At 44.2% G+C, this 72,089-nt stretch overlaps 1 protein-coding gene across 2 annotated transcripts; it reads right to left on the reverse strand.

Moving 5' to 3' along the window:
• Positions 1-26,652: 26,652 nt before the first annotated feature.
• On the reverse strand, positions 26,653-57,841 carry KLF5 (KLF transcription factor 5). Of its 2 annotated transcripts, none has more exons than XM_066621710.1 (4): positions 57,695-57,841; positions 52,162-53,038; positions 48,698-48,757; positions 26,653-26,886 (listed from the first exon to the last, which is right to left on the reverse strand). In XM_066621710.1, the coding sequence occupies exons 1-4, from the start codon at positions 57,839-57,841 to the stop codon at positions 26,708-26,710; spliced, it is 1,263 nt and encodes a 420-aa protein (XP_066477807.1). In that variant the 3' UTR covers positions 26,653-26,707. The 2 variants fall into 2 exon arrangements, with proteins under 2 accessions (XP_066477807.1, XP_066477806.1); XM_066621709.1 differs by having other exon boundaries at positions 57,650-57,841.
• Between the last annotated feature and the right edge of the window lie 14,248 nt (positions 57,842-72,089).

Genomic DNA, 72,089 nt, shown 5'->3' on the forward strand with positions numbered 1-72,089 from the left:
TCACGGTGGGCCTTGTCAATTGCCAAAAACCTAATGGAGTGCCTTGACAATTTTAGTGCTTTGTCAGTGTGCCGTGAGTTGAAAAAGGTTAAAAATCACTAGGATATACAGATCCAACTTTGTTATACATGAATTTTTTATACATGGATTTGACTCAAAATGAATGGTCCCTGCAAATGACAAGGAATGTGCTGATCCCTGGAGAAGGGGAAAAATGCATCTCTTTAAAATCACAGTTTTAAAAAACTGCTTTCTTACTGTTGTAAAGAGCCAGTCATACAAGCAATTTCAGGCATATCATAATTATCCATGGATTGTTCACCCGTGGAAAGATCCATGGATTTTTCTATCTCAGTGGGATGAGAAGGGCCCTTTAAATTAAAGGAAAACAGCCATTCAACAATAGCCTCCTTAATGCGAGAGAGGTCAGCCAGCTGACAATCCATCATTCTCTCTCCAGGCTCTTAGAATGGCTTCACTCCAAGGCAAGCAACTGCCTCCCTTCCCCTGAGCATGTGAAAGAAAGATAATCACTTTGCTCTGGGTGAAGGGAGGTGTCACTGGCTTGCAGCCTTTCTAAGTGCCTGGAGAGAGACTGATTAATGACTCTGTCTTACATCGCAAAGGTTTGTTGCATTTTTGTTTTCTGGTTTTTTGGCCATAATGTTTGATAGAATTGAGACAGTTAACTGTTTTTTTATTTCATTTTGCTGTAAATTACACATCGAATGGTATACAACATGATGGGATTATTCTTACAAATTGCAGTTTTAGCAATTTTGATCACTAGTCTCAGTTTAGTTTAGTATATGAATACATATCACTCACAATAAATAATTAAAAATACAACAATATACAAAATAAAAAATTTCAGCACACACACACACACTTCCCAAAGTAGGCTGTAGAATTAAAAACTTATTTTTGAGAACTAGCATGTCTAAAAGTCTTCCTGAGCAGCACAGTAGCATCACCGGGGGGTGCTGGGGGTGAGGGCTACACTGGGTGAGGCTTACGGGGGGGGGAATATTGTTGTATTTTTAATTATTTATTGTGAGTGATGGTTTCATAAAGACGTGATATGTATTCATATACTAAACTAAACTTTCCATACTAACTTGCCTGTTAAAGAACTGTAATAAGCTTATTGCAGATGATTCTGGGGCAGCACTGGAAGGTGCACAATGTGTTTATGCAAAACAACTGCCCTCAACACCTTTGCCATTGTGCTATGTGGAATGAGAGTGTACCTAAACTCATGGCAACTATCCATTGCAGAGAAACAGCATAATCCTCTCTGCTGGTGCCTGTCAGCAGGATGTGCATTCCACTGGCAGAAACACCAGGATCAAGATAGAAGTGCTTGGATCTTGCTTCGCACTGCACAATGCTATTGCACGCACCGACACTCTCAGCACGCCCATGAAGGCCACCAACACATTTGTGGTGGCCGTGCACACAGGCCATTGGCAAGACTTCTGTCAGCCAGGGCAGGTGAGTTGGTAGCAGGGCCAGGTGGTGGGAAGTAGAAGGCATTTCTGAGTCAGGAGGGGGGAAGGAACTGGGGACGGGGAGGAGGCAGGTGGGGATGTATCTAGCGGCCTCAGCGCAAAGGCCAGTGGTGAGGCTACTGTCGGCCAGGGCAGGTGAGTCAATGGCAGGAACAGGTGGTGGGAGGTACAGGGCATTTCTGTGTCAGGAGGGGGGAGGAACTGGTTTGGGAGGGAGGCAGGTGGAGTGGATCTGGCAACAATGGCACACTGAATCTTATCCCCTTCTGTTAAAACCTTCTCACCCCTTTCCTCTCCTCAGACACATGCCATCAGAATAGGTTGTGAACGTCTGAGGAGACTCATTGGTGATTGGGCAGCCAACAAGGAAGTAAGTACAAAGTGTTTTTACTTGCCTCCTACAGGCTGTCCAATCACTCCCCTACCATAGGATGTAAGAACATAAGAACAGCCCCACTGGATCAGGCCATAGGCCCATCTAGTCCAGCTTCCTGTATCTCACAGCGGCCCACCAAATGCCCCAGGGAGCACACCAGATAACAAGACACCTGCATCCTGGTGCCCTCCCTTGCATCTGGCATTCTGACATAGCCCATTTCTAAAATCAGGAGGTTGCACATACACATATATGTAGTGCATGCCTTTGTGGCACAGCTGCATCAGTGCTGATGCGGAAGAGACAAAGATTGGTAATGAGCATATACTCACTGACTGAGCACATGTTTGCATGCAGAGAGTCCTAGGTTCAATTCCTGGCATCTCCAGGTAGAACTGGGTAAGACCACTGCCTGAAATCCTGAATTCTGCCAATTTGGGTAGACAACACTGACCTACAGTAGATGCACTCAGCAAAAGGCAACTTCATATATGTTCAAGTCATGGTGCCTTTCAGGAAATTTGTCTGCTGTTAAGGTTTTTCTCAGCAAGGAACCCTTGATAAGCTTCTAAGCTGCGCATGCCACAGCAGCCCGTAGTATTGTCTGATAATGGGATGTAGCAGTGTTGACTCTGAGTTTTGGCTGGAGATAAGGTGATTATTTGAGGAAGGGGTGTCTGAAAATATGAGTATCCCTGCCCAAATTAGAGCAGCTCTAACTTGAGTTATGCAGTCTGCTTGAGAGTCACTCCTTCCCAACCTTGATTTGGGTCTCACACCCCACTTTCACCAGTTGCTGCTGGAGATTGTGGGTCTTGTGAGATCCTGCAGGTAAATCCATGCAGTGTCTCCAGTCTCCTTTCCCTAAGGAAAAAGATCCTGACCTTGGGGAAGACAGAGGTAGCAGGCCGTGGATGGCAAGAATGTCATTTCCAATCCGTGATTGTGGAACCTTTCGCTCTATGATCTCGAGTTGCCAATGATAGCTCAACAGTCCAGGTGAGGTTCCCTGAAACTTGTTTGCATTTGGAGCTCAAAGAGCTTGTAAACTTCCTGATCATGGCAGCCAATTCTGTGCAGTCATGGAGGAACACATGCTGTCTAGAAAAAATCCCTCACAAGACAAACTGGTTATAGTTCTTTGCATTTCTAAAGCATGCCTGAGATAGAACTTGTTTTAACCATACTCTGATGAAGGTTCGGGAGCTAAAAACTGTAAAACTGCTTTGGAGACAGGCATTCCTTGCCTTTCTATTAGCCTTCCTTAGATGAATTCAGTGCTTCTTGCTCACTCTTTGATCTGGAACAAAAGCCAAGGGAAAAAAATCCATAATATGAACTATGCAGGTACATGAATAAGAGCACAATCCTACGCGTGTTTGCTCAGAAATAAGTTTCATTGTGTTCTGTGGGACTAACGTCCAGGTAGGTGTATATAGGATTACAGCCTAAATGTATGAAAGCATTACTGGGCTTATTTGATCTCTTTTATGACTACAATAAATTCTCTGAGAAACGTTAGGGATCTTTGCCTTAGTAACAGTACATAGAAATAGGCTTCCTGTGGCAAAACATAAATATGTACTTCTTGATACATATGCCAACACTGACAAACACTGAATTCATTACCAAAGGGGAAATACAATGGTGCATTTGAACAGGTGAGATTGCTCTTTCAGGGCAAGCCTTTCCTGAAGTTCTGTATTAATCATTACTAAGTAAACAAACAAAAAAAACCTTACAATTTCAAATATGTGCTCCTACTACAGAGGAACTCCTTTTGCCTTGCTCAAGAGGGAATGCTGAAGTCATCACACCTTGCCAAAAGGTGCTTCTCTAATGCGCACAATCCCTTGTGTACCTTAAGGGTTTTTCTCTTTAAGAGACTTTTGGCCCAATTGTATGAGTGCGTTGTGCTGATGGAATGCACATTCTGCTGGCATAACACACTTTGTGGCTGTTGCGAGCACAACATCACTGGACCATGTAGACTGGCTGCCACTGCAAGTGATGAGTGGCTGGGTCCATGTGAAGACAAACCAAGAATGTCTGCTGGTGCAGGTAAGGCCATGCAGGAAGTTGGAGGGAAGGAAGAGGCAGTAGAAGAGGGTGGAGGGTAGATCAGGCCCAGGGAGGGAGCAGGTTTGGTCAAATCCGCCTGTCAAATCCGGACCCCCTTCCCAGGCCTGATCCATCTTCATGTATCTAAATGGACTTGCACCAGCGGTGTTGCTGGCATAGGTCTTAGTTGACCCATGGCGGCAGCTGGAGCTTACCCCAGAGCAAGAGCACAAATGTTTCCTTACCCTGAGGAGGTGGCTGATTGGGGTCACTGGGTACACTCACAACCAATATCATTGCTAAGAGGTTTGCGCCCCTGCATGAACTCCTTCACTAGCTGTGCAGTTGCTCCTCATCATTTCTGGACACATGGCGATTACATCAAACATCATCACTGGACTTCTGGGAATGCCGAGCTTCCAGCTCTGCAGATTTCCACTGTGAAGGCATTTGAGCTGCACAGCCATGTGACTGCACTGCTCAAAGGGAATGATGCTCACAACATTTCTCTCTCTCCACACTTACAGAACATCTGAAAAGCATTTAATTAATTACATCTAATTATATGGTCCTTCATTCTCCAAAAGAGATGGCAATGTCATGTAAATTAGATATACCCTCATTCCACCTGCATCACACCCCACACACAAGCAAGAGCGCACACCTAAAGAAAACTCATCATTACTGTAATTCATCGTGTTCTGTAGGTCACAGGGTTTACTACAGTAATCAGTTTGTAAATGGAAGTGAATTGTAGCAATTATTAAATATTGCTGCGATCTGTTTCTAGATAGGAGGGTGGCATCCCATTGGGAAGAAGAAAGCAAGCATCCAAGTTCCAGGAAAACGACTAGACCATAATTTTCCAAGGGTCAAGCCTAAAGGAAACACTTAACTGATAACACAAACTATGCAAACATTTATGTACTAACATGTTGACATTTGCCAGTAATTCTAGTCTACAGCAATTGTATCATTTCAGGATATAGCACACCTCTTAGCACACACTTGTGAATTAGTCATTCATTTTAGTGGTGAAAGAGTGGCTTGCCAGCAATAGTTGTATTAACGATCCTTGGATGCAGATTTCTTCAGAGGTAGTGGCACTTGTGTTTTCAAATATTTGCCTTAGTGTCCTGACTCCTGGCCATGAAGGTTAGCCATCTTATAGCCCCATCCTATTCATTTTCCTCATTTTTACTCAGGGAAGCTTCAAATAAATTTATATGCTCCGTAGACTTAGTGGCAGGGCTTCTCCTAGACTGTACCAAGTTGGATTTAGGAGCAGTGTTTCTCAAACTGTGGGTTGGGACCCACTAGATGGGTTGCAAGCCAATTTCAGGTGGGTCCCCATTCAATATTTTATTTTTAGTATATTAGACTTAATGCTACCATGGTATGTGACTGCATTTGGGGAAATGTTACAGACCTGCAGTTTTAACAAGCTACTATGTATATTCTTTAAACAATCATAGTCAATGGGACTTACTCCTGGGTAAGTGTGAGTAGGATTGCAGCCTAGGATTGTTAAAAATTTTCCTGCTTGATGATGTCACTTCTGGTCATGACATCACTTCTGGTGGGTCCTGACAGATTCTCATTCTAAAAAGTGGGTCCCCGTGTGTGAGAACCACTGACTTAGAGGATTGTATTGTGTTGTTAACAAGTTTCCATGAAGAAGACTGCACATAGAGCAAAAACGTTCATATCAGAAGGGAGACAAACACTTTTCATTGTATTTTCTGTATGAAAGAACTTTTTCTCTACACGCAGAACATTCAAACATGATACTTCTCTGCCACACCTGAAATGGTATGAATCAGGAAAATTGGGCCCAGGGTTTGCCTTGGACTACAGCCAGGAGTTTTCCTTTGAAAGCTTCTGGCTTCAAGTCGTAAAGTGTTACTTCTCTATTTTCAGTTTCAGCAGGGAAGTGAAGGGTCTAATTTGTTGTTTAGTACCCATTTCTATAGCAACCCTTTGAGGTTCCTTTTAGATTTTTACTGCCAATTTTGTGGACATGCCCATGTTAAATGGACCAGCACAAAAGACGTTTCAAGACATTATCCCATTTTGTGTGTACCTATACCTACAAATGGAACCAGTGCAGGTGTGTGTGCATGTGTGTTTAACTCCCCAGTGTAAACATATGCTTTCTGAAACCTATTTTAGCCCTTTAAAAAACTAAGAGCAGCTCATAAGACCTTTTGACAAGCAAAACATTTGTTAATCAGAAAAATAACAGCCTATTCATCCTTACTGTTTGAGTTATTTCCATGCAGGCCTCACTGATTTCCATTGTAAATTGAGCTCATAATCATAGCTTCTATTGATTCTTTTTGCAGCCAGACCTTATGAGTGCAGATCCTCTTATCGTCTAGTGATTTATAGACATAATAAGAAGCTGTTGAATGGGTTGCTAGGTTTGGGGAAATGCTCCGATTACCATTAGTTATCTGCTAAGTGTGGAGACTTGGCTGAGATAAGAACATGGGGTCCCTAAGACTGAGTTTTGTCTTCCAGTGCTCCTGCTGCTTTCTTTCCTCATGGTGGTTAAGAAGCAGTTCAACAGCTTTCCTGTCAGTCTGACCCTCCCGCCACCCTCTCCAACCCCCTGAGCCAGCCTGCCTCAGTCAGCACTTACTTACCAGTTCACAACCTGGATCTGGTGCGGGGTGGCCAGTGAGTATCCTTAAGCCGGCCCAGCCTCCTCCAGAATAATCACAAACTTGCTTAATGGCACATTCACAATACTCCTGGGCTGGCACAAGGGATCTGTGCCGGCCAAAGACAAGGTCAGGATTGAGCCCCTACAGCAGGGATGTCCAAACTTTTTACAGGAGGGCCACATCATCTCTCTGACATCAGGGGAAAAAAGAACTAATTTGCATTTCAAATTTGAATGAATTTACATCAATGAATATTTTACAGATGGAACTTATATGAATGAATGAAGGTCTTACAATAGCTCAAGGGCTATAAAAAGGCCTTGCACAAAGCAAGGCCAACTTTTCCTTTGCTGCCACTGCTGCATCATAGACATGAAACAGCAAGCAGTGGAGGGAGCCCTCGTCCCACAGATCACGTGAGGGGTTGAACAGTTGGCCATCATGCTGACGGCAGTTTTGTCAGGCCAGCACGGGCTCCAGCAAGTCTCTGGAGGACCAGAGGATCATTGAAGACTGGGGCTCCCCGCAGGCCGGATTGAGAGTCCTTGAGGGCCGCAAGTGGCGCCAGGGCCAGGGTTGGGCACCCCTGCCCTAGAGTGCTCTGGAGAAACTTCCAACAGTTGTTCCTTTTTGAGCAAAAGTATGCCTGGCTAGCCCACATATGGATTTTCTTTTTCTTTGCATAATGTCATCTTTTTCCTTAACCTTGACATACCAGTAAATTTGGAAGCACAGATTCTAATACAAATTATATAGATATCACCATCTTTTCTCAGCATATACTGAAAAATACAGTCTTTTTACAAAAAAAAAACAAAAAAAAACAACCAAAAAACTTGTTATGTTTGGGGGAAATAAAAGAAATGTCCAAAGTTATTCTTCCATGATAAAGGTATCTTCTCTCCAGTAGAAGGCAGACAAATAGGAACTATTTTTGCTATTTTATTTTTAACATACAATATTTTGAATTATAAAATAAAATACTTTTTTATTTTTTAAAATTTCTGTTGCAAGATTTTGGAACGTAAACCTCTCTTCAACTTTTTTCATATTATATGCAAGAAACTGCTGTTTCTATTTCATTGCTTGTTTCTTATTTTTGTCTACAAATAAGTATCTGGCTTAATACACCATATTACAGAGGCAGGCAGTCCAAAGCTTCCATAACTCCAACAGTGAATTAAAGTCACTTCCAAAACTTCTTGATGCCCCCCTACCTTGGAGGTCTGAATTTTTGTGTGTGTGTCTTTCATACTCAAAAGACTTCCTAGACTACCCCTCTTCCAGCATGTAGAGCAAGTTGTCTTGGTGCACCTGCATCAGTGTAGGAGAGCGCATAGCAATGGACCCTTACAGTGCAATCCTAACTTGCACTGTACCCAGTGCAAGTTTCAGGCTATCTGAGGCTCAGCCTGAGGCAAGGGGAACTTTACCCTGGGAGAGCCAGAATAGCCCCAGTGGGGCTACTCGGATCTGCACCACTTAAATCAGTGGTGCAAATCCAAACTGCCTGGGGCTGCGCAGGCACAGGGCTAGGATCCAGCATAAGTGCCAGATCACGGCGTCACCTCCCGTCCCCAGCTGCCTGCCCCTGTGAATACCCACTTTCCACCCCTCCCCACCTTGAAACGCCTTCCTCCCAGCCCCTCCTCACCCTCCCCACACCTCCCAGACCCCTGCGCCAGCCGAGTTCGGCCAGCGCAAACTCATCTGTTCCCAGGGCCCATTTTGGCGCGGGGAGACCGGCACGCATCCATGTGCTGGCCTATCTCCCTGAAGAGTGGCATGAAAATGCTTTACGGCACTTTTGTGACACTCTTCGGCCAGCACAAGGGATTGTGCCAGCCAAAAGGGTGCTTTGTGTTACTTTGGCTAGTTAAAATATTCTGGTAAGGAGGCAGCTTTAGTAACATATTTAGTCACATTTTTTTTTTCATTAGAGGACCCACAATTCTTCCAGAACCTGTGAATATATGCCATTGCAGCTTCCACTGAAAGGCAAAACACTCTCTTAGCCATGCACTCCAACAACAGCTCTAAGTCACTTGAAAGAAACTCAAATACAAAATATCTGCTGTTACTCTATCTGGGACTAACAATGTAGTGAAAGCAGGAGAGCTATTGCTGAGCAGATTTCTGGGGAGTAATTGTTATCCAAGGATGTTAGCAGTAGATGATGTTTAGATGTTTAGAAGGAGATAATGCAACAAACTCTGTCTCTATTGGTTTGTATTCTCTGGAAACATCTCAAAGAAGAGAGCTCCTGAGTAGCTACTTCCTGAGCCTAGGTAAAGTGTCTCCTGTAGATTTTTCACCAGTCTCCACCAGACTCCACCAGTCTCATAGATCCCAGTGCCCCTAGACCTGTCCTTTGATTCAGTGATTTCTAAATCCTGAGCCATGACAGTAGCAAGTTTAAATCACTGTCAACATCAAGCAGGAGTACAACCAGCCGCTTGCCAATCAGTTGCTGATGTCACTTCCAATATTTGAAATACTCCCAGAGCCAGGTGTATTTCTCCATTCTTAAACTTGTTTCACTAAACAACAAGAGTTTGCAGTTGGGATAGGCTGATGCAGCAGCAGTTCATCAGAAAACATGATGTATGCTGGTCTTGCAGAAACATCATGGCCTTGATGCAGGCAGACATGAGCAAGTACAAACTGTGAAATGTAAGTTTGGGCCCCTTCCAACAGAGTCAAACATCACCGCACCCTGCACCAAAACCAGTAAAACAAGATCAGGCATGTTCCTAAATATCTATATTACATTCCCAAATATATATGTATTAAAAACTAACACATTCAGACACTTAGCTCCACCATTAGGAGAGGACCTTGAGGTCATATGAAATTATGGCAGTAGCTTCAGGAAAGACAAGAGGAAGTCATCTTTGTTCAGTGCATAATTTAAGGAATTTCTTGCCACAAGACGTGACAAGAACCACTAGATGATAGCTGTGGTGCCATCATGACACACACACACACACACACACACACATACCGATCCCAGTCCCTGCTCCCACAAGCACCCTAGGTTCTCAGACTCCTGGAGAGTTTGAGAACCACTGGAATATATGTCAATAGCTATAAGCCATGACAGCTAAGTCAAATTTCCACAGACAAACAAGCAAATTTCCAGAGGAACAAACAAGTAGGTACAGCCATCACAGCTTCCCAGAGGCATCCAGCTGGCAGGATGCTGGACTAGATGCACCTTTCCTTTGATTCAACAAGGCTGTTTTTATAATCCAAGGTTCTTTTCTAGTCCTATGTTCATGTTTTCTCTCTTACCACTGCAACCTGTTTATAGACTGAGTGCTTTGATGGAACAGCCATAAGTTACCTGTGCAATTGGACAGGGCATAAATAATACGTTAGCTAGCCCTGCTAACTGGGCAAAGATGCACCTTTTAAAGTGATGTCCCCTTATATTTAACAGGGAGAGAACAACTGTCCCTCCTCAGCCCATCACGGCATCTTTTCCCATGGTTCTTGCTTTGTGTCTCACCTGTAATTGCTTTTTTTCTTTTTTAGAGTGTGAGCCCATTAGGAAAAAGGAACCACTGACTGATTGATTTTATTATGCAAACTGCTTTGTGAACTATTCTGGTTGAAAAGCAGTATATATGTTTTCTTAATAATAATAAATAAGCAAACAGAAAAAAAACACAAGGATTTACTCCTCTGCGTTTGTGAACTGTGATTAATTCCATCTAGCTTCTTGTTGATGGCAAGCATCTTCTATTTAGTTGTGCCTTCTTGGCTTATAGACAGTGAACCACTTTGGAGGTGGCTGCACTAGAATTTGTCACGAGCATGGCTACTATGCATTCTAGTCTAGGACACTGACATGGCTGCCAGCAGCACTGTCAATGTAAAGTGAAGATGCACACAACTGGTCATTTGCTGGTTTTCATTTTGCAGTCAAGGCTATAATGCGGAGATATCATGTTGGACTTGCCTTGGATTTCCAGATAAAAAACACATTGTCTGTTTGTAGAATCAGGTTTAATTATGTCTGTTTGCCTTAGCAAAGCACTCCTATACACACTTTCCTGGGAGTAAGCCCCACTGAAGGCAATAGGATTTACTTCTGAGTAGACACACGTAGGATTGTGCTGCTAGGATTGGAAATAAGCTGGAAGTAAGTTCCATTTAAAAAGTGGGGTTTAGTTCTGAGTAAACATGCATAGGATTGAGCTATAGTGGCTGTTATAAATTAAAATATGTCTTCCATGTCACAGACATGCAGTTGGACTCCTCCATGCCCCCCATTCACATTCATGGTCTAAAAGTTCTTATAACATGCATATGTGGGACTGCGGAAGAATAAGATACTTGTAATGATAGCCGATCAACAGCCCTATCCTAAGCTGCCCAGCACCCAGATGAGCAGCAGTGCCAAAATGGCCTAAACACACCAGGCAGCTGCTCTCCTTAGGGGAAGGGGACATTTGCCCCCTTCCCCTAAGTAAGGGCCCAGGCCCAGGGGACCAGATACAGTGGAGGACAGAGTGCCTATACCTTTAACCATTGTATAGAAGAGGGAAGGTTGGCAGCCACAGATCAGTATGGAAGGGTTTAAAAAGCTGCACCTGCCAACATTCCCTTTTTAATGCAGTGGTTAAAGGTATAGGCACTCTGTCCTCCATTGTATACGGTCACCCTACGCAGGCCCTGCAATGGGGTTACTCAAGTCTGCACTGGCTATTTTGCCAGCATTGTTGGCAACCTTCAGTCTCGAAAGACTATGGTATCGCGCTCTGAAAGGTGGTTCTGGCACAGCGTCTAGTGTGACTGAAAAGGCTGATTTGGGAGTGACAATCCCTTCCACACGGGGAGCAAGTGCAGTCTGTCCCTGGTCTGTCTCCCTGGCTATGAGCCTTCCTTCTTTGCCTCTCAGCCTCAGACTGTTGGCCAAGTGTCTCTTCAAACTGGGAAAGGCCATGCTGCACAGCCTGCCTCCAAGCGGGCCACTCAGAGGCCAGGGTTTCCCACTTGTTGAGATCCACTCCAAAGGCCTTCAGATCCCTCTTGCAGATGTCCTTGTATCGTTGAGAGTTCCCATGTCAGGCTGGAAGGTCTGATATGGGGTTCAGGATACGGCAGATTCACCCCCCTCCCACCCCATTTCTGTGGCTGCACAATATGTATATGACTAGTTTTTAATGAAGCAGAAAACATCCATTGTGAAGACATGCCTAGGATTGCATCAGTGCCAGATTTAGACATAAGCTAATCAAACTACAGTGGGCCCATTCTATCTGCAGGCATCACACCCACAGATTTGTCCAACTGTACTTTGAAAAATACTGTGTTAAAAAAAATCCCTTCAACTGCACCTACTCTAGTCTTTACTGTCCCTTTATCAAGTCAGATGAATAATTCTTTTTAGATACAGTATTTTTCTGATGCGCAGGACAATGCCCTGACAAGACTTACAGGTTCCCAGTTGGGTTGCAGCCACTGCCACCAGACTGAAGAGCAGGCACGCAGGCAGAGGGTGCCAGCAAGGGTGTAGAGGTGACCAAACCAACCTTTGTGGTGTGTGAATGTAATAAGTCATGAAAAAGGTGCCGCTTCTCAGAAGTGTGTGAAACGTTGTTTTAGAGGATTTGAGTTCCTAACAGTTAATAGGTCATTTGATGGTACAGTGGCAAAATGAAGCAAGAAATATTCTTGGTCTTTTCAAGGGTTAATTTTTGTATTTTATTCAATGGATTTCCAAGGACACAGGTAAGGAAACAACTGATCTGTCAAACTGCTAGAAAGAAAAGCACCTCAGCCTCATAATAGTTGAGACTTCACATTAATATCACCTTGTTAACTTTTTAAAGGACCCAAATCTTCCTATAATCTTCCACTCTTCAGAGTGACAGGTAAATCTCAAGTCACACATGGCCTTTGAAGTTTTAATGGCCACTCCAGCATCCTGATAAAGCTACTCAACCTTTCTGTTGGTAGTAATTTTGCCAACCCTGAAGCGGCTCTAGTCATCTTTACTGTTCAACTCCCAAGGACGAAGGTTCCATAAAACTGTGGGCTTCAAAGAGGTTGCTTCTTTTCTTTCCCTTTTAAAAAGGAAATTCCTTCCATGTTCTACAAGGAGCCTACACAATTTAACACCCTCCTCCCATTTTCAACCTGTTCTTCAAGTGTCAGCAGCCACTTACTTTGCCATAGGACTGATAAAGAAAACAGGTCTCTCTCTTTTCCTGGCACGAGTTCAACTTCTTACACCCTCCTGAATATGCAATATCTCTGGCTTGGAGGAAAATAACCTCCTTTTTGCAAAGTGATACTCATTTTCAATTTGTTCAGGGGTAGCCTTATATAAGTCAGCAGCTCGGACCAGAGATCACAAAATGATAGGTACTTTAAAGTTGCAACTTTGGGTTGTCAAGCCTCCACAGTTGACCTGGGGTCTTCAGGAATCTCCAGGTGTCTCACCTAAATATTCCAACTCCCTTCTAATGCCCACTTTTTGGCTAATTAACACCCTCCTCTCTAGAAACAACAGCTGTGGTGTGCAAAGAAATGAACAGGACTCCTTATCAGTTGAGCAATTAACAAGAATTTATTGCTACAAACACAGACACTCCTGCAAGTCCTCTTGTCCAGAGGCTTTCCCTCCCCAAAACTCCACTTAACTCAGTGGGTAAAGGTCCAAAGCCTCCAGTCCAAGTCCAATCCAGTCTCCAAAGCACAGTCAAGTCTTCCCAATCCAGTCTTCTGCAGCAGAGTCCCTCCTCTGTGTCCTCTCCAGCAGAGTGTCTCCTCTAGCAGAATCCTGGCAGTCTCCTTCTCCCGTAGGTCTGGGTCAGGTAGCTTCTCCTTCTGGGTCAGGGTAGTTCTGTCTCCTTCTGAAGCTGCCTTTTATCCTTGAATGTCTCATAATCCAAAATGCAGCTTACCTGTGAGCTACCTTGTTAGCCTCTTGGGTCCCTTTGGGGAGAAGGGCGGGATAAAAATAAAGTTTATTATTATTATTGTTAAGTCCAAATTAGGCTCGGGTGAGCCATCTCTTCAGTCCATGTCCATTCAAGGTCAAATGAAGCTCAGGTGTCCATCCAGGTCTCCATTGGCCTTGATTGATTACAGCTGTGGAGCCAGCCCTGCCCTTCCCAGAGCTGTCAACTAGCTGTCAAAACATGGAATCGCTGTCAACACCACATCATCCAACTGATGATCTTCTGATCTTCCATTACACCACGTGACTATGAAAGCAGTCCTGAAGATTTTAACAGAGACTCCAGGAGGAAAACCCATATTTCTTTGCACACTGGGAAAAAAAATAAATGTCCAAAAATGTGGCCATTCAGGGTTGGTGACCCTAGCAGCAAGCCATTACTCATTTACCCACATCAACACCCCAATCAGCAGAGAGGCACAGAAGCAATGGGTTAATTAACAGATTGAAGTCTATGTCCTAATTTTTCCTGAAACTGAAATTCCAGTAGATTTGGCTCCTGTGCAAGCAAGCCCTGTTTTCTTTCCTCAGCCCAAGGAAGAAACTTCATCAAGAAGTTGTGCTGGGGGTTGAAGAGCAGGGGTGCAGTCATGAAGGAGTGGAGGTCCAAGACATCTCCTACAGAATGAGTGGTGATGTCATCAGCAGCAGCACTCGTGCAGGCTTTGAAACTTTTTTCAAAAGGACTTTAGCAAAGAAGCAGCATCAGGTACAGCAGGTGGCAAACTAAAAAAAAATTGCCTAGGAGCGCATGTTAATGCTTATAATTTATATTAATTTTATTTTGAAAATGTATATCCTGCCTTTCTAAAACAATTCAAACACATACATGCAACCAAATAAGAACACAAATTTAAAACAGCAACAATAAATAATACAGCAGAAAAAAGGGAAATCAAGTCCACCATAAAATGTAGTGAACCACTTGCAGCGAGCAATGTCCGGACGGGGCCCGAGAGCCCGTGGGCCAGATCCAGTCCACCACGCAAAGCCTTCCAGCCTGCAGTCTCCAGCCCATAGCAGGTGACACTTTTCCCTGGGAAGCAATGGCAACAGTGGTACTGGGTCTCTGTGAGGCAGTCTAGCATGCAGCAAATTGGGCGGGACGCTTTGCCGCCCGCACTCCCAATGGAGCACAACATGAGCACCATGCTGGGCATTGAGTTGGCAGCAGTAGGGGTGGTTGGCTGGGGGGGGATGATGGCAGCCTTGCGGCTTCTTTATGGTGCTTAGTGTAATGTGTGTACTCAGTCTTGACCTGCTCACTCACTGTTCCCTCTGATTGCCATGCACCTCCAAACCTGCAAGCTTGGCCACCCGCAAGTTTGGCAATGATTGTGATGGCATCATTGCCAAACATCTGGAAGTGGCATCACGACCTCCAGTCCCTATGCCTTAGAAGATTGCCAACCTTGATCTAAGCCATCATTTTCCCCAAAGGTTGCCTGAGAGTAATTCTACAGTTCAGCTACAATCCTACGCAAATTTACCTGGGAGTAAGCCCTTCTGAACACAGTAGCACTTATTTCTGAGCAAACATGCACTGGCTAGCCCTTTATATGAAATATAATAAGAATAACAATAAAGAATAACAATTTCATAGTAGAAATGAATGGCAGGAGAAGAAAGCACTCTAATGAAGTCATTTAAAGTTGACTTTGTGTTTGTTCAAGTCTTAATGGGACTCTAGGGTTGTGGTGTCATGACGAGCTCTTGCACTTTAAAATTTATTACCTCACCACTGTCAGAGAGTATCAGCTGATCTGTGCTAGACCAGTGCTTCTCAGACTATCTGATGTGGTGGACCAGCATTTTTTTTTCCCAATGTGCCAGGAACTGGTACCATATCTGTGCCATATTATCACTAATATTTTTTTCCTTGAAATTGGCCATTGACCAGGCCACAGACCACCTCTTCTAGTAGCACTGCTCTAAAGATAGGTGAAAGGCTAACTGCCCTAGCTGAGGTAAGTAATCTCCCTGCAGTTCCTCCCCCTTTGACCAGAGTGAGGTAGTGGCACATAAATTAGGCCTAAGGGTGAAGTCCTTAGTAGTTTAGTGGCAGAGTACCTGCTTTGCCTGTAGAGCAGTCATTTTCAACCACTGTGCCATGGCACACTGGTGTGACATGAATGGTCCCCAGGTGTGCCGTGGGAATTTGGGAGAGGGTCATTTATTAGTAGGGCCATATTAGTTAGGGCCATTGGGGGATGTGAGCCCACCATTGACAGCTCAGTGTGCCTTGTCAGTGGTCAAGAAACTGATGGTGTGCCTGGAGTGCCTTGCCAGTGTGCCTTGAGATGAAAAATGTTGAAAATCACTGCTGTAGAGGTTTCCTGGTTCAGCTGTGACAGCATCTTTCGGTAGGGCTAGGAATGTGCATCTAAAACCCAGAAGTCCTGTCAGTCAATCTAGACTTCCCATCTGTCCTGGACCAATAGCTTGATTCAGTAGAAAGGAGTTTCCTGTGCTGCCACCAGCTCAAGAACCTGCTACAGGCTTCAGTCCCAGGATGTTTCCTGGCTAGTATTTACAGCTCACCCACATTGCTAATTAGCTAAAAAGGGAACAAGAAGCTTTTTTTGAATTGCCAGAAACTGCCAAGTAGCTCATGTTGTTCTTTGTTTTGCAGTGAGCAAAACCGAAGAAAGAGGATAGCTGATATGAGGGACTCCTTCCCTTCTTCACTATACTCACTGTACAGTAAACATCTGATCTCTTAATCATAGTTCTGAGTTCAGAAGAAGACTACAGAAGCACTCACTCCCCTCTCCTGCCTGATTTTCCCTCTCCTTGGCCTTGTCAGCCTGAAACTTGGTTTAGTTCAACCATGGTTAATGCAGATTGGTTTGCCTCTTAACCAGCGTTTGCAAATGTGCTTCCAGTTCCATTAAGATTGGGAATCCTATTGGTACTGAATTAGAAAATTTATATATGTGCATATATGTGTGCATAATTCCATATTAATGTACACAGTGTCACCTAGAACAATTTGGGTCATTTGTGTAATAATTGATTTTTTCAATAACAGAGAATATGATCTAGTTAAGCACAATAGTAGAGAATGCCTGGCAAAACTACTTGATGCAATCCAGCCTGAGTTAACTGTGACTAACCCCGCTGAAAGCAATAGAATGGAACTGAGTTGTGACTAACTTAAATTCCCTTTGCTTTCAATGACACTTTTAACTTTTGCTAGACTGTCGCTTGTGTTTCTAGAGTCTCTAGGTCAGTGTTCCCACTCAGGGCTTCTGAGAGGAATTTTCTCAGGGGGTACAAAGTTTCTTTTGGACCCCTTTGCAAAGGAGGAGGGATGAAACAGAGTAGGGGAGGGTGGCGACGGGCGAGCAGAATAGGAGCGGGAAGGGATGAAGCAGGGTGAGGGGAGGGTAGACACAGCTGCAAAAGTCTTAGGAGCCCAGGTCTACCCACCCATGTGGCATCACTAGTGTCCCCAGCGTCCTGTAAGGGCAACAAGTCTGAGCAGATAGGAAAATGTCAGATCCCAGGAAATTTCTGGGCCCCCTCCTTTGGCTTCTGGGCCCCCCTTTAGACCCTAGGCCCAAGTACAAATTACCCCCTTTACCCCCCTCTCCTAGACCCTGCCCAGACTTATGATACTGCAGATACTTTTTTCTCCTAAAGTAATATTGGAACATTTACACAAAATATTTACTTTTGGAGCAAGTGTAAGGTACTCCTCCGATGTTATCCAGCCTGCTTTGTAGCTCCATTCCTTTTGCTCCTTGGGAGAGTGGAAGTAGAGTTATGGAATGTATCTGCATGGGATGGGACTTACTGGGTCATCCCCCTTCTGCTGTAAAGTGAACAATAGCAATGGTTGCTATAATGTTTGAAGGGGTCTTAAGAATTATCCACCCAAGGGGTTCACCTCTTATGTTGACTCTGCATGAATCTGCATGAGAAATGATTCTGCATGAGTCAAGCCTGGAACAATGACTCATGCACACACACACAACAGGTGGCCCCTTCTGAAGGTGAGTCACTGTTGTGTCTCAACTTCTTGAATGACTGAATGACTCAGTGAAGATATGTGACAGAATTGCCAGCCCCCAGTGAAGTCTTCTCAATAGAACAGTGCTGGGCAAGTCATGGGCACTAGAATGGAGATGAGAGGGCAGCCTTCTCTGTGGGTATATATGATAGGCTCACAGAAGCCTTTAATAATTTGATTGATTGTGGCACACTAAGGGTCAAACTACACACAGCATGTCATTTAGCCATGCATGCTTTTTTTAAAAACAAACAGCAGCTGTTGCACTTATCTAGACGAAGACCGTGGCATGGGGGAGGGGGGCTTTAATCTTTTTGACTCTGTTGTGTTCCTGATTTGTATTCCTCATGATACATCTCCATGGTTGCTGTTTGCCACAATGGGCTCTTCTTTCCAATGGAGATTCTCTCCTTAGGGGCTATGGGAGTCTCCAACTTGGATCAGGACCATAGTGAGGATGAATAGTTAAAGTTCCCTCCTGCTACGCTGTGAACTTCATCCAGAAAGGGACCACCTACAGCAGCTTATTAACATCTAAAAAAACAAACACACAGGGCCAAACTACGTTCTTGTCTAGCTCAACTCTAACTGTGCCCCATCAATTATGGAATTGCTACTGTAGGTATAATTGAGGGTGCTCAATCTCATTAGGGAGGCTCATTCAGTCCCTTGTGGAAAGGAATATTTTCAAGAACCCAACGTGAAAACAGTCACAATCATATTTGGGGCCTGCAATTATTGTTCATCTCTTCAAACAATACAGCCATACATAGCCCTTTTAAAAAAAAATGTAGACAAAATATTTGTTTGCAAGCACTATGACTAATGTATTTGCAGATGGCACCAGCTAACACCATTTGATAATCAGGTTTCACTTCTTTTTGTGAGGATTTGCTTCTTTGAGGCTACTGAAAAGCTCTTTTATATCACAGAAATTAGCTGAATGTCCGGAGGCATGGTATGTACTCTGAAAATGCTCACATTTCATTTGATTGCTCTGTTAATATTTCAAAGATGAAGTAAGTTTTTTTCCCCCCTGGGGCATTTAGCATTTGTGTGAACTTCTTTGAAGGACTAACAGATCTGAACCCTGTCTGCATAAGAGAAGAAAAAAGAACTTCCCTATATTCACCAGAGTTTGGAAAATGGCAATTGAATGGGAAAAATCTCTTAATATTCTGACATGAAGCTTATGTTTTATTAGGGCACAACTGAGCGCTTTTTCATCCCATTGCTTTTAATGGGAGAGAGTCAGGTTTTCCACTGAAATCAATGCAGTGCATAACTTTATCCTGTGGGTAGGACAGATGGAGGATTTGCTCCATTATCTGACATTCAGCGTAGCCTATGCCATGTGTAAGAACATTGACTGATGTTACTGAAAACTGAGGCTAGGCATCTGTAGGGCATACAACAGCAGTCTTTGTATTTTTACTATTGTGTGTCAGAACTTCATTAAAACCTCACTTTAAAAAACATGGCCCTTCTCATTTTGCACTGAGCTTACAGGACAGATAAAAAATGACATTGCAGGACTGTAGGAGACATTCAACTGTTCTAGCATTTGCCACCAAGAAAGGATCTCTCTCTCTCTCTCTCTCTCTCTCTCTCTCTCTCTCTCTCTCTCTCTCTCTCAAATGAATCCTTTCCCATGTCCCATACAACTGAATGTAGCATACAGCTGAGAAAATAAGAATGTACAAGATCCACCTACCCTACTCGTAAGACCATGGGACGAGAGTCCAGGGTTGATCTCTCTTCAGACATTTTGCATTTGTCACCTCTCTTTATCCCTGCCAATGAGTGGGCACTTTCACTCCCATAATTTTGGGGAAAAGAGCTAGGAAAAATGGGGTGGAGGGAATGGGACAGCTGTACCTTCACTTCGTACCCTGGTTTCCCAAGAGTCCCGGCCAGCAGAAGAAAGGCATTCCTGTGTGTTGTGTTATCTTGTTCAGCTTGAACCCCATGGAATGCTGCTCCCTAGATGCTTGCCTGTAGCTCCTAGGTTTGGCTAAGCTTGCATACAAGCATAAGAAAATGTCTGCTGGATCAGTTAGATCAGTGCTTCGCAAACACTGGTCTGTAGACCAGTGCTGGTCCACAAGCCATCAGCTGCTGATCTATGGCATAGTTCCTGTGGTTTTTGATTTTGCCAGCAGGTTGAGGACACCTGGAGAGCTTGGAGCCATGAAGTCTCCTGAGGTGTGCCAGAGCCTAGGTGCCGGGTTGCTGGGATCCCTGGAGCAAAGTCTTGCACTATGGTCTTGGATGGCACACTGACTGCTACCTCTGCTACTTGTACTGGCCATTCTGAAATTAATCTTGTCAGGTGGGCTCTGTGGTGAGCATGGTGCCCCCCATCCAACCTCTGATGTCACCTCAGCTATTGCCACCTCTTGTCACTGCAAATTCCATGAGTCAAGTGAGCATTACATTTCGAAGTCCTTTTTCCTGTCCTTTTAACAGCCTCATGACTTCCCCATTTTCACATTCTGGTGAATATACAGAGGCTCTTCTTCAACTCTGCACCTGCTTTACAAGCATACACACATATTGCACAGTGGTTTCCCTTTATGCTTGGCCTACATGTACGTACCTTGATACCGGAAACATCATAATCTGGGGAAATTATAGAATAGCTGCCTTGAGTGGAGGATCCTGACTCAGCGGCAAAAGGCAAAACTCCCTCTGGGCATGTCCACACCCTTAGGCATGCCTAAAGTAGCTCTTTGGAGCCTGGCCAGTGTCTCTTTTTGGTTAAGAAAACAGAGCTGAAATTCATCAGTGCTGACAAATCACACAAACTTCACAGCTGTTTCATCTTAGCTGAAGTTCAGGAGACTCACTTGTTTTCCTGATAGAGCAAGGAAGCTCACGGAGTACATGTAGAAACCCCCGCACTCGATGATAAAACCTAGCTGAAGATGGCAGGCTGTTACGAAGGTTTCCAAGATATGCTCAGTTGCTCATTGAGGAATGTATTAAAAACATACCAAAGTCATTTACAGCATTCTTGAAAATGGAAAAATGCTTTATCCCTGTAGCGATCACATTAAAACAACTGTTGGAAGGACTATAAGAAAGAAGAATGGTGAAAACCTCATGACCCCACAATGCCTCAGGGAAGATGGAAATCCCCATTGCTCCATGTACCCTCTATGGGATAAGGAAAATGCTCTCAACTATCTAAAATCCATGCCTGAAACGTAGTTTGAGCCATCTTTGCCCCAGCGCTGCTCTATGGAGCCACGAGTAGCCTGTCCCATAGGAAATATGGTGCATGTTGTGGAACAAAATGGTTTGGGCCACCTAAGAGAGCAAGTTCCAATTTTGTTCACCCCACATCACTCCATCATCCATTCTTGCACCTGTTGTTTGTTGTCAAGAATTGCAACACTGAAGGTGGATCAAGAGCCTCTTTGGTATTATTAGCAATTCTGGGAGCCCCTGGTGCAAGAGTATCCTCAGCCTCTCCTACTGGTGAGAAGAAGCACACAATTTGCCACTCTTCAGGGACATATTTCGGCAAGTTAAAGTACAGTATACTGTTGGTTTAATACGTGCTGTCATTTTCATGATGTAATCTGTGGCTCCTTGGTTATTTGAATCTGTTGCTGCCACTGGTATCCAATTGCTTTGCAATTTCATTGTACGTTTTGAAGCGTCGTATGCTGCTTGGTACTTATTTCCTCACAGAATAAAAACAGAAAAATAAAGTACCATGTAGTGCTAATAAAAAGTCTTGGGCCAAGGTAGCTGCAGGAGCACTACACCTTCACTCGCATACCCCCCACCCCCCACTGCTTTTGAGATTAAGCAGAAATATATTTCACCTAATTCCATGCAACTGCAAGATCAAAGCTGCTGTTTTGTTCCCCCCCCTCCCGGACTATGCTCTTGTGGGGTTTACTTCTGAATATGTATGTCTGGTGTCATAAGCCTACGCAGGGCCTAGGGCACCAGCTCTCACAATCTGCTGCCTTTAAGTCCTTGTACCAGAGCGCAAAAGGTAGCTGGAGGCTCTGCGCACCCACCAGCAGATCCCAGGAACCATGTTGGAGTGGGAACAGTGGTGGCATTGGGGCAGAAAGCGTGGCTGGCAGGGAACCCAGGAGCAGGGTGGGAGGGGTGGATTTTGGCAGTACAAGCACACACCAAGACCGTACCCTCATTTTTCCATTGTTACCCACCCTCTGAGGCTCCTTGGACTGATGCCAGCTAGGTTTGAGGAGACTCATTGACAGCTAGGTGGCTACAGAGATGAAAATAAAAATGCCTCCCTTCACCATAGCATGTAACATATGCTCTGGCAGTGCAGCTGCATAGCATTAACTAGTAGAGGACAGGATTGGGCCAAACATTCTGCAGATCCATGAGGGAACACAGCAGGGTATTTTCGAAAGTGGCACGACAAGTATGGAGTTTTGTACAGAGAAGTCCACCACAGCTCAATCCTACTTTTAGAAAGCTGGTAAGGATTATGATGTTTTGGAAGATTTGCATGCATCCCTGATCTGGGAGTGTCTTCTGACGGGAAAATGACAAGCCTAAAAGTAATTTATGCAGAGATGCAACGGGAAGCTTCCTGTGCCAGTAGACCATATTGCTGCATCTCTGCATTATGTCACATATCCAAGGCAGCAGAATTATTCGCCGCCATGCAATTGGAAATCACTGCTCTGGGCAGGCATTTTATATAAACAAAGAGAGCCAGAGCTCTGGGTTGGGTTGATGAGCAAAGCTTGTTCAAATATAGGAGCATATGAAGCTGCTTTATTCAGAATCAGCCCACTGATCCATCTAGGTCAGTATTTAGAGTGACTACCAGTGGTTCTCCAGGGTTTCAGACATAGATCTCCCTAGCCTTACATGGGGAAGTCAAGGATTGTAACTGGATTTTCTGCATGCAAAACACTGAGCTAATCCCCACGCCTCTCATGGTTCTGGCAAAGCACTATGCTTCTTTTTAGTGTATTTATTTATTGTTAGCTGTCTTGAACATTTCAGTATAGCACAGAAATATGGGATAAACGTTTAACAAATAAAAGTTACACAGTGAAAATGCATGCTTTTAGGCACTTTTATTTTCCAAAAAAATTGTCTTTTTAATATATAAACCATTCTCTTTCAACAACAATACAGCTGCTTGCTTGATCATTTGCATAGGCTATACCACCATACAAAAATGAGGGCAAAGGGAGAAAGAGGAATTGCGGAAAAGCGGCCAAACAGCAACCAATATATGCCTGGGTTTTTATGATTAAACATTTGAAGCCTTACAAAAAAAATATGTACATCTTTTTCCATCATCTATTTACAATTAAGAGAAATGCTTTTTTAAAAAGCTATAAAACAAAACATTTTAATTTATCAAGTTTATGGAAAATTGTTTTCTAAAAACGTCTACTATATACCACAAAAATAAATAAAAGACACAAACAATAGTCTAAAACAAAGTTTCGCTTTGAGACCTATTTTTGGCATGTCAGTTAGGTTATTTCAACATTTCATAGGTTATATTTCTACCCTTTGGTTGACAGCATAATATTGCAGCTCAGTGAGATACAGAGAACCTATACAAGCACCCACAAGGGCTTCTGAGCTCACACCAAGGTGTCTTGCCTTTTGCCAACAGTAACCCTTTAACTTGACTAGACTAGACTAGCCAGTCTAGTCATCACTTGGTCTCTTTAGGATAGTCCCTAGGGTGAGATCAGGGACAGGAGTGTGTGGTGGGGAGAACCCAAGATCCATTCCTGATCTGACCCCCAGGTACAGTTCTTGGGTGAAGCAGCTAAGCAAACAAGCCAGATTTTGATTAAGAGCTGCAGTTCTATGCACACTGACTTGGGAGTAAAACCCACCATGTTTGCTGGAGCTTGTTTCCACACATGCATAGAATGAGCTGCATATCAAAACGTCCAAGTCCATTTATCGATCAGCTGTTGAGAAGGGGAAAAACACAACTGCTTGCCATGCAGCCTCCTGCATCACAGCCTATATGTATTCATTGCTTACTTGTGGTGCAAGTCATCTGACCAGTTTCTGCAAGTGGAACCTCTTGATTTAAACTTTTCATCTCTTATTTAGTGTCAAACACTGTGGGCCTAACTCTTAGCTGGTAATGAAAGGTGATTAGATAAAGTTGTTTCAACAGTAGTGGACCTGCCCTCAAGGCACCCCAGAGCAAAGGTCCTTGATGCTGCCCCCTCTCCTCCCCCTTCCCCCCCACCCCCCGCTTACCAGTGCAACAGAGCCTCACACAACATTCCGGACCACTGGGAAAGCATTCTGAGGCCTCCCCACAGTCTTAAATAGTACTTCTGGCAAACCAAAAGTACTGTTCAAAACTGTACCAGGAGCCTCAGAACGCTTTCCCAGCAGCATGGAAAGAAGTGCTGACGCAACACTGGGAGCATTTGCCCCCCTGCTCCCCCTCCAGGTCCACCACTGCATTTCAACAATTCCCACAAAAATGGTTCTGGTTTTCCACCTGTTTTCTGGGGAACCCTAATTTGCCCTGGAAACATTCCAGGGGTTCCTCAATGAGAAGCTCAGTAATAGTGGACAACAGTCCTGAAACGACAGCTTGTAGAGGAGTGTTAGGTATGTTTCAGCATGCTCCAACCTCACACAGGACAAACAATGGAACCTGAGAAATCTTGCCACTTTACCTCTGTGTGAATTTGGTTGAAAGCCCTACATCAGAGTACCTTGCGTTGCCAGCATTACTAAGATATTTATGCTCTTCCATGCTTTAGTCTATGCATAACCAGCAGCATTAAAATGGTAGTGTCTTCCTACCCATTTCTGTAGAAAGAACCAGGTGCAGGGATTTGATGTGGTAATTTGCCAGCTACTGTGAGCCCAGTTGACTATGGAAAGTCGGGTAGGTTCTATCAGCAATCTTTTTGTGGTGTGATAACTCATGTGCACAGGAAATTTTCTCTCTTCAAGTCTACATTTTATTAGAAAACTAAGTTACAGGATCCTTTATCTTCTGAAAAGCCGCACACAATTGCCCAATTCAACTACCTTGACAAAAAACAGACTTTTGCCTATGTGTAGGTAGTAGGATAGGGAAGTCTACCCTTCCACATAAATGTGCTGTACACTTGATTTCCCAACCTGATCCAGCAGCAGACAAAGCCTTCTCAAAGAAACTGCAAATGACACCAACTGTTAACCTCCTCCCAAACCAGGCCAGCAGCTTATCTGAGAGAGCTTCGCACATGCAACTCTGGTGACTGCATACTCACATCACTGAACTGGGGCCAGTGTCCATATGGAATTAGACCATATTGATGCTGAACCAGCTTAGAGTTCCAATATTCTAAAACTGCATTCTAAATCCTCCTTTTTAAAGCAATACTAAGTTTAGCTTATAGTAAGATTAAATAAGAGGTTTAACATTGTGTGTGTGTGGTCACCCTCATTATTTAAGCTTCTGACAATTGCTTAACAGTTCATATTTTGCAAATATTTTGTTCTTTTTAAGAAAAAAGAAAAAAATCTTGATCCTGTGTGGAATACTCAGTGCATCACATTGGTGTGAATGTGAACAATGTGTTTGAATGGATAGCTCATTCAATGAAACCAAAGCTGTACCATATTGAGAGGTATTTAAAACAATGAATTTCAGATGTGCCACATTGTGTCAGAGAGGAAGATGACTGCTACTTTTCCCAGCTGATTTCTAGAAAATTTTTGTAATAAAACATTAAAAGCTGATTTGCATATTTACAAAATCTTTGTCATAGCAAACATGCAACATACAGAACATTTTGTTCTATGGCTATTTATGAATTTCTCTATATATAGTTCATCTCCACAGAAAGAAAACATTTTATAAAATATAACACATGTATTAAAACATCCAGTAAAATTCAACAAAAAAAAAATATTGTGGCTTGTCCTCTAGATTCATTTAGCTGTAAATTCAAATTAAATTAGGGTTTCCTAAACACTGCTTACAAGAACAGCAGCATTTTGGTCAGGACACTAAAAACAGATATATTAGAGCTTTTGGAAACATAATACTTATATTTAGGGACACTTTTCCATATTGTATTTTGCAGGCATAAGTTGGTGTATATCTATAAAACAAAGAACCCAATCCTATCCCAACTTTCCAGAGCTGATGCAGATGTGACAACAGCGCATGCATGGCAGGGGGCAGTCAAAGAGACACCCTCATCTAAGGGAATGTTTGTTTCCTTACCTCGGTGCTGGAAAGTTGGATTCAAACTCTGATTAATTTTATATCAGTTTAACTACAGGCGCAATCCTAACCCCTTATGTCAGTTCTTTCCAGCACTGACATAAGGGCAATGCAGCTCCGAGGTAAGGGAACAAACATTCCCTTACTTTGAGGAGACCTCCATGAGTGACACCCAACTGCAGGATGCAGCACATGTCCCACTAGCACTGCTATGCCAGTGCTGGAAAGCACTGACATAAGGGGTCAGGACTGTGCCCTATAGTAGCTTTCGCCAGTTAATACTGGGAATTGTAGCTTAGTCTATCACATGTTAAGGGTCCTCTAGGGAAAGAATGACTATTCAATCACAGATTCATATCTATAAGAAGATATAGATGTATCCAGTCATTTTAGTGTCCATATACAAGAGGAACCTATTTGGCAGAATGAAGTGCAAAATCCTGATTCCCAATCATGCATGTAAATGACAACATTCTGGAACTGGGCTTCTTGGGTCTGCAAAGAAGCCAGATGTCTGGACAACCACCTGCCAAGATGCTCTTGTGCATACACATTCAGAACTCACCAACCCATATCTGCAAAATACAACAGAAGGCAGTCCCGAGATGAAACCTGTGGGGACTAAAGTCAGATGTGAGAAGAGAAATCACATGGCCTTAAAATGGCAACACACTCCAAGTCTGGCGACACAGTGTCTTCCCTGTTTCCTCATAAATATACATTTCCAGTTTGTTTTTTTAACTATTTTTTTCCTGTTTTAAAATGGATAAGAGTTCATACACAGTGAGACACTTAGCTAATTCTAACTGAACATATATAGTTGAGCTGAGTCACTAGGAAGTTGCATAGATACCAAAAGCGTCACGGACAAGTCCAGCCTAGTTCTGATGTCTCTTCATGTGCAGAGCCAAGTGGTCAGACCGAGAGAAGCTGCGACTGCACACAGCACACTGGAAAGGTTTGGCCCCAGTATGCTTCCTGAAGTGGCGGGTCAATTCATCGGAGCGAGCAAATCTCCAGTCACATCCTTCCCATGTGCATTTGTATGGCTTCTCTCCTAGAAACATACAAGGAAGCAAACAAAAAGTGAGTAAGTCACCCTTCCTCCAAATACCATAAACATGATCCCAACATCAAGGTCACAAAACTATCTCAACAGCGTCCTAAAAAAATCCCTTCCTAAACGCACTGAAGAAGAGCACTGAAGTGACCACCTGACCAGCATTCTGAATTGGACACTTCAGCGCTCTACCACCTCCTTCTGCATAATGCACAGAATGGCTTGCAGTTTCTCTTCTGGTGTCACTTTTACAATGCGGGAGCTGCAGCAACACTGTCTCTTGAATAACTGCTTGAGTAACATCAGAAGCCCTGGAACATATGGAAGGAGTTCCTCCTGGACAGTATTAAAGGGAGAAGGAACTAGAAACAGCTCATCCTACATGGCTCAAGGCATTTGACATGACTTAGGTTGGCACAGTAGGACCCATGATAGGGCAGCTTCCACACTGTTGGGGAACATGTTTAGCATTCTCCCCTTTCATATTCTCAACTTTTAATAGCCATGTGGAATGACGACAATACTAAAGTACAAGGAAGAGATACATAGACCATCATGAGTACCCTTAGTTGGATCGGACCAAAGGTCTATGTCAGTGTTTCTCAAGCAGTGGTACTAGTACCACTAGTGGTGGTGCCTGGTGGTACTTGTGGGATCCCAGACCCCAAGTCCAAACAATGCAACGCAACAAGCAGTGGTAGGAGGCTTGGTCTGATGGGTAGAGCTCCAGTGTGCACTTTTTGTGCACTCAAAAAAGCCCTCCTGCCCATCCTGAGCCTCTTACCAGTGTTTGTTGCACTGCACCTGGCCTCCCAATCTGGAATTAACTGGCAATGACAACATTGCCAGTTATTTCCAGCGGTACTTCTAACAGGTGGACCGCTGGTCCATGTGGTTCAGCATACTGTTCCCACTAGGAGCATGCTGTGGTCCACTAGGCGACTCTCAGAAGAGCAAAAAACAGGACACAAAGGCATCAACTTTCCCCAGTTTAGCACATTACACCCACACACACCCCTAGTTAAAATTATAATAACTGATAGATTATAATAATATCTTTTATGCAGATGTCAGTGTTATGACCTCAATAACAGACATACTTTCCAGTTCTAGTTATGTATATAAACAGCATAGATGACCATCACACCAGGAAGACAGAGTTGCATGGGCACAAAAGCAATATCCTGCATTACTTGAATCCCCTGGTATGATTTAGGGCTTTTAAAGCTTTTTTCCTATATTTTTGTGATCTGACAACTTGCTTTGGTATGTTAAAAGTCAAAATGCCCAAAGAAAAAAGTTCTATGCTAGATCAGCTTTTGATGCAATAATAAATTAAAGAGTACATACATAATGTGTGGTCAACTATACAAGTATACTGAAATTTTACAAACACACATACACACAAATAAGCAAGAATTGGGTCTACTCATTTTAAATTGGTGGCCCACAGCAAGTAACACAAGTAGCCAAATATTCTGAAGTGACAAGTACCTGCAATTTCCAGCGACTTCAACTGGCACGTAGGATACTTAACACCTCTGAAATTTTGACCACAGATTTATGTAAGTGCCCAATATAGATTTAATTGCACAGCTTGGCTTGGAACATGTCACAGATAGCTAAATATATGGTCATTTAATTTAGTTCCTTAAGTGGGATATTTTTAAGCACACCTATAAAATTCATGTTTGTTGAAATGATAAGATTATTCATAGACAGCTGGGATAGGGGAAAAAGATTCTTCCTTGTAAGTACAAAGAAGTCCGTTCACTTAGACCTGAGAAATATTATGCAACTATACACCAGTCGTATAAAAGATCTGTCTGGACTATTGCTATTGTTTACGGTATACCTTAGACCACTGATCTTCATCCACTGTACCATGGCACACTGGTATGCTGCAAACAGTCTGCAAGTGTGCTGTAGGAGTCTGGGGGAAGGGCATTTATTAGTAGGCCATTGGGGGCTGTGAGCCCTTCCGTTGGCAGTGTGGTGTGCCTTGTCAATGGTCCAAAAACTGATGGTGTGCCGTGAAAACTGTAGTACCTTTTCAGTGCGCCATGAGATGAAAAAAACTGAAAATCACAGCCTTAAACCTTGTGTTACAGTCCATTCAGTATGAACCAACAGTTTATCAGTTACACTTGCTAAAAGCTTTGACCATATGACTGTCATTTTAGATTTAGTTTTCACAAACAGAACATGAGGTGTTAAATCTGCTTCTGAGCTGTACTACTTCAGAATGTAGGTGGTGGGACACCAAATTAAAAATGCTCTTTCAAACAAAACAATTTCCTTGCATACAGAAAAAGATATTATGGAGAAGGCTTCTCGCCTGTCATGCTAGTTTCTCAAATACAGTGCCAAGTTGTATGAGGCAGTCTGGAGTTTACCAACTCATTCACTCTTTGCAAGAGCCAGCCTTCAGAAGCCAAGGGGAAAAATACTTCCCAAAGCATGAGACTGACACCACAGCCCCATGCTTCGTCATCATTACCACTAGTCCCATTCCCTTTGGTCCCCCTCACACCCCTAACTATTCGTAATCCACAAAGAGCAGTATGGCATGCAAAAGCTATCCACATCATTCATCTATACTTTAGATTCTATAGTACAAAGGAAAAGCAAACTATCAAATATAAACTGAAGGTAGTATGCATAGCACAAAGTAACAGAAGTAGATCAGAAATATCCTGCATGCTCAGGGGGGCACCTAAATTTCAACAGTGAGGGGAACATAGTGAAAAAAGGGCTGGGAGCAAATCTAATTGGCAGACACACCACCCTGCTCTACACATGTTAAGAGAGATTGGGAAAAGACCTTTGAAAGGTAGAAAGATGGGAATCTTTCCTCAAAAACAGCAAAAGATCCATCACTCAAAGGAATGCTGTGACTCTGAACTGCTCTGTCCTGGGAGACGCCATTAAAATTAGTGTTCCATTCCATATGCAGGGGCTGTTAGTTTGCCACCCCCAATGTAACTGTTCACACACTGGTTTCCTAGAACTGTAAGATGTTCCGGGAGGGCTGCATGTTCTACTTCTCTACTACACGAATGTGCCACGTGTTTTACAAATGAAATGCCACTGAACAGCACAAGGACGCAAAGAGCATGAGAAGTAGTTGTAAGTTACTGCAGATTCAGACTAAATTTAGGGCTCAATCCTAACCAGCTTTCCAGCACTGCGCCACTGGGGCATGTGCTGCATCCTGCAATTGGGGAGCAGTTATGGGAGCCTCCTCAAGGTAAGGCAATGTTTGCTCCCTTACCTCAAAGTTGCATTACCCTTATGTCGGTGCTGGAAAGTGGGTTAGGATTGTGCCCTTAGTCAAATTTAGGTCAGATTATTGCAATCTAAACAAAGGCTAGCATATATTGCCACTATTTGTTGATGACAGCTGACCTTTTATTTTTCACACTTTTATACTGCCCTTCCCCTGAAGGGCATTGTACACAGCTGCTCCCCTCCTTTTGTCCTCACAACAACCCTGTGAGGTAGGCAAGGCTGAGAGAAAGTGACTGGCCCAAGGTCACCCAGGAAGCTTTGTGGCTGAGGGGGGATTTGAATCTGGATCTTCCCAGTCTAAGTCCACCTCCCAAACCACTACACCAGCCTGACCCACCTACACAGTACTACACAAATCTGACTACTTGGAATAAGACTGCTAAATGAAGTTGCTGCTGCTTGCAGAACTTTAAAATGGTATCTCAAATAAGTCAACAAAACCAGGCAGGCACAGCAAAAAGCCCTTCTGTGTGTTTGATGCTCATCAGGGTTTTCTAGATTTCCAACAGATGATGGACAATCATTTGTGGAATTTAAAAACCATTTCAGATGTAAGAGTACAGTGTGCTTCCAAATCAGAGTGCAAAGGCAAGCAGACCTTAATCATACTCAGAGTCCACTCCTCATGTCCAAGCAAACCTCCTCTAAGGAAAAGGAATTCTTCTGTATCCAAAATATCTGAATTATCCAATTACACCATGTAGAGATGCTGTAGAAATGCCCATCCCAGTGGGAAATGACTGGAAGAACTAAAGGCCAGAGAAGTGACTCATTTAGGCTGGAAGCCTATACATGCTCATCTGGAAGGGAGAGTCCAATCCTGATTGACCCGGAGCGCGGAGCTGCTGCTGCAATGACAAAATGGTTGCCATGGCATCCAACTCGCCCTGGGCAACTGCCGCCACCTCCTCCAGAGAAGGGGACTTTCTTTCCCTTACCCAGAGTAAGGGAAGTAGCTCTGCAAGGGGGCTACTTGATTCTGCGGCAGCTCTTGAGCCCCCATAGAGTTGGAGAGTCCTGTGTTGGACCGCACATGGGACTCAGCTGAGCTCTACCGGTCCTGCCCCCTCCTGTCCCGCTCCCCCCACCACGCCTCCCCCCACCCTGGAACACCTCCTCCCCGCCTCCCCCCCCCCTCACATCTCCACCACCTGGTGGTCTGGGCAACCACTAGGCAGCTGAATGCAGGCCCAGCACCACAGCTGACCCAGTGCTGAATCGTGCTGGGCTAGCTCCAGTGTTGGGCCTGCAGTAAGGACTTTCAAACCTGCCTTATGGCACATCTGCAACAGTGCGTGCCAGCTGTAAACCAGCATACACTGTTCAGGATCGGGCCCTAAGTCCCACTGAACTCAATGGAACTCCCCATACGTGCTTAAACAACACTTAATATATAGAAAAGGTTCTATTGATTTTGCCTTTAGAAATATAATTTAACTGCTAGAGAGAAGATAAGGGCACCCCACAGGATGCAAGTAACTTTTCAACCAAAGCCCAATAGAGTCAGTTTCTGGAAACCCTAGCAGATAGTGAATTGATCCTATGAGATCAATGGCGTTAGGTACAAGGGGCGCCTTCCCTGCCATCAGAAGACTCCAGCAGAGACTCTCAGTGAGCCAGTACAGTACAGCAGAAAGTGCCAAAATATCTCTGAATGCTGCAGAGACCTTCTAGAGGTTGCAGGGACCTTCAGAACCGTGCCTGCAGCCAGTGTAGACTCCTTTGAAATGACCGGTAGAAGGTTGCGCCAGCCATTTTAAAGGGGTCTGTGCTGGTCACAGGCACCATTCTGAAGGTCTCGGCAGTTTCTGGAAGGTCTCTGCATAGTACCTATTCTGGATAGGATTACAGTACCTTTTTATTTTTCAACAAATGTCTCTTGGAGTGTAGATGGACAGTGAAGAAATTACATACAGATCCATAACTGTGGTCTGAATGTACCTTATTCCTTCTGCCTTACTCCTTCTGCCTGCCCCCCACCCAGTATGGAAGGTCTGTAACACACAGAAATAGGTCAAATTTAACTATTCGTTAAGGGGACGAGACCAGGAAGGTCTGCAAGGTGGGTCTGGGAAGGAGAAATAAAGAATGTCTAGGAGCGCTGAGACGGAGTGGCAGAAGGTGATATTTTGTTAGTATCTACCACATACCATGCATTTCCACATACCTTTGTGTCATTGTGAGGGTAGAATTTGGCCCAAGTGCCTTAGCAAGCCTGTTTCAAGTTATTTTAAAACTTATTCCATTTCTTTGCTATGCTGAGCTTTAGGGAGCAAAGGAATCAGAGGTTAACAAGATTTGTTTGCTTAAAAAGCACAGGGACATTGAAGCCTTTATTTGCTACTTTTACGAGCTTCACGGCAGCACAAGAGTTGCTCAGCTTAATGACTGTGCGAAATACAGAAGCTGCAAAGTTTCAGAAAATAGTTGGTTCTTCTCCAGAAATTTAGAATGAACATTGAGAAGCCGTGAAACCCAAGAATGCCATCGGTCATCAAATACAACTGTGCTGGAACTCAGTTTCTGGAACACCGTCTCTCTATTAAAACAGATATTTCACTGTAAAAGGATTAAAAAAAAAAAAAGCAAACAGCAGAACTCCTCCACTTCAGAGCAGCTTCCACAGGATTTGTTAAAATGTCAACACTGTACAACTAAAACAGCATGGAGGAAGCTGGTACCAAATTCTGGCCAAGCAGCAACACTCCAGCCCTTTCTTCCCAAGCCAGAAATATTATACACAGCACTTCTGGAAAAACAGAACCGCTTTCCTTTTAAGTTATGTTTCAACAGGAGAGATTTTTTTTTTTTTTGGTAACTTTAATTGGATTTTTGCATCATCTTCTTCCAATCTCACAGATTTCAAATATTTTGTTAGGCTTGAGTAGATCGCAAAAGTTCCTGAAATTGCTCATATGCATCCCTTGCAAATAGATTTATTTATTTAAAAAGAGTTTGGAAAGCATGTGGAATACGTTTATGTAAAGCTGTTGGTTGAACACCAACATTTAGTTTGGAACCACTTTAGAACAAGACTGTACCCGACAAGATAAGAAAATGAACAGAAACTTGGAAAAATAATATCTACATCTACTTATTGAACAACTACTGGTGCTACAGATAACATACTCCTTTTGATGTAACCTTAAGATGAACGCCCTAGCATACGGAGATCCACATCAACATCCTCCATCATCAAGCAGCATCCAACACTATAGCCCATAAATATCTTCTGGGTGCCATGATATTGCCCAGCCTGAGATCATGCTGAGATAGACTAAAAATACATTGCATGCTTTGCACTGTAAACGATATCATATTTTCTGCTTCAATGTTGTTTTATCAACAATGAACGTTGTCATGGGTGCTAGAATTCTACAATTAGAAAAAGCAGATTCTGCAACCAGAAATGTCAGCTTCAATATGAGTATTAGAAACACTGCCACGTTTTTATTTTGTGAGCATATTACGTTGTGGAGAAGTGTGAAAAATAGTTTCTTTACATTTTTGTCATAAGTGAAATACGGGACCCAGCATTCAAATGGGGGGGGGGGAATCAGTTCACTGAGATGGAAGAATGGGAACTGCAAATGTAAAGAATGGAAATGTGCTCATCCCCAACCACAAGTCTCCTCAAGAACACATTTACCAAAATCTTGCTACACATGTTCATGTTTTCTCCTGATCTAGAAAGTTAAAAATTTGATCTTTTCAAAATTTGTTTTGTAGGATTACAAAGCAGCTATCATGCCTTGAATTGTTTTGTAAAGGCAGTGGCAGACCTTCCATTCATTTCACAGGGCAACTGCCCTGGGTGCAAAGCTTCGTGTACCTTTTAAGCCTGCGGAAGCTCTCCTGAGGCTCCCTGAGCCTCTCTGAGCCTCCCAATGGGGTTGGAAATGGTGCTTCTGGTTTTCCGGAAGCACAGTTTCAAGCGTTGGGGAAGCCTCAGGAAGTTCCCCCAACACAGCCTGGGGTCGCACAAGTGTTGCACGAGTTTTGCACGAGGGTTGCACGAGTTTCAGGTAAGGGGGGGCGGATTTGCGCACAGGGGAGCAGTGGCATCTTGCAGGAGGGCACCATCACGGAACTTTGCCCCAGTGCGCAGGGCTGGGGCGGTCGGCCACAGTGTTACTGCCTCCACCCATCCCAGATAGGACAAGTAGCACACATGGCATTTTACTGACTAACATAAGCAAGAGGCATGCCTCTGCCCAAGCTTCAAGGGTTTTGCAGGGTGCTGCCCTGTTCCTGGAAGGGGCCTCCGGTGCCTCAGCAGCAAAACTTCAGGATACAAACCTAGGTGTAGACAGTGACTGTGAAGGAAACATTTCAGAAATGTCCCATCTTTCTTCAGTACTAGAAGTTTCTATGATAAACCAAGTCATAGCGAAAATATTTTCTGGGTGAATAGCAGGCTCAAGATTCACTTTGGCAATAAGGTCACCGTTTGGACATCGGTACATTGCTAGTCTCGCCACCTGAAGTCGCCATCACCATGCTCCCCAATCTACAATATGGGGGTTGTGCCGTATTTTACAGTGTTGTGTTTTCTGAAAACAGTTGTAATGCATTCTTTTTCTAAATGCTATACGCATTTAGAATTCTGTCCTCCGTCCACTTCGCAAAATGGATTTTACATAGCAAGGTTTCACCTTTTGAGGCACCAGGGTGCATTAATTTTTTCCTCCCATGCTATATAGCCAAACTCTTGGACTTCTCCATCTACTACTATCAAATGTGGCATTTCTGCTCAGCAACAGCAGAGCTTCTGGCTCTAATAGGCTGTCAGTGTGCATGCATCTCTGGGCCAAGATTTAAGATTGTTTTTCCTAGAGCTTGGGTAAGCACCATCCTTTTTTCTTATTTTAAATAAAGAAATGTGTTTTTAAATAGATTCATAGGGTGGAGTCTTATTTTCTAAGGGAATGAGAAGGGACAATTCAAGCATTTAACACAAAACACACTCATGCATGCATACAAAAGACGTAGTTGTGCAAGTAACTTACCAAACAAGTTAGCAGGCTGAGTACTTGTGAAGATGATCTTTTTATTGATTAGAAAGAAAAGACTTAAACCAATAAATAAATTTTCTCCACAGGGGGAAGACAACTGTGGTAATTCACCTATGTAACATCTTGGTGCTTTTCTGGTGCTTTTTTGCTCTTTATACCTCTATTACTTTACTCTGCTACAAGTCTCTGTCCTTTTGCTAACTTATCTATGGAACCCTTTACCAGATCACAGATATCTCATCTGATCTGCTACTGTTTTGCCCTTCTCTGACTTCGGTTTTAACCTTTTAGCTTCATTTCTACTCTGACTGTAATAGAACGTCTATGTTTATGTACATCAGCTCTTTCATGGCACGTTTAACACAATATTCAAAAATTGTGTGCAGTGCCAAGTGGGGTCCTGTAAGCCTTCTGACATGATTCCGAAAACAGCCTCTGTGTATTCACATATCAATATGGGGAAAGAGTGTGATTATTTTGACGCTACCTGGAGCTACACTGCCAGGGCTTCCAAGACAAAAAGGTATGTTTTGGGGAAGTAATTTTCAGACTCTATCAATGGTTTTTCACATCTGCCAAGGATCTCCCACATATTCAAGGGTATTCCAAGGCATGGTCTAGGGCAGTGGTTCCCAAGTTTTTAGAGTCACTAGAGGCTGCTCCCCAATTTATAAATCCAAGGGGTATGGCTATAATGGTGATTGGGTAGCAACACTCCTCCCCAAGCAGCTTAGCCCCTGATGCACATAGCCTCATATGTCAGTTTTGCAAACCATGAAAAAATGAGTCCCAGACCCACCATTTGAGAACCAATGGTCTAGGGCACAGTTGAGAGATGTTAATAGCCCTCCTGCTCATTCATGGTCAGGTTCCAGGATGGTGGCAGAAATATCCAGTCAAAGATTCATAAATCTTGTCAGGTATACAGTCTTAATAAAAAAAAAAAAAGTCTTCCCCCTTGTGCTATTTCATGAAGGTAGCCACTGCAAATGGGGAAGAGACAGTGTCTCATCTGCCTAAGAAGGCAAGAGAGGACTACTAGCAAGAATATGAATGTTCAGATAAGCCAACCCTCATTTTATCTGACTTTGAATCCCCATAAACAGATAAGCAGGTTATGGCCTCCACTAAGAAAATCTTAGCCCTATTAGCAGTAAGAAGTTTCCAAAGACCTGAGTGGACGAGAGTAGAGTGGGGATGGGCTCCTACACATATATTTGAAGTTAAAGGGGCATAGCTATAGAAGGTTGAAAACAGAAAAGCTTCGCAAGCACTTTCTAACTGCGTAATTAAAGAGGCAGTGTTACAAAGTATTGGTTTGAGAAGACACAAATTCAAACTCCTGCATAGCCACGAAGTTCCCTAAGTGACCTTGGGCAAGTCAACCTAGCCCTGTTTACTCCTTCTAGTCATGCAGATACGGCCCACATAATAGATTCTGATCCTGAGCAAACCAGTAACCTCTATATGACATGCTTCCTGAGCATTAACATGTCCACCCCATATGTTACAGCATTTGTCTGCAAGGACAAAGACAACAATGGGCAATCAGAAATTCTGATCATGAGAAAGCACCCCCAGGGACAGCTTTTCACACTGCAGATACATGCTGTTCCAGGGTGCTGTCACAGCGGGAGAGGGAAAGGGAGGGGCGCCATTAAGTGGTGAGGGTCCACATGGATTAGGATGACTAAATAGGACTTCTCTCTCAGTCTAATTCAGCTCATAGGGTTACTACAAGGGTAAGATAGGTCCCTAATGGCAACCTGAATTTTTTTAAGAGACACTAAGGTCAAAACGTTAAAATAATTTGACAAGTGCTGACATTGTTAGTACTATGCAGAAGATAGGGACAAGGTGTATTGCACATTTCGTATACTTTTGTTTCTTTAAACTACTGCAAGGGGGCTGTAAAATGGTCCAAAGTGAAGCAGAGGAGCAGGGGAGTTTTAGTCCATGCTGGGATTTCAACCCTGATTGCATTCCCCCCCCCCAAGCCCTATTTATAGTTAAAAGAGAGCTTCCATTGGCTTTCAGGAGAAGGTAACTATAAATAGCACGTGTGTGGGAGAGAAGATAAGAGACTGGCACGTGATTCAGATTGGAACCGCAGTAAAGACCAGAACCCAGAGTCCCCCACACCTGCCCATTCTGTCATTTTGGCCCCTTTGTACCACCATCTGAGATTACTTTACAATAATCCAAATTAAAGGAACAAAACCAAACTCCTGCATTCTTTGTAATGTGAAATCTGGCCCAGGAGACTTCATCCTAAGAGAAGCACACAACTGTACAGGTGCAAGGAACAAACCTGAGGTCCTCCACAAACACTCTTCCCACACATCAAGCAGAAAGAAAGGCAGCCTTGGCTTGCTTTTAATGAATACGAAGGTGAGTGTTATCACTCACCTGCTAATGGCTGTGGATGAAGCTGTTAAGATATGGGAACATAAGCCAATCCAAGAGTTTGGCAAGCTTCCCCCTCCCTCCCCAATTGCTGCCTGACAGCTCTTAAAATACCAGTTTGACCTGGACATGAGCCATCTTGGATCACCATCTACACAGCCTTTTCTCCAAGTTTTTCTTCTCTTTTTTGCTTTAAGCTTTATAAATAGGGTGTCACAGTACATACCCTCAATCCTTTGAAGCAGGCAGTTATTATTCCCATTTTGCAGACTAGGAAAGGAGACAGCAGGATACATCCTGCTAAAGAGCAATGCAGGGAGGAAGGAGCTGATGAGGGACTTGACTTCAAAACCTTTCTTCCTACTTACTGATGTTTTTATTACCTCAAAACATGGACAGCCATTTTCTTCTCAGACTCAGAAGCCCTGAAGAGCCTCTCCCACCCCAGTATCTTTTCTATTAGCAGTTGCCCAGGATTCATGGAAAATCTCAACTGGCACAAGAATCCTTACTAGCACAACATCATAGCAGAAGCAGTCTTTCCCTCCATACAAGCAAACAAAAGAGACGGTCAAATTTTAAAGAGAGGCTCTGTAATAAATCCACACCATCTGGCATGTGTATTTATATGTCCTGTATAGAAGGAGAGGGTGCCTTGTATATGGTCTGGGTTCCACAGCTGCTCAGCTGCGCTCTGCCATTCTCACACTTTCAGCTTCGAAGATGGCACTTCTAAGCTCTCCCCCTCCCACCCACACCACTGGCCTGTTTATACCATTTGCTTTCCAAGATATCATCCATTATGTTTAGCGCACTAAAAACCCATGTTAATACGGTATATCAGTGCAGAGGCTAATTAAGGTCCACTGGACAAAAAAAATATTTTAAAAATATGTCTAATCAGAATTTATTCATTTTTGTTAAGCCGTGCAGTTTGACAGGACTGCCGCCACCAACATATTCAAGACTAAAGTTGGGCATTACCCAATCAGCATTTCCCAAAATGGTGTACTGGGAGAAATAAGCTAGGCTCCTGTGAGCCCAATGCAGCCACCCACAGAGAAGGTGGCCGCCTGCTGGGTCTGTACAAGGTTTCATCGCTCTGGCCTTTCCTCCTTCCCATCAGCCTCTGCTTGGTGCTTGTAATTTGACTGTCTCTCTACATCAGAGGCAAGGGGACTCTGCTGGTGCAGCACAATTAGAAGCTTGTAAAGGAATCTGCCTGTATCTCTGCATGAGTTACTGTCGGACGTATATGCCTACAGCAATAGCACACGCAGAAAAAGGGTGAGCGATCCTTAGTGTTAAAAAAAAAATCTAAGGGGTTTTTCAGTTTGTAGCAGGTACCAGAGATCTAGGGAACACACCAAGGTCTTCACCCCACCCCTGGAAAGGGTTAGGACAAGCAAACAGCCAAATGCATTTGCTTTCAAATATAGCCCAAGCAACAAGATCCCAGTTGTTCAAGAAAGGCTCAGAATCTGTCACAGTTAAAGAGTACAATATAAGCAAATAACAGAAAGTGTTAATTGCAGGCAATTCCTGTAACTCTAAAGGCCACATTTGTTGTTGGCAGGAGCCTTTCAGAATGAACTGTATTTACAGCTAGTGACAGCCTTCCTTATCAGGCATCAAATGTCCTAGAACTGAAGCTTGCTTAATCCCTCTTAGAGAGCAAGGATATGCTTTCAGGAGACATTAGGCATTTAATTAATACACAAAATTGTTTCTGGTTGTAAGAAGTAAAAAAAAAATCCTACACTGAAGCTAGCACTCATTGGAATTCATGCTGGCAGACAAGAAAGAATAACAGACACAAATAAACGTCTCAGATAATTCCTTTTGCAAAAAGGACAAGAAAAAAGGAGTTGGTAACTGAATACAAACGAAAACAGACAACACAGGGATGATGAGCTTCTGCGTTCTTAGAGGCCACTCTACTCCCCCCCCAGATCCACAACTAGATCCTCTGAACAAGTTGATGCTTACAAAATAAAGTTGATGCTGCCCAGCAGAGCACAAAATAGTTATATAGAGATATTTACGCATTAAAGCTGGGAAACTCTCTTGCATAATTTGACAACTTATTTTCCTTACAAGACAGACCACAGGGCAGTGTTTGCTATGAAATTTCATAGTAACACCAGGGGTCAGACAGAAGTACTTGTGGCTACATCTGGCCCAGGGGCCACTAGTTAGCCATTGTAGACCTAGCTTAAACACCTGGAGTCAGAGAATATTTGAAAAACAGAGTCCCAAACTGTAGCTTTCCCATGTCTGGGAAATTTCTCTGCAATTTTCCTCCCAAGTCAGGCATAGGTTTCCACAAGTCATAAACAAGGATGATAGACCATTTGCCACTGCCGGCTAAAAACATTGAGAGACTCAGAAGTTAGAAAACTAACAAGGGCAAAAAGTTGCTACTTCAGAGGGGGCCCTTTAGGATTTACAGCTATGGACCTGCAAATTAGCAGACATCCTTCCAGGATACAAATGTGTTTTTGTGAGTGAACTAGCATACTACATACAGAGACCTATTCACAGTGAGAGACTATTACATCTCTCTCACACACACATTAACACTCACTTAATACTGTTAAATAGTCACTAGTTCTCCAATCCTAAAGGTCATATAATCTGGATTTAAAAAGTATTTTCCACAGTGTCTTTATTAAAAGTAGTTATGTGAACAGGAAGTGTAGAGTACATTCATGGCCCCGAACTTAGGGATTTCTCTCCTATAAGTAACCTGCTGTTTGTGCAACAGGCAAAGCAACTGCCAGAGACCATTTCTATTTGTGTGAACATCTTAAAGTGCTTTGACTATCATTCTTTTCTACCCAATTGTTTGAACCTGTTAACACTTGGGGATCAACACACGATAGGTATGTGGCTTTAGTCAATGCCCTCTAGAGTTCCTTATGCAACCCTAAACAAGTCCCTCAGGACTCTGATAGGAGAAAAACTCTCATATCAAATGAAGATATCATAGATTCTTGCAAAACATATGACTCTGCCATTTGCCTACCTCAGTGTTTCTCAACCAGTGGAACAAGGACACCAGTGGTACTTGAAGTGGTGTCTGGTGGTACTCACGGAACCCCTAGACCCCTGCCACGTGGCAGCGAGACCAAGAACACAACAAAACAACTGTAGGAGGCTCCAAAGCATGCTTTTCTGTGCTTGATAAAGCCTTCCTGTCCACCCTGATCCTCTTACTGTTCATCGCATCGCATCTGGCCTCCCAACCCAGAAGTAACTGGCAACGACGTCATCGCCAGTTACTTCTGGTGGTATTTCAAATAGATGGACCATATGAAGTGGTAAGGCGGAGGACAAATACTGAGAAACACTGACCTACCTCATTCCTTGAAGGGTGGAAAATGACAGAGACATTAAAAAACTAGTGCCCTGAGAAGAGACAAAATGACAGGTAGTAGGATAAATATCTCCAGTGAGGCTCTTAGGTTGAACTTATTAAGCTTTCCTGCCTTTGTGCTGGATCACTGAACACACATGCAGATATACAAAGCCAAGAGACCAGCAACAGCCATGCAGAAACATAAAAAGGGAAGATAGACTCAGCAGAGATACAGAAACAAGCAAGATGAACATAGATTTAAGAAGGTGGACGACAGAACGGAGCAGAGATAGGCACCCACCCAAAAGGGGAGGCTCAAGTACATTAACAGTATTTCATTTCACACATTTTGATTTAAAAAATCCAAGACTTTTGCAGGTCTTTACCAATAACATCCCAACAAGACAAATTCCAGTTCAATAAAACTACTGAAGCATATCAACTTTTCATGCACAGGTAAAGCATTGAACTGAAACCAAGGCCAACCCAGCTTCAGATACTAGATATGCAACCTTGGGCCAATCACCAACTCTCAGCCTATCCCATTGTTTATTTCTTTATTTATACATACCCCATTTTATCTCCCTGATGGGAAATCAAAACTGCTTTTATACGATATGTTCATGATAAAGAATAGGGCAGAGAGGGGTGTGGGGAAGGCAAACAAAACTGATCGAACTAGTTCAATTCAAGAGCTTGTCCACATCGAACATTCATTCTCAAATTCTGCTTCCAGTAAGGTTAAGAATGAATGGCTGCAAACCTCTAAAATTAAACACTTCCAGGGACTGCAGTCAAAAGAAATTTTAGATTAGTTATCCAGCCTGAATTTTAAAAACTTGAAAGTAACTAGGAACGTGTGCATCCTGTTTCAGAGATGCCACTTTCAGTATTCAGAGGCTTCCATTTCCCAACAGCAAATACAAGCTATATCTATAGATAGATGAAATAGTTCTGCAGTTAATGCTAGAAACTATTAATGGCAAAGCAGACATGTGATCAAAGAACATGTCTGCTCAAAGGTTCCCTCTGTGTGGAAAACCAATAGCTGCCCAAGAACGTCCATGAGAGTGGACAATGGCGTGGGGAAGGCAATTGAGAATTTAACTCTTCACTAAAACAGAGAATAGGAATTCTCCACTGTACAGCTAATCCAAGCACAAACTGTTCTCTTTTCTTTTTTTACGGTCTGCGTGACACAGCGTTCTGTTCTAAAGCCTAATAAGTATGCTCAGGATCACAATCTTATGCTTGTAATGAATGCAGTAAGAAGTCTCTAAATATGTGCAGATTAATTGAGGTTTCATTCTACCTACTAGTACAAGAGTACTACAGCCTTACAGTGGTGACCCAGGGGGACAGAGAGGGTTTCAGAATAGAACAGGCCTGCTGCGCAACTACTGACCCATCCAGCCAAATACAGCCCACTAGCTATGTATCATTGCTCACAGTGGGGGGGGGGGGGTGTCAATATATCTCCTGTTTTGTTGCCCTTCTGAAATGGCAATATTAAGCAGTAGGTTAAATTCAGTGTGATGGATCATGTGTTGTCAAGCTTGGGCAGAGATACAAACTTCCAAGCAGCTTGACCGATACATCTCTTTGTTACATAAACACACCGGAGAGCTATTCAGGTGCCACCCTTGCCTTCATTTAGAATGCACCCGCTGTATATTTGTATATACAAGTTCTCATGGGCGAAAACTTTTCTGCCCATGGTAAACTCCATTTTACCGGTCTCTGGAGAGCAAATTTAAGTCAGGCACCCAGCTGAATAATGCCAGTTGCTGAAGATCTCTGGCAGTGCAACCTCTAAGAAATATTTTGGTTGCAGTTATGATAATGGAATGATGCTGTTCGGCTACTGAAAAGGACCCTGTGTTTAATAGGACAATGCAATGGAAAAGAAACATCTTAAAAACAGGAACTATCACTAACTGCTTGTTCTTCAGCCAGTATCTTAGAACTGATTTTATTCCAAATCCATTTTTCTTTTAAGTGCTGCTCTGACATGGCCCCAACAGCACAAGGATTATGCCCAAGCCTATGTCTAAATGGGGATCCAATCCCATATTTTCCAAACCTCACTGACCCTTGTGAGTTACTCTGGCTTGCAGGTACTAAGCCAATATTACATGTGTGGCAAACCAAGCACGACACCCCTGAGCCCAGAGCAGTGCTTTTCTTCCCATTTGACACTGCCTGCCTTACATCTCACTTAGGAGCTCATGTTGTTATATATGGAGTTATCCTATTTCATCCTCATTTTAAAAGAAACTGTTCGTTTCCAAGCATATTTACTTGGAATATATATTCCAAGCATATAAGCCCCACTGTGCTCAATAGGGCTTCCTCCCAAATAAGTATCTGGAGCTTCAACTTGCAGCTTCAACTCTGAGGCAACATCCCTCACTTAACTTCATCATGGACTAAGGATTTCCAGCCAAGTCTTCCTTATCCAAGTCCAGTACTCTATATCCATTACATCACATTCATTACATACTGTCCTACCAATTAAAACACTCTATAATTTAAAGCAGGGGTGCCCAAAGCCCGGCCCTGGGGCCACCTGTGGCCCCCAAGGACTCCCAAACTGGCCCGTGGGGAGCCCCCAGGCTCCAATGAGCCTCCAGCCCTCTAGATACTTGCTGGAGCCTGCACTGGCCTGACGCAACTGCTCTCAGCGTGACAGCCAACTGTTTGACCTCTTGCGTGAGCTGTGGAATGAGGCCACCCTCCAGCGCTTGCTGTTTCACATCTGTGATGCAGCAGCGGCAGCAAGGCCTTGCTTTGTGTAAGGCCTTTTATAGGCCTTGAGTTACTGCAAGACCTTCATTCATTCATATAAGTTCAACCTAATATATTCATTTATGTAAATTTATTCAAATTTGAAATGTAAATTAATTTTTTTTCCCAGCCCGTGACACAGAGTCAAGAGAGGATGTGGCCCTCCTGTCAAAAAGTTTGGACACCCCTGATTTAAAGCATAAGAACTATTTAAGACCTGGGGAAACAAAAACAAAAAATAAATCAAAATTATAACTGGTTTAACAATCATTCAATGGAAACCCTATGTTTCAAGATCACCAGGCTCTGGTGTATCACCAATGAAATCAACTCACTTGGCTCCACTGGGAGATGCCAACTGACCAGGAAGCATTCCAGCCTGCCCAAGTGCATTTAATAGCAGCAGAATGTGTAGAACTCAGTAAGCAAAGCGTGGCATGAGATAAAACATCACCAGCTAACAGAGGCATAAGCTATAGAAACCAACTTAAATGGCACCCTTGGTTCCTACTAACACCACAATGACATCTCACCAAATCCATGTCTACTAGTCCCACCCCCCAAGCAAGGGGGAGTTTCCTTGCCCATTTCTTTATTTCTTGTTTATAAATCCTGCCAACTTTTCAGAATGAAGAAACAGGTTGTGTCTGCTTTTTACCCACATTCCATCTCTCACCACTGCCCCTCTGAAAAGAATGTCATTAAATTCACTGAAAGTCATTCAGGTGGAGACAGGTTACTAAATAAATACTATGAAAAGCACAAGAGTCCCAATACAAAGAGAGAAGTATATGGGCTGTTTTGACTTCTAAAAACAGCAGATTGCTGCTTCAGGCCTTTTTTTTATTCTAAAGTGACAGACTGTCAAGAAGGGTGGATAAGAGGTCGGTTTAAGATGGATTGTTAGGAAGAGAGAAAACAGCCAGTGGTCCTCTGTAGATACTACAGAACAAGTTGAGCCAGATAAACAGGTCTCTGAAAACCTTAAGGGGATTGGAAAGAGTATCACACAAAACTTTAATAACGTGCATTTCATGACCTGCATTTATTAAAGCTTTCAAGCCACAGTGTTCATAAATAGGTCGCTATAGCAAAAAAAAACATTAAAAATGTTCCACTTAAGTCAAATGGGTACATCGGATAAAAAGAGCATTATGCAGAAAGATCAAGTTGTAAAACTTAATTTTGGCTCTGTTTCTTGTTACCTCCCCTTGCTTTCTGGGAAAGCTTGTCCCTCAAAAAACTAAGTTATAGTTTAAGTTTCTTATGCATGCTATAACACATAGGTGTTTTCATTGTTTTGCAAACATTTGCAGAATGTTCTTTTGTACCCAGGAACTGACAGAAATGACATCCTTTTTCAGCATGCCACGAAAAAGGCACTAAACTTTCAAAAGGCAAAGTACTTCAAATTCATTGCATTTGTGTTTAAACACCAAAACCAGAGATAAGACACAATTATGTGTCTCTGGCAAAATGCCCCACTCTTAGGACAAGTGATAACAACAGCATTGACTTGAACAGATTGATAACTTAGGACCAAACTTCATCCAAAGCTGAATTCTTGTTTCAATCAGCATCACTGTTCTTTGTATGTAAGTATGCCCACTGTATTAATTTTAAGTTAACTACAAAAAGCCACACACAGTAGAAAAGGCAGTTTCTAAAGTTCAGATCCTCAGCATAAAATGCTACTTCTATCAAGAGGATATTTTACAATTAAATCACTGAACAGGTTTTTTCCAATATGGAGATCTAATATCCTTAATGTGTCGCTTTTACGGTTTGACACATGTTGAACCGGATGCTAAATCATGTGCTAGCACACACCTTGTGGCTATTTTTCCTAGACCGCAATCCAGAGACTGTGCTAGGCCATGGTATGTCCCTTATGCCAGCCCAGGAGTGTCACAAACGTGCCATAAGACAAATTTGCACATCTTTCTGAGTTAGCCAGGCCAGCACACAGAACATGTTCCAGTCCATGGAAGCCAAGTTTGGTCATGTCAGGCCAACACAGGGGATGGGGAGGGGAGCAGTGGGAGAGCCACCTCTTTAGGTGGTGCAGATCCAAGTAGTCCAATTGGGGCTACTGTGGTGTTACCCAGGGTAAGGATAATGAATTCTCTTTGCCCCAGGCTGAGCCACAGGCAGCCCCAACCCCACTCTGGATACAGGGCAAGTCAGCTAGCCTTAGTTAGAATTGGGCTGCTATTGTTAGTTAGTGGCCTCTACAGCATATAGGCTGCTTATGAGGAAACACCAGTGGTTTTAAGATAGTTACAGCCCAATCCTAACTAAATCTTGCACGGAGACGCATCGGTGCTGGTGTGAGCCACACAGCATCCTGCAGGGGATTTTAGGCTGCTGGAGATCTGCTCAAGGTAAGGTAACATTTTTCAACATGCCCCAGGGTAAAGCCCAGCAGCCGCTATGGGTCAACTTGGGCCTAAACCAGGAAGTTGGTTAAGATTCGGCGTGTGCCACCCCTGAACCCACCCCACTTTGGGCCTGATCCACCCACCCTATCGCCTCTCTGTTCCACCCTCCTCCTGTCCCGTTCAGTCCTCTGTCCCTCACCCCAGTCCACCCCCTTTACTTTCTTCGGCAGGCCTCTGTTACTCCACTGGCATGCACAGGAAGACTCCGGCCTTCCTGCTGTCTCCCTGCACTGCCACAAAGCACTTTATGGTACTTTTACAGCAGCCTCGGCTGGTGGAATGCGCATTTTGCCACTGCCGGCCTTAGATAGGACTGGGCCATTAGTTATCTTCTTCTATGCATGCAGATCGAATTGCAGCATTTCCAGGTACTGGAGGCACGCTTTTTTTTTTTCAAAAGTGAACTTGCAGATATATTTTCCTCTTATGTTCAAGAAGCAATCACTTAGAAAGCAAGGAAGAAAATATCAGTTACCTCAGGAAGAATATACTCCCATGTTTCTACTTTACTGATATAGGTTGACCAACTGGAAGCAAGCCTGTGGTAGTACCTCATTGATAGAACAGGCATCTTCCACCAAGGGTAGGTAATTCCTTCAGAACCACAAATCATGCAGGTTTGGGGGAACAGGGTATTTTGGACTCTCTGCACAGTTTGCGAATTCTTGCCTTGGACCAATTGCTTTTAAAGTTGTTGTTTTTTTTAAATGAACCTTGTAGAGATCTGCTTCATTTATTGAAACTGCATTTCCATAGTAACATTTTTGCCTGAAGATATTCAGCCTTTCAATAATGAGCAAACACTGAATACAAGGCCTTGTTCCATAGATGAAACGAGGCTCAGATTGTTCCTCAATTTTAAACCATTTTTTAAAAACTTTCTTTAAGGGTATGAGGAAACCATTCCTGGCACACAGCACATGTAAACACATGTAAACTACAAGAAGCAAGAAATAGTGTCATTAGGTATATCTAAAGTGCTCCAATACAAGGAGGAGCAGCCTACAGTTTCCTGCCTGAATGTGTAAAACTCCATAGCTAGGGTGTTTAGTGGCCAACCCAGAACACGAAATAGTGAGAATTATGCTCAAATCACGATATTAGAACATGAAACCCACACATTTTATGAAAGAATACCAGTTTTGCCTACTTTTGAGGAATCCACAATATTTTTTCTGTATTGTACTGCACCTTGACCTGTTCACTTCCTGTGGCTTTTTTGCACATTTGATGCCATTCTGGTATGCAAAGGGGGAAATTGTGACTTAAAAAAAAAAATCTGCTTGTCTGTGTGGTACTGCACTTTTGAGAAGCTTGGAAAACCAATGAATATATATGTATATAAGTTGGTAACGGTCTAAAATGTTACAGAGTTCTCAGCTGAAATGCTTATTGTGCTTTATTGAACTGTTTGTACAATTTTGAATAAAATTTGGATTAAAAAACACATAACGGCAATTTGCTATTTTAATCAAGACATTTTGTAAAAAAATATCACCAAACCACCCCTATCTATAGCCGTTTTCTTCTACAGCAAAGATAGTCTCCAAAACATTTTAAAGTTTAAATGCTGAACATTCAGGGTCCAATCCTATCCAATTTTCCAGCACCAATGTAGGTGCAGTGCAGCTCTGATGTAAGGGAACAAACATTCTGTTACTTTGAGGAGGCCTCCATGACTGGCTCCACACCGGACGATGCAGTGCATGTCCCATTAGCACAGCTCCACCAGAGATGGAAAACTGGACAGGATTGGGCCCTTAAATCTCCAAAATACTTTGAACTAAGTTCCTTATACAAACAATTTTATTGCATTGGTTGGTCCAATCGTGCTATAAGAAGCTAAGACACCCAAGTCATCAAAGTAGGTCCCGGCATAAGCTCACAAAACTACATCAGCAATACGTTGGATGGACGCCTCCGCTACAAACACTAAAGGCAGATAACTGTCAATATGAAAAAATATTCCAGAAAATTCTCTCTCTCTCTCTCTCTCTCTCACACACACACACACACACACACACCCCAAACCTATCTCTATTTTTAAAAAATGGACATCATTAATTTTTAGATAGCTACTTAGAGAGATTTATTTTTAATAAACAAAAATCAGGCAAGGGCTTCCAAGTTTTAATTTAGCCAAGCCAAAATAAGATGCACACTTATTTATTTTGTGTGCATATACACAGCCCCACATACACACAGAGGGAACACTGTCCCACAAATAACAGAACAGCTCTTAAAGGTGATGGGGAAAGAAAATAAAAGAGAGATAGGGCTTCAAAGAGGGCATTTGTTCACTGCTCAAATTAAACCTCTTTATTTTAAGAAGTTCAAAAGTGTCAGTTTTCATTTTATTAATGACTCTGGTTTGGCTGATTTATTATAACTCTCTCAGCTTGAAGTAAACCAAGTGAAACCTTTCAAGCAAAGCAGGAAAGAAAGATGACCAGTTTATATTTATAGAATATTGCGGCTCCACAAAATTAAACACAGTAAACACATACCAGTATGAGTTCGCAGGTGTGCTTTTAAGTGGGAAGACTTCGTATACACTTTAGTGCAACCTAAGACAGGGAAACCAAGAGACAAATATATCAGTGGTGAGCATTCATATCTTCAAACACTAAAATGCAATACAGCAATTAGAATAGTGATGGTAGCCCCAATTGTAGGCACTGATTTGTTTTAAGAATATAACTCAAAACTATAATATGTCAAACAGAATATTCCACTCCCTACTAACAGTGAAAGGATAGCTCCTAGTGGCATATAGTGGATATGTCCATAATCTGTACAGCCAGCCACAACTAGAACCACTGACATTCCCCGGGAGGGGGGGGGGGAATGCTAAGTTTTACAGGTGCCTGAACACCTGTGTAAAGTGCCCCCCTCACCTTCAGTCATTCACAGCTGCGAAAGCAAAGCTGAAGCATCTACCTACTCCCCTCTCAACATTCCATCTTTAATCCATTATTCATATACAATTAAACTACACCTATGTTGTACTGAATGACAGCACAAGATTAATAGCAGCAGTTGATAAATGAAAGTGACTAGCGACAATCTAGTTTGCCAAGGAATAATACGGACGTGCCTTGGTATTCATGGGGGTTCCGTTCCAGAACCCCTCATGGTTAACTAAAACCACGGATACTGGCGAATGCCCCCCATACCCTCCGGAGGCGAGGCAAGATTTGCTAGCCTCCAGAGGGTACTCCAAGACCAGCAGAGGGCATCCCTCCGCAGCCTCTGCTGTGCACAGACTGAACCTCTCTGTGGAAAAAAGGCCACTTCCCGTTTTTTCCGTAAAACCAGAAGTGACTTTTTAATACCTTATAAGGCATTCAGAGGTCTGGGGAAGCCTTTAGTCAGAGGCCGCAGATGAACATCTTAGACCACTGCTAGACTCAGAGGACCTTCCAGAGACAAGGGAAGCAGACCTCCCCTCACCTCCAGAGAGGGCGCATGCAGGGGTCCCCCATAGACCCGATCTGCAGGTAAGTGAATCAGCAGGTACAGGATCTGCGGATACAGGGACCCCCTGTACAAGTGTTGCACTGTGAGATAGCCTCTATAGGCTGGTTCAACAAATTCTGGGGTCTTCTGTGTGAGAAGCAGATCAAATTGGGGAGGCTAGCTTTAGGATCAAGGATCATGTGTGGCATCTAGGAAAATACAGACATTTAATGTAAAGGCTTCCATCCACCGTGCCAAACAGGTTCTCCACATCTATAGTAGGACACCATCATGCCTCCTAAACCGAGCCGGGATCATAACATTAAGCACTTTCTCTGATATAATAAGATTGCAAGAGGTGGAATCTTACAAAAACCCTACTTTACAGTCACAACAGAAACATGTATGAGACTTGCTGCCAAAAATGGGCAAAGAAAGGGCTGGCAGCAGAAATTTTGCCACATGCTATGAAGTAGGAATGGGAAAGGTCCCGCTCTCTGAAGAAGTCACCCTGCAAGTAGTGTGCTATTCCACAAGCACTCCCCTTATGGAGTCACATCAAGTTCACATTAGTCAGAAGTCTATCCCACTCCATAGGTCAAATCCTAGGGCTTGCTCTACAAGAACATCAGACCATGTAGTAGAACTCATACTGGACTGTAGCAATTCAGACTGAAGAAAGGGAAGATTGCATAATTGAATGGTTGCTCTACCCACACAAAAGGATTCCCTACTTACAGAAAAGAGTCAGTAAAGAGAACATAAGAACAGCCCCACTGGATCAGGCCATAGGCCCATCTAGTCCAGCTTCCTGTATCTCACAGCGGCCCACCAAATGCCCCAGGGAGCACACCAGATAACAAGAGACCTGCATCCTGGTGCCCTCCCTTGCACTGGCATTCTGACATAGCCCATTTCTAAAATCAGGAGGTTGCACATACACATCATGGCTTGTAACCCATAATGGATTTTTCCTCCAGAAACTTGTCCAATCCCCTTTTAAAGGCAACCAGGCCAGATGCTGTCACCACATCCTGAGGCAAGGAGTTCCACAGACCGACCACATGCTGAGTAAAGAAATATTTTCTTTTGTCTGTCCTAACCCTCCCAACACTCCATTTTAGTGGATGTCCCCTGGTTCTGGTGTTATGTGAGAGTGTAAAGAGCATCTCTCTATCCACTCTATCCTTCCCCTGCATAATTTTGTATGTCTCAATCATGTCCCCACTCAGGCATCTCTTTTCTAGGCTGAAGAGGCCCAAATGCTGTAGCCTTTCCTCATAAGGAAGGTGCCCCAGCCCAGCCTTCTCTCCAGTATGTCAGTTTTCTGTAATCTCAGGATTAGAAAATCTCCTCAGAAAAGAGAGGAGTCATTTAAGCAAGCAATGTCCCAAGCTAAAATGGTATAGTCAGTGAATGGTTTTACCAAGGCAGCTTTGTAGATCAGACCTGTGATCAAAATTCTATGCTTGTTTACTTAGAAGTAAGTCCTACTGTCATCAGCGAGGCTTACCATCAAGCGAGTGTGAACAGGATTGCAACCTTAGGACCCAATCCTATCCAACTTTCCAGCACTGCTGCAGCCATGCCAATCCTGGGGTGGAGGGGGAGTCACGGAGGCCTTCTCAAGAGAAGGGAATATTTGTTCCCTTACCCCAGGGCTACATTGTGACTGTGTCAGTGCTGGGAAGTTGGATAGAACTGGGCCCCTTAGTCAACTAACAGCCCAATCCAATGCTTCCCAGTGCCCAGGGCTGCAGTGGCGCTGAATGGCAACCGCTGCATCCAATGAGGCTGGGAAGCAGCACCAGGTATCCTCAGGGTAAGGGAGCTTATCCACAGCAATCCCGTTTGACCCAGTTCTGCCACTTCTCGCCATGTTCTCTTTCTTATTCCTTTAGCAATTACTTTACAAACTAATGTAATGGAGCTTATGCTCCCTTACCCCTTGTAAGACCCAGGCAGCCCCAATGGGTCTCCTCAGATCTGCGCCCGCTATTGAGTGGGCACAGAATCGAGGAGACCCGTGTTGGGTCTTCCGGGCCAGGAGGGGGGTCAGGACATCGCAGCAGATCCCGTTGCTGCATCCATCCCCAGCACTGGAATGCCGCCCTCTCTTCCACCGTTTGGATTGGGCTCCAAATTCATTTCTCCACAGTAGCCCAGAACTTTGCTTTGGATTTTTTTTTAAAAAAGCTTTTAAGCATCACATTCCAAAGACACTTTACAGTAGCACACTGTACAGTAGAAGAACAAATGATCTCTCATGATACGCATCTTCTACCAATAAAATAACTGAACAGAGGAAACACTTGCAGAAGCGTTCAGAGATGGCAACCACTTGTTCGCTAAGTTAATCTAGTGGCTTGATTTAAGATCTGTTGTGTTTCCACCAATGAAAAATGGTTCATATTTCATCTACAGTTAACGTAAGCAACAAGATTTACGATCACTTTTACTTTTTATACTTTGATTTTTTTGGTAAGAACAGTTTTTACTTTTTTAGTCGTACCAGGATAATCACAGTAGTGAATGCGTCTTTTCTCCAAGTCTGGATTATTCCTCCTGTTATACCTGACTGTTGGGATGGGTGGTGAATTCATTGGGAGGTTGGTGGGCAAACTGGGGTTGTGAATTGCCAGCTTGGAGGCAATTGTAGCAGCATAAGATGGCGGAGGGGTTAAATTCTGTAGCATTTCTGCTTGCCGGTCTGGACTGCCAGGCTCTGAGCTTGGGGGAGAAGGAGGAAAGTAAGTGGCTGGTTGCTGAAGAAACTGATTTGGCATTGTGTATGTGCACTGGGGGATCCCTTGGAACTGTTTCATTGTAGTCTGAGGCAGCGTATTAAGGCCGGCCATGGCGGAGGACATAGAGGACATAGAGACATTATTAAGGGTGTCCATCACTGCAGCTTGCGTGTTTTGGTTTGGCATGTCTAAATCCGGCGAGCTCAGGAGTTGGTACAGCTGGCCCTGCTGGGACACTGAGACAGAGAGATGAACATCTGGAGTGGGAAGCTCCTGTTTGATGAAGAGGTTGTTCACGTCTGGAGTCTGGTGAGGGCTGAAGATGCTTGTAAATTCAGGAAGCGCTTGAGTAGGGTTGGGGACAGGAGGAGCCGTTTCACTCTGATGGCTGAAGGCAGTAACGGGCTCCGTCTTGATCTGTGCCACCGTCGGCCTTGGCGGTTTGAACAGGCCAGTTCTCAGATTTGCAAGGTCAGAAAGACAGACACTCATATTCACACAGTAAGGCAACCCTTCGCTACTGTCAGTGAAGAACTGATCGACAACTGAGGCACTGTCCCGTCGGTACTTTTTATGCTCTGGGATGATGGGAGGAGGAGGAGGAAGCTGCGGTGTCAGATATTTCTCCATTTCACATCGTGTCTGAATAAGAACAAACAAGCAAGAGAGAGAGAAGATATATTCAGATTAGTCTTGAAAATCATTGTAAATTTCAACAGATGAGTTAGGACAATAAGTCTAGCACCTTGAACAGTGATCAACTTTGAGAGGAAAAAAGCTAGAGGACTCCAGTTGATCTGGAAATGTACAATCTGATCTAAAAGCCAGACTTCCTCCTTTCCAATACACGTTCTCCTTTCCTGTTCAGTGTGGGGATACGAACTTTGAGCCTAATCAGAAACACTCTGTCAGCTATGAAGAGTGGGGTAAAAATATTAAACACCATCCAGGATAAAAGCTTAGTACTGACAACAAATACCAGGGTTGAGCCTGGCACAAGATAAGTCTTGACCCCAAATACATTTATCTCTGTATATTTATTAAGTCTGAAATAATCTGGACAGATATTATTAGGACTGAAGTACTACGATGTGTTAGCCAGCAACACTGGCAAGAAAATTCAGATTATAATCCAGCCAAATGTTAAACAGTTTATATACCCTATCCCCAATTTCAATGGGAGAGATCTAAACACGCAACGCAAGGCCAAATTAGATCAAAACAAAGAACCCTAGGCAATAAAAAGTTTGCACAATATTTCTAAAGCCAAATTAAAATGTTTAATAAAAAGTTATCCTCGGTCTTCAAAGACTAGAAACTGCAATAATGCAGGCACACAGAAAAGTCTTTAGAGTCAATTTGCTCTATCCTGTCATCATGGCGGCAATTAAAAATTCAGCAATGAACTTTTAATAAATTCTTTCTCACACACAGTAACAGTACTCATTTGGTTAATTAAAAATTACTGTGTTAAACAATGAACTACTTGACGCTAGAAAAATTTCAAAAGGTAAGCACTTTTTACTGGGGGAAAATAAACAACAGTGCCTCAAGTGCAACTGAGGGCCCAATCCTATCCAACTTTTGAGCACTGATGCAGCCATGCCAACGGAGCGTGTGTGTGTGCGAAATGGAGCATGTGCGTCCTGCAGTGGGGGGACACACAGTTACAGTCTCCTCAAGGTCAGGGAATATTGGTTCCCTTATCTCAGGGCTACATTGGCGTAGGAAAGTTGGATACTGACTGAGCTTGAGGTATGCAAACATATGGCAAATGGCATCTTTATGAGACAACTCTCAGGAGTTTGGGAACCTGGGGAAAAACTTCACTTTCTCATTTAAAAAACAAAAGTTTTCTACAAATTTCTCACCCTGCAAACACAAGTCTATACTAAGTTGTTCCCAAGCCCAATTCAAGGAAATATCAAAGTTTGCACCCTATTTTCACATAACGGGCACAACTCAGCAACACTTAATGTTAGCACCCCAGTGAGAATAAGGCTATATTGCTTCTTACTGAGCATGGAGGCTCACATGATTTGAATGTTCCTTTATACAAATGTTCCTCCATGCATGGAAAATTAGTGTGTCCAGAGAAAGTTAGGCTTAAAGGTTCCTAACATGGTATATGTCCATATACAAGAAACTGATTTGAATGGCTTCTCCAGTCATTTAAGCCTGAAATAGTACATCCCAGGCGCAGCTTTACCACCTTAGCCAGGCTTTAAAGCATATCACAACTTTCAACAGAGTTAAAATGCAGCTAGAATTATACTGAGTTCTGCCTGAGCATTCAGGATCAGGGTGACCGGCTATCATTCTAGACACCATTATCCACTGTTAAGCACTACTGACTTCAGTAACCAGTAACAGCACAGAAGAAAATCCTGCCAGTTTGGCATTCATCATAATCAAACGAATATTATTTTACTATGGAAACCATTTTGTGAACTGTTACTGTTGAAAAATAGTATATAAGTATTCTTAATATTATTATAAGAATATTTATATACTGCTTTTCAACAGGAGTAGTTCAGAAAGGGGTTTACATAATAAAATAAATCAATAAATGGTTCCCTGCTCTCCCCCCCCCCCCAAAGACCTCACAATAAAATAAAATAAAAAAACCACCAGTAACAGCCACTGGAAAAAATGCCATGGTGGGGTGGCTCTCCCCTTGCTAATTATAAGGGGTCACCACTTTGAAAAGTGCCTCTTTGCCAAATAAGCAATAATAATAATTTACATGTACCTGAAAGGTACTAGCAAACATCTGCGTCTCGCATCATTTCTAGAGTAGCCCCCTCTGTCCTTTACAAAGCACTTGCCCTCTCCTGAGTTGGAGCAAGGGCTTTGGAACTCTACAGAACCCATAAACATGTTCCTATGCATATATTCCTGTCCTAGGGAATGATATTTCGTTACCTGGGATGGGGGGGCAAGAGAGAGAAAAAGGAATCATTTGCCTAGCTTAACGATGCTAGGGAATCCGTGGGTGGATGAGTCGATACATTACAAGTACAGTCATCGCGAAAACATTTATCATGTACCCTCCAGTGAGCGAATGCAACATTGCTCTGTAAGGAGTTCATTCATGCCAGAACCCTTTCGGACCGCCAATGTGTGGGTCCACTGGTAAACAGAACACAGAATAAACAGTCTCCAAAGTCACAGCCACCACCAAAAAGTCCCATCTCAAAAGAAGGAACAGCAGACCTCTTGTCTTTGATCTAGAACTGCCCCAACATGCCAGGATCCTTTTCCAACTCTTGTTTACAACTTCAACGCAACTTGCTTGGATGACAGAAAAGCTTAGTGGGGAGGGAGCAGAAGTACTGCTGAAACCAGACCATCTTCATTACTAAGAAGTTTCTCCCCCTCCCCCAAAAAAGGGATTGTGACAGTTTAATAAGACCCTTGTGCAAATCAGTTAAGACAAGTGTCTCTCTCTCTCCCAGGCGGAGGATTGCTTTGTTCAGGTCTACACAAATTAGCCAAGCATTTGTGCCATGCTTTTTATTCTTTTTAACTGTCATTTGAAGGAGCCTACAGTAACACATTAAAAGAAAATGCTCAATGGATCAACCCAGATCTGGAAACAGTTTCAAATTAAAACCGTTTGTGTACTTTAAAAAATAAAGGGGGGGGGGAAGAGACACATTGCGGTTTGCACTTTCCCATTTTAGCTCTTCCAGCTGTTTGCATGTGGATCTGTTTCCAACCCGTTTTCTGGGACAGGCAAAAAAAGTCCCCAGAAGTCCCCCCTTCTACTCATCTAAAATGACCATGCGTGGGCGAGAGGGGCAGGCAGTCACTCTAATTCGGCTGCTGAGCAAGTGTATAAGGTAGCAGCTGTAGCTTTCAACACACTCATAGGGCCAGCTTCCCCCACTCCCAAGCAGCTGGAAACTGGCTTAGCTAAAATTCTCTCTCCTCCACAAACAATCTCTCTCTCTCTCTCTCTCTCTCTCTCTCTCTCTCACATACACACACACACACACACAGGGGATGCTGTAAAAAGAAACCTAGAATTGGCTCCTGGGCTTCCATCTGATCAAATAAGGAACATGCCACCAACCAATAGTTTTACACAATCGTTAGGAGAATGCCACAAAAGTCACCCTGAAGCCGGTTGCCACAGAACCAGGAAAGAGTCAACTGTTCCATAAAAGGGAGTGAGCTGTGTTTGGTGGAGATAGGTAAACACATCTGCTCCAGGGAGGTGTGGGATGTCCTCTCTGCCATGCTTGGGAGGAATGGCATGGGGCAACTGTGAAGTCCAGGAGTTCCTAAGGAACTGCCAAGCTGCCTGGAGTTCTCTGGCCTCTATGGAGCTCCAGCCCACTCAGGGCCCAATCCTATCCAGTTTTCCAGTGCTGGTGCAGTTGTGCCAGTGGGAAGGACACTGCATCCTGTGGTGGAGGGGCAGTCACTGGGGCCTTCTTAAGGTATGGGAACATGTGTGCCCTTACCATGGGGCTGCACTGTGGCTACAGCAGGGCTGGAAATTTGGATAGGACTGGGCCCTAAGGCTGCAATCTGAGCCTTAGCTTATCTGAGAGTAAGCCTCACTGGACATAAGGGGACTTACTTCCGAGTAGACACGCATAGGATTGTGCTCCAGGAGCCCCTTTTCTCTGGCTGGCACCACTGGAGACAAAAGCCAGCCCCTCTTTGTGGGTTTGGGGAAATAACTGCTGCTAACTAGTTCTGGACATGCCTTCATCGATGAAGATGAGGGTGATGGGGGAGGAAAGAGAAAGAAAGTGACACTGGACTCTCCACCGCGGCTCTTATTGGCTAACCAGAGGATTTGTCCCCTAAATGAGCTTCGAGAAGGCGCTTCCCCCTGCTGCCCACCCGGATTCTCCAGGGATCCGAGACGACAGGGAAACCTTCGCCAGCCTCCGCCAGCCCAGGGCGGGGCACTGCTGGGCGAGGGCGGCAGCGCCACAGTGCCAGGCGAGTGCCCACCTCCAGCCGACGTCGAGCAAGGGCTCCAGTCTCCCGAGCCCTCGCCCAGCCCGGCCCGGCCCCACCCAAGGCGAGCCAGCGCTGGAGCACGCCCGAGGCGCGCTCTGGAAAGAGGTGCCTCCGCTGGGCAACGCCGCCCACGGTCCCCAGGCAGGGCGCACTCTGCACACGCTCAGAGGAGCCTCTGCAGTGCTCGCCGGAGAGAGGGCTGCCAGGCAGGGCAGCTGCAGCGCAGCGCGCGGGACACACCCAAGCGGAGGGACGGGGAGCGCCGTCTACCTGCACCAGCTCCTCGACGGCGATCCGGGCTCCTCCGCCTGTTGCCTGCTGCTGCTGCTTGAGCTCGGGGCCCGGCCCCGGGAAGAGCGGCGGCGGCGGGGGCTCCCGGGGTCCCAGGACGGGCTTGAGCTGCGCGAACACGGGCTCCTCGGGCCCTAGGCGGGCGCCCATGCTCAGCACCCGGGTGGCCATGGAGGGCGCGCCGGTGCGCACGAAGTGCCGGGGGAGATCGGAGCCTTGCCGGGGCCCTGCTCACGTCCGGCGCATGAGCCTCTACCTGGCCTGGGACGCTCCTCCTGGCAGGCTCCGGCCGCGGCCCCAGCCCCATGCCCGCCTATTTCACCTCCTCCGCCCTCGCTCCACCCAAGGGGGCCGGCGCTGGCGGGGCGCCCCGCCCCGGGCGAGCCGCGGAGCCGCTCCCGCTGCAGCCACCGCCGTCCTAGGGACGCCCCTCGCCTCTCAGCCGGACCGCGGCGAGACGTCCTGGAAGGGGGGGGTCGAGGCCGACCCCGAGCAGCCCCGGAGCAGGTTTCTCGCTGCTCTGCCTGCTGCCCCGGCCCCTTCTGGCGACAGCTGGCCTCCAGGGGCCGCGCGATGAAAGCCCAAAGCCGGCTGTGCTTTCTGGAATAGCAGCAGCGCTGAATTTGGAGTTCAGCACTCCTCGGCCCTGCGGGAGACCGTCTCCCCTGCAGTGTTTGTGTTGTCACTACCAACTCCAGAGCCCAGGTCAACCAGGGGAGCAGACCTGGCCTCCCAACTTAACTTATGGTCTCCATGGCCAAGGTTTGCTGGGCAGGTAGACCTGGGCTCCCACGTGGACTTGCAGCCCAGATCTACCAGCTGGGTAGACCTGGGCTCCCATTCCTGCCAATGGCTCTCCAGGCCAGGTCTACTCGCCCAGCAAACCTCAGCCACAAGTTAAATCAAGAGCCCAGGTCTACCTGGAAGGCTTCATGTCCAGGCAGGAGCCCAGGTCTACCCAGCTGCTAAACTTGGGCTCCTGTCTGAACTTGAAGCCCAGATCTGCCCACTGGGTAGACTTGTGCTCCCATTCCAGCCAATCTCACAGCGCCCCACCCAGTGGACATTCCCCTGATGCCTGATTTTGCTCCCCAGCTCAGTTGAGCGCCCTTCTCTGCTGGCAGTTTCAGGGGGCCTACACACCCATGGCCCCCCCCTTTGATCTACTCCTGCAGAGCCACCATCTAATGCCCACAGCCCCAAAATCTCAGGCTGCCGTCCTCCTGAGCACACTTGGACACAAGCCGCACCACCAGAGCACATAGGGTTGGGCTGCTGCATGTCCCATGGAATCTAGTGGACTGGGGCCTACTCCTATCCAGTTTTCCAGTGCCATGGGGCATGTGCTGCATCCTGTGATGGGGAGGGAGTCACAGAAGCCTCCTCAAGATAAGGAAATGTTTGTACCCTTACCTCAGGGTTCCATTGCGGCCACACTGGTGCTGGAAAGTTGGATAGGATTGGGCTCTAAGGCAGCACTGCTGCTTGAATAATTTCCACTTTACCAGGGAGCAGAGTAAGAGCCCAAGCCTAAGCACATCTACTCAGAAGTAAGTCCCATTATAGTCAATAAGGCTTACTCCCAGGTAAGAATGGGTCAGATTGCAGCCTAAGGGCCCAATCCTACCCAATCTTCCAGGTCCAATGCAGCTATGCCAACAGGGCATGCACTGCGTCCTGCAGTGGGGTGGGGGGGTAATCATGAAGGTCTCCTCAAGGGAAGGGATCATTTGTTCCCTAACCTCGGGGCTGCATTGTGGCTGCATCAGTGCTGGAAGGTCGGCACTTTTTTCCAGCACAATTTTCCAGCACAGGTGCAGCTGCAATGCAGCCCCGAGGTAAGCCACATACCTTAAAATTGTCCCCATGTCTTGAGGCGGCCTGTGTGTCTGCCTCCCCACCACAGGATACAGGGTACATCCCATTGGCACAGCTGTAACGGCGCTGGAAAATTGGATAGGATTGGGCCCTAATGGATGGAGCAGTGGGTATCAGAGATCGCAAAATGGGCATCAAAGATCATGTACTTTAGTGATGGTTTTTAAACTATTTGTGTAATATTTATTTTCAGCTTGGGTAGCAAGCATGAACATAGCAAGCAACCTTCTGCAGGGTCAGACCCTTTGCTCATTACTACCCATGCATCTTGCAGCATTTCTCCAGGGTTTCAAAAAGGGATCTGGCTGTTCTAGGGATTAACCCTGGGGCCTGCTGCATGCAAAGTATGTACTCTGCCATGGAGGTACAGTCTTATCTAATTCGGTTTTGAAAATGATAGGAAAAAGATGGAAATTAATTCAGTCCTTTGGTCTGATCCACCAGGGACTCTCTTTTAAGAAGTGGCTTAGAGGGGGCATAAGACCAGGCAGAGTTCCATTCTTGTTGCCCTCATTCCTACACCTTAACAGCTCGACCTGTTGAAGCTAGTGTGCTATGAGAGAACATGGGAATCAGGTAACTATGGAGAGCAGCACCCAGCAGGTTGTTTGCACAAGAGTTTTTGAATAGGAGCAATCTGTCTGTAGTGAGAACTTTGAATTTCAGCAGCAGAACCCTTAAAGTTCCACAACCATTTCTAACTTAGGTCTAACCTCTAAGGTTACCCTTGGTGTTGAAATGACTGGCTGAGGCACTGCCAGGAAATGTCATGGGAACTGTTGGGAAGGAGATTCTACTAAAGATGGACTGTTTTGTGTTTTACCTTGAGTGTTGGAGGTGGGATGGTTGAAGCATGGCTGTTAATACTTCCATCTCTTTTTCCCATTTTCTGTGGCACTTCCAAATCCTAAAGACCTGTTTAACCAGAGATGGCAGCAGGATGGAAACAAGCGTGTACACCACAGGGAATGATATCTCAACCACCATGCCACTGTCAGCTCTCTTAAAAACTGTTGTTGGTCTCTAGAGATAAGAGTCTGAGAGCCCAATCCTGGGCACTGCACACTGTCTCAAACATGCTGTAAGGCACGTTGTGGACCCTACCGCCCGGTGAGCGCTGGTGGTAGCCCAGCGCTGGCCAGTGCCAGGCTACCGCTGGGCGGGCACCCAACCTCTGCCGAGCAGCGGAGATGTAAGCAGGGACATTGGGGGAGGCAGGGAGGAGGTATTCCAGGGAGTGGGGAGGCGGGCAGAGGGTGAGGAGGAGGCGTTACAGGGAGACAGGAGGTGGGGAGAGGGCAGGGGGAGGGAATGGGAAGGGCGGGAGGTGGGACCGGTGGAGTGACACTCCACCAGATCCAGAACCTCCGTGTTGGGCTTGCTGTCCTACATGGAGGCTCCTGATTCACCGCCAACCTTTTCGTTGGTGGTGAATCAAGTAGCCCCATTGTGGGGCTACTCTCTACCTGGAAGAAGGGGACAAAGTCCCCTTCTCCCGAGGAGCTGCCGGCAGCGGCCCAAAGCATGCAAGATGTGGCGGGAGCAATTTTCGGCGCCACCACAGCCGCGTGCCCCAGGCGGTTCAGGATTGGGACATAAGGCAGTGGTTCCTAACCTTAGGAGCCCATGGACCACTGAAGAAAAATAACCCCATGTACACAAAAAATACAATTAAATTTGGTAGTCCAAGGGGGAACATTCGGCAAGACACTGGAAGTGCTGGTGGTACTTGTGGGCAGTCCATTCTCCGCCCTCTCTGGTGGTCCCTGGGGAAGAGTCTTGCTGAGCACTCCCCCATGGACCAATAGAGAGGGTGGAGAACAGATGTCCACAGCTGCACCTGACACTTCAGTAGTCCATAGGGGAATGCTCACTTGGCAAGATGATGATAAAAGGCGATTATCTTTGTTTTTGGAGACCTTGCAGTCCACTTCTTAGTGTCTTGTGTACCACCTGTGGTCCAAGGATTGTAAGTTGGGAACCACTGATTTAAGGTGAGTATCCTATTCATAAATAACCCCCAGTGAATACAGAGAGATTAGCTTCTAAATAAACATGCATAGGCTTGTGTTGAAAGTGTACTTAGTTACAAACAGATGTTCATAAATTTTGAAATGGATAGTGAGGTCCACCCTGCTAGAGTACATTTCATGCATTTGTAGGAACTCACATATGTTATCAGTAATCCTTAATAAATCTGGACAATATGTGGCCCATCTAGCCATGTTTAAATTACCAAGGAGGGAGAAAGCACCTGCCTCCCAGGTTTTGTGGGGGTATTTTACTGTTGTTGTTGTTTTTATAAGGGGGTGGGAGGCATGATTTGGCTAAAATTGGGAGGAATCAGTCAGGAGGAATGAGTCCTTTCAGCCTCTTTCCTATAGCTTGCCAGCCTAAATCTGGTAAAGCCTAAATCAGCCTTTATATGGTGTGATCCAGTGGGGCTGTTCTTATGTTCTTAAAGGGCAGCACCCCTACTTTGGCAATCCTAGGGAGGCAGCAAAAGAAGGCCCTTTATGGAGCCCCTTGTGGAAATCCCATTTCAATATTGGGCAGGCAAAGAGCTGGGAGGGGGAGATTTTCCTGCAAAGTTTCGAGCCATGCTCTTAGAGATAGTCAAGATTGAATGGCTAAAAGTACCCCTCACCCCCCCAAAATTAATTATAAACTGTCAATATATTTTAAGAACTTCCAGGGTCATGTAAAATCTGTTGTCGCAAAAGGACAGCAGACCTCCTTGAAGGTGAAAAGGTTGATTGTGGAATACAGTTTTGGGAGCAAGGGCTCACTTCATCCGATGTTTTAGGAATTGAGGGAGGCACTGGAAATAGTGGAACTGGAGAACCATGAAATCTGTGACTTTTCTGTGCAAACTAAAATGAAAGCTGGATAAAATTAGCAACCACATTACCATTTACAACAGCAGTAAGCAGTGATAATGAAGGCTATAATCCCAATGGAACTTTCCTGGGAGTAAGCCCCATGAAGCAAAGTAAAGTTCATTTCTTAGTAATTTGCATAGGATTATGCTGAAAATCTCCCTAGCTTTCCTGGGCTAATTTAACACCTGTAGTAGTACAACAAACTTCAGTCCCTATTACACCTTTAATGAATGTGTGTGTGAATAAATTATCATTCAGCAATTTTACTCTGGAGTCTTCTTTTGAATTTTTTCTTTTTTAAGAATGGTAGCTTTTGGTCAGCAGGAGAGTGTCTTGAGAGACTGAAATATTCCCCCATGGATTTCTGGATATTGCCATTTCTTACATCATAATGTCTTTTCTACTGGAGGTTTGCTGATATTTCTTTTGCATATTTTTGTTTGATTGTGGGCCCTTAGAGGGAAGGGAATCATTTTGTCATATCAACTGCTTAGTGAGCATTTTTGTTGCAAGACAATGAATATGTTGTTAAGAAGAAGAGAAAGAAGATTCTGTAGAGATTCTGACCTATCTACAACATAGAGACAGTGGAGGGGTGTTTTTGGCAGGTAATGGCATATGTCACACTGGAAGCTGAGTAAGTGAACAAGCCCTTGATAACAGATAACTTAAAATGTTTATGGCAAGAAAGCAGGACAATAAATAAAGCTACCACATTTTATTTTAAGAAACATTTTGCTACCTCTTTAAATAATTATGCTAATTATAACTGGGAACAAATTTAATTCTCCATCATCAATTGATTAGTGCAGGATGGAAGATCTTCAGTTGAAACTAGAACCATGGTTTTTATTAATGGAACCAAGAGTTGTGGCCCAAGCATTTGGAAAATTAATGCTGGTATGCAAAGTAACAGCTCCTCCTCCTATAACAAGAAGTCCCAGTGCCTGGCTTTATACAAATAGGTTAAAATAGAATGGAACAGTGAGCAAGACTAAAGTGGAAAAGAGTCTTTTTCTAAAATTGAAAGTGTGGTAATCTGAATATGAGAAGAATGCCGCCAATGTGCTTAGTCATTGATGATAGTGCACCATATACTCCAGTCTGTGGGAGTTGAGAGAAGGGGAAATATAAAAGTAGTGTAAACGCTTGGAAGGTATTTCAGAATCTGGATGCTAATTAGGCATATATTCACATGAGTTACTTTGAGGTCTCCGCATTCCATAGTACTGTACTAATCCATGAGGCAAGACAGGATAAATCACGAAGAAATGCAAAGTTCAACCCTGAGATGCTCTGTGCCTTAGTGTGTACAGAGCACTCACTAACACTGCAATCCTATACATGCTTACTCAGAAGTAAACTTGACCATGTTCAGTGGGGCATACTCCCAGGTAAGTGTGTATAGGATTGTGGCCTCTTCTCAATTTCTCAACCACTGTATAAGAACATAAGAACATAAGAACAGCCCCACTGGATCAGGCCATAGGCCCATCTAGTCCAGCTTCCTGTATCTCACAGCGGCCCACCAAATGCCCAGGGAGCACACCTGATAACAAGAGACCTCATCCTGGTGCGCTCCCTTGCATCTGGCATTCTGACTTAACCCATTCCTAAAATCAGGAGGTTGCGCATACACATCATGGCTTGTACCCCATAATGGATTTTTCCTCCAGAAACTTGTCCAATCCCCTTTTAAAGGCGTCTAGGCTAGACGCCAGCACCACATCCTGTGGCAAGGAGTTCCACAGACCGACCACGCGCTGAGTAAAGAAATATTTTCTTTTGTCTGTCCTAACCCGCCCAACACTCAATTTTAGTGGATGTCCCCTGGTTCTGGTATTATGTGAGAGTGTAAAGAGCATCTCCCTATCCACTCTGTCCATCCCCTGCATAATTTTGTATGTCTCAATCATGTCCCCCCTCAAGCGTCTCTTTTCTAGGCTGAAGAGGCCCAAACGCCGTAGCCTTTCCTCATAAGGAAGGTGCCCCAGCCCCGTAATCAGCTTAGTCGCTCTCTTTTGCACCTTTTCCATTTCCACTATGTCTTTTTTGAGATGCGGCGACCAGAACTGGACACAATACTCCAGGTGTGGCCTTACCATCGATTTGTACAACGGCATTATAATATTAGCCGTTTTGTTCTCAATACCCTTCCTAATGATCCCAAGCATAGAATTGGCCTTCTTCACTGCCGCCGCACATTGGGTCGACACTTTCATCGACCTGTCCACCACCACCCCAAGATCTCTCTCCTGATCTGTCACAGACAGCTCAGAACCCATCAGCCTATATGTGAAGTTTTGATTTTTTGCCCCAATGTGCATGACTTTACACTTACTGACATTGAAGCGCATCTGCCATTTTGCTGCCCATTCTGCCAGTCTGGAGAGATCCTTCTGGAGCTCCTCACAATCACTTCTGGTCTTTACCACTCAGAAAAGTTTGGTGTCGTCTGCAAACTTAGCCACTTCACTGCTCAACCCTGTCTCCAGGTCATTTATGAAGAGGTTGAAAAGCACCGGTCCCAGGACAGATCCTTGGGGCACACCACTTTTCACCTCTCTCCATTGTGAAAATTGCCCATTGACACCCACTCTCTGCTTCCTGGCCTCCAACCAGTTCTCAATCCACGAGAGGACCTGTCCTCTAATTCCCTGACTGTGGAGTTTTTTCAGTAGCCTTTGGTGAGGGACCGTGTCAAACGCCTTCTGAAAGTCCAGATATATAATGTCCACGGGTTCTCCCGCATCCACATGCCTGTTGACCTTTTCAAAGAATTCTATAAGGTTTGTGAGGCAAGACTTACCCTTACAGAAGCCATGCTGACTCTCCCTCAGCAAGGCCTGTTCGTCTATGTATAGCAATTGGCACAAAGACTAATGTCCCTTATAGCTTTTGATATGAACACTTCTGTGGCAGGCAGTCAGAGAATCATAGTGCTGGAAGGGATCTTCAAGCCCAAACCCCTGTCAATACAGGCTATCCACAGTACAACATCCTTAATAGAGGGCTATCCAGCCTCTGCTTTAAGGTCTCCAACAATGGAGAGCCTACCACCTTCCAAGGCAGACTCTTCCACTGTTGAACCTACCCTCATGAGCAACCTAAAACAAGTCATCTCCATCTACCTCTTGACTGCTCCTCAGATATTTATAGTTATCATGTCCGCTCTTAACTATATCTTCTCCAGGCTAAACATGCCCAGCTCTCTCAACCTGTCCTCATGGGACATGGTCTTAAGTCCACTCACCATTCAAGTCACCCTCTTCTGGATCCACTCCAGTTTGTCAGTATCCCACTGAAACTATGAAAGCCAGGACACAGTATTCTAGTATATTGGCTAAGAGTGTGAGCTATACAGAAGAGGCTCTCAGTTCAAATTTCACCTCAGCCATAATGAACTCACAAGGTCGTCCTAGGTAGAAACTACTATCTCTCTGCCTCAGTTCCCCATCTGTAAAATAAAGGTAATATTATGGGCTTACCTACAGGGTTGATGTAATATTTATTTAGGGGATGTACCTGGTGGTGGTAGATTCAGGTTATACTGGTCAGTGGTGTTCCTGGCCACTGCCCTGCCCAGAGGTGCTGCCTTGGGAGGTGCCACCCCCCCATGCCCGCTGCCTCCCCGCCAGGCATGCTGAAGGCCACACTCCGGTTTTCGGCTGAAAACTGAAAGTGTTGATTTTCGACCTACAGAAGGCCTTCTGAGGGTCAGGGAGGCTGCGTGCAGCTTCCCCCATCCTAAGAAATCTCTAGGGGGTGGCAATGCCATAGGGGAGTGCTGCCAGAGGAAGTAGATTGCAATGCGGTTCCATTCCCAAAGCCTGGCGCCTGGGACATTTGCATTCCTGCCCCCCCCCAACGTACGCCACTGTTACTGATAGACCTTTGGGTGCTTTGCAGTAAATCAGCAAACGTTTCTGAGTCCTAATTGTTTAACAATATCAGCAAAATGACTCCCATCTTTTGCACACTTAGGGCCCAATCCTATTTGCCTTACCCAGGGGAAGGGGATGAAAGTCCCCTTCTCCCAAACAGGCAGTGGCAGCTTCCTGGGTCATGCTAGACGCAGTGGCAGCTGTTTTTTGTGCTGTTGCAGGCCTGTGTGCCAGGCAACTCAGGATTGGGCTGATAGTTGGTATAGTGTCAGCAGAGAGCATTAAAATTATAAATAAAAAACCTAATAAAACAGTTTCATATTTTTGCAATTGTTTTTGTTTTTACAAAAATTAGAGGTGAAGAAAGCAGTGTTATGTTATCACTGTTGTCTTCCACCTCTATGTATGATTTACCCCAAGCTTTGACATGCAATGTTCTACAATAAATAAACAAATAAATAAATAAGCAAGCAAACAAGTTTTTTCATGTAGGCTGCAAACTTTAATGGGTTAATTTGGTAGATAATTCAACAACAGTTTGACTAACCTATTTTAAAAGCCATTTCTGTGCAACATTGCATATACGTAACAGGGATCAAATGTGTACACCCGTGAGCTGGGCAGAAATGGGTTCATTTATTGATTAAACCAATGTAATTTAATGCCCCTTGATTAATCAATGTTGGGGCCCATTTTAATTGACAAGGCTGAAATTGATGGTCACAATTCTTTGGAGTTCTGAAATGTAACTTTATTAAGACCCCAATCCTAAACAGTGTGTGCCAGCTCACCATTGGCATGCCCTGTCACAAATGTGCCATAAAGCACGTTTGTGAGTACCGGCCAAGCACTGGAGCTAGCCCAGTCGGTGGTGGGCTCGCGCTGGTGGAAAGCCAGTGCTCCACCGCTCAACAGTTACCCGAACCGCTAGGCGGTGAAGTAGTAGGTGGAGGCATTCTGGGACAGAGGGAGGTGGGGAAGGTCAGGGAGCGAGTGGGGAGGAGGTGTGCTGGGGAGGGAGCGGGACAGGAGGAAGGCGGGACCAGTGGAGCTCAGCTCCACCAGATCCTGAGCTCTGTGTCAGGCCATGCAGCCCAACACAGAGGCTCTTGATTCTGTGGCAGCCCAAGGGGCTACACTGGGGGCGGAGGAGCTGGCGGTGGCTGCCTGGTGCGCTTAGGATACCGCGGCAGCCATTTTCAGCACCGTGGCACCCCTGTGTGCTAGGCAGCTTAGGATGGCATAGGCTTTTGCTGTAGGACATGCATAGGCTTATGTTGTAGGAATGACAGCAAGGAAAGTATTAAACTTAGCCTTTCCGTCTAACACTGAGTGGCAGCATTTTTTGCTTGAATTAGGTTTTCTATTTTATTTTGCACTCCTTTCAGTATCTTAAAAGCACATGTACTGAGGTTTGGGGAATACGCCAATTAATTCAAATGTCACTGAGTAATCAGTAAAAGAAACGGGTGCTCAAACAGCTAAAAATTCTCTAATCAACTGTGCTTTAAACATGTGAAGAAATCCAACAACTAGAAAGGAAGTGGTCAATCACAATGCTGCGCTGAGGCAATTTGGTGCTGCTGAGCCAAGCACTTCATGATCTAAAAAGTGGAAACATGAATGTCTCCCTTATGCAAAATCAGGAGTCAGCTGGATTTGGGCCTTCCATTTGAATGCGCTTCTAGTGTACATCTGTGGAAGGGAAGGGAGACAGGGGAGCGAATATGACCCAAGGAGCTGCAGTGCAAAAGACTAACCTTGGTTTTAGGGCTCCACAGATGTGCAATCTGGAATTGCCTTTCCCCAATGGCACCACTGGGATAGGCATCCACAGATCATACTCATCAAAGGGATCCAAAGGGGACATCACGCTTTCATGGAAGTCCATTTTCCTTCATCAACTCTTTGCAATAAAAGGCGTGTGTGGTAACTTTATTTCCTATTAGAGGCAAAGTGTCCAAGGGAGGACTATTAAAGGGTAAAAGAAAACCAAACAAAAATCTCTCTTATAGTAATTTAGAACTATTTTTGCGTGGCTGAAAAAAATTTAGAGCGGAATACCCCACCCAGCGTCAGATCATTTTATGTCCTTTCTAGCATAAACATTGCACGCCAAAAATTCTCACAAGCCAACTTCAGAATATTGGTGGATACCCAGGCAAGGCACCATCTGTGGGAAGTTGCGTAGCTATGGGACGACGATGACACAGTAAGTATTGCGGGCGCCACAATGCGCCATGTAAGCAACCCCTCCCACTCACTGTTGGAGCCATTTCTGGCAGTGATGGCAAAGCACAGAAATGCCTATGTGTTGCCATCACTGCCCAGAATGGCTCTGATGACAAGCGGGAAGGGCTGCTTACATGGCGTGCTACGGTACCTGCAGTACTTTCTGTGCTGCTCCCCTGTAGCTCTGCCACTGTCTGTGGACCAGCATGGGTTGGAGAAGCAAGGCATATAAACCAAGCACTCCAGCATCTTCTGTTCAGGTGACTCATGAAAACAAGTCAAGCCACATGGCCATTTTTTTCTTGTTCTGATTGGTTATAGAGGCTCAAGCAGATGAGCAGTCTTTTTGTCCAGTTTCCCTTCTTAATGAGCAGTGGCAGGAGAAAAAACAAAAGTCTGCCTAAAACTGACTCATAGGCATACTAGTTATTAACTGTATCTGGCCAGAGCCCAATGAGGACACAAGGCCTTTCAGAGTGGAAAGCTGAATGTTTTCCTGGGAGAAAATGTCAGCTTGGTCCTTGCAATGAGTTTTATGTTCTGCTGACTCATGTCGAACTAGAACGCCAAAGAAGCTCTTAAGTGAACTACTGTACTGTCTTTAACACTTGTGATAGGAAAATAATCATGAGAATTTAAACACATGCCTGTTCAACATTTCACAGATAAATATAGGGACATCCTTATCATACTCTTATTTTCATTCTGAAAAGGACTATTTGAAGGCTGCAACCCCTAACCATGACACACTACTTTCTAATGCACTAGCAAATGCACTTTCAGGCATTAGATGGAGTAGGATCCTGCTCACCAAGCTCCATGCTTTGTCTATCTGATCTGAAAGAACAATCGGATGTGCAAAGAACATTTTTCATGTCCACAGGAATGCTGCTTTTTCCAGGTTTCTGATCCTGTGGAGAGTCTTCCACTCAGTTTTATGAGCAAGGACTCACTGTGCTCTTATAATGAATGTACAGAATTTGGGTATTACACATTATCCTGATCCTGCCCCCTCCCCCCCACATACACACTCCACATGTTCATGTCTTAAAAGGGCTATTCATTGTCTGCTTTTATGCAATAGCTGGTCATGCACTGAAACAGAGGCTTGTTGGCAAATGAACCATAGCAGTTTAAAAAAAAAGACTTAACAACATTTAATAGAATGTTTAATCTCATGATGGGTCTCGTTGTACTGATTGCAGAGCTTTTGAAATTCAAGTAAATTCAGCAGCAAGATTTACTCTAAGGGAAGTGGAGGGGAAGCAGTGCATAGGTATTGTGAGGCCATGTCTGTGCATTTACACAGGTACGTGTTGCAAGGTTGCATCATCAAGAGACATCCACCCACCTCCTCAGAGATGTAACTTCTTGATATGGGGCTGAAGCTGAAGAATCCTAACACATGTGTCTAAAGCTAAAAAGATTTTTTAAAAGCACCTACAATATCTGCCCCAAAGTCAAATTATTTTTCCTGGGACAGGTGAGGTACCAGAAAGCAAGGGCTCTCCCTGGGAAATAGGAACAGTTGTAGAACATGGAAATATCCATTGTATAGTTGGAATTTGCTCCCCTTCAATGGCAGCAATCTCCCACTTGACAGGCCCATTCCTTCTACCTTGTGATATGTCTGAGCCAGGGGATAATGGCATAATATATGGAGTTACCCCCACTTTCTTCCAATTACTCTCACATGGTCTCCAGATTATAGAAGGCTGACTGCAAATAATCAAACAGTGAGTAAATCAATAAAGAACCATCAAGTGATGGATGTGTTAAGTAATCTTGAGATATTAGATAGATATCCATACACTATATGATTGATTTCATAACTATTTAGTTTACCCCTGAATCTAATTCATTTGGCATGCATAGAATATCCTTTTGTGAACTGGTACGTGGAAAAAAAAAGGACATCAGTTTCAATATGAAAAGTAGAGTGTGGATCTTATACACAAAGGCCTCTTTAGTATTCCTTTACAGCAGCAGGTAAAGATTTGTCTGACTCAAGCCAAAACTCAGAAGGTACAGCTTGCACTGTACAAGACCCAAATATAGATTATTCACATAAACATGCCTTCACAGAGGTCTGTGCATGCATATTCTCTTGTTTCATAAATTCAAGCTGAGTGCATGCATACATCCTTGCATAATTCTTCCCAGTTTTCTTTGATTCAAAGGCTGTAAGTGGGCCAATTAAATAATATTTCAAAATTATTCTACTTACAGATTCTTCTTACTACAGATTCTGGAATAGCAAACTGTTTTGGCCATAAGAAAGTGACTTTCTGAGCAGCTAGTCCAAATCTTATGTTTGGGTACACATTTTGATCATTTTGACATGAATGAGTTGTTCTGCAGATTCTGCAAAAATAGTTGCCAGGACTTACTGTGGAATCTCCTCTTCTGACAGTTACAAAGAAAAGAAGGGAAGGGAAGGGAGAGGCAGGCCTTGGCTTCAATCAGAACATCCCTGCCAATGCAGGTGGTCTGGCCAGAGGAGCTTGGGGTGAACCCTTTCACACATGTAAGTCAATATAAGTGAACCTGTCTAGTTAAATATAAGAAAAATGTCAGTCTAATGAGGCTAATTTATCTGTCATCACTTTTTCAACACAGCTTGCAAGACTGTTTTGTAAAGATCTATATTATCTCTGACCTGTTAAATATTTATTTGCTAGGTAGTAGCTCAGACAGCAATGGGTTCACCCCTTTGCAGACTTCCAAAGAACAGAATCATTTTTGGACTGAGAAAAGTACCAACACTGTCTTCAACGTACAAAGGTCTTATGATAGCATAAAGGCTACTCATTTATGGTAGCATAGGATTTGGTGGACTACAATCCAATTTATCAGATGACTGAAGTGTTACCCTCTTTGGGAAGATACACATGGGTATAGGGGGGAAAAATACTGTGAACATTTTCAGTCCAGTTTCCAAGAAACTTTGAGCTAACAACTGTATTTTGAAGTATAATGCATGTTTTTACATTGATGTGTACCACTGAGCGGTCTGTAATGGATTTGTATTCCCTTAGGCCTCAATTCAGGTCATTCATGGTCCAACGGAAAGACCATTTAGACCCGGCTATCTTACAGATTGTCTTCTTCCTTTTCCCCCCATTATGGTCTCTGAGATTTAACAAGGATCTATAAAATGAAAGTTTCCCAAGCAGGTTTGTCTTTACACTTCTACTTTATAGAAAAATCTTGAAATAACAGAGCATTTTGGAAGTGAATGTTTGAAATGGTGTTTCCTGTTAGTCTGTCACTAGGTCATGTTTGGAACAGTTTAAAAAAGTTTTTTCTTTACAAGAAATTTAATAGGTAAAGGATTGGTGCATATCTATAATAATGTGGTCCTTTCAAAAGAATTTTTAAAAAACCCACTGTGCATGGCTATGTTTCCATAGAACCATGTGGCATCATTTCTGTAGCTAAAATTCACTTTTCTTTGGGTGCTCTTCCCTTTTCTTGTTTAGTTCATTCCTGCATATTTCAATAATGATATTGATTAGACTGTAGGTGGCTTGTCACCTGGAC

The sequence above is a fragment of the Tiliqua scincoides genome, chromosome 3, assembly GCF_035046505.1.
Source record: "Tiliqua scincoides isolate rTilSci1 chromosome 3, rTilSci1.hap2, whole genome shotgun sequence".
Taxonomy (NCBI): domain Eukaryota; kingdom Metazoa; phylum Chordata; class Lepidosauria; order Squamata; family Scincidae; genus Tiliqua; species Tiliqua scincoides.

Excerpts from the sequence above, each read along its gene's own strand:
- KLF5 (XM_066621709.1), bottom strand. The coding sequence starts at position 57,841 with ATGGCCACCCGGGTGCTGAGCATGGGCGCCCGCCTAGGGCCCGAGGAG. Across the intron at positions 53,039-57,649 it reads CCGTCGAGGAGCTGGTGCAG|ACACGATGTGAAATGGAGAA; the intron begins GTAGACGGCGCT and ends GTTCTTATTCAG. Across the intron at positions 48,758-52,161 it reads TCACTACTGTGATTATCCTG|GTTGCACTAAAGTGTATACG; the intron begins GTACGACTAAAA and ends TCCCTGTCTTAG.